This window comes from Zingiber officinale, chromosome 6A, assembly GCF_018446385.1.
Source record: "Zingiber officinale cultivar Zhangliang chromosome 6A, Zo_v1.1, whole genome shotgun sequence".
NCBI lineage: Eukaryota > Viridiplantae > Streptophyta > Magnoliopsida > Zingiberales > Zingiberaceae > Zingiber > Zingiber officinale.
Window position 1 is genome coordinate 26,625,894 of NC_055997.1, and position 72,089 is coordinate 26,697,982.

At 42.4% G+C, this 72,089-nt stretch overlaps 1 protein-coding gene across 1 annotated transcript; it reads right to left on the reverse strand.

The window, feature by feature from the left end:
• Positions 1-19,933: 19,933 nt before the first annotated feature.
• LOC121994696 lies at positions 19,934-40,351 on the reverse strand. Its single transcript, XM_042548646.1, has 6 exons — positions 40,112-40,351; positions 39,749-39,907; positions 22,574-22,678; positions 21,606-22,027; positions 20,536-21,515; positions 19,934-20,448 (listed from the first exon to the last, which is right to left on the reverse strand). Exons 1-6 carry the CDS (start codon positions 40,349-40,351, stop codon positions 19,934-19,936), a joined length of 2,421 nt encoding a protein of 806 aa, XP_042404580.1.
• Positions 40,352-72,089: the final 31,738 nt, after the last annotated feature.

Sequence of the window (72,089 nt, forward strand, 5' to 3'; positions counted from 1 at the left end):
CAAGGATTTTCGTAAGGTATTTTTTCATCATTTTTCCAGTAATCGGCGATATCACAAGACTCCATAGAATCTCTTTTCAATTAAACAGGGGTCGAAGGAATCTATTCAAGTCTATATTAAAAGGTTCAATCAGGTAGTCATCGATGTACCTACGACCACCACTGAGATCTTGGTACGCGCTTTTTCTCAAGGGCTTACTGATAATGATTTCTTCAAGAATTTAATCAGAAACTCTCCGACTAATTTCGATTTATTGATTGAGCGAGCGAGTGAGTTTATTAATGTGGAGGAAGCTCAAGCTTCTCGGAGAAAGGAAGTTGTTACTCCTACTCCCGTTCCAAATATGGATCGTCCCGTGGTACCTGCTCAGTCACCCAGGGGCCTCACGTAGTTCCTCCCCAACGACATCCTGACCTGCGACCTCAAGCTGTGCAACACATGGGGGTTTCTCAAGAGATCCCACGAAGGTGGTGCACATACCATTTAACGAGCACTCACCGTACAGAAAATTGTTATACCCTAAGGAATCAGCAAGCTCGTAATCCTCGGTATCGGCGACATTCTCCATGCAGCCCCAAATCGCCGACAATATCTGAGGCAGGATAGCCTGCTTAAGCTGGAGTATTAGACGACATATCTGCATACAGGAGTTCTGCCACTCTCGGTCGGGCAAACTTAAGCACCTGGTCAACCACAACAAGAAGAAACATCAGTCCGACAAGAAGAAAATCGTAGCAACGCCCCTCGGGGTAATATTAACATGATAGCTGGGTGAATGTATGATTAATAAGATAATGAACGACCAAATAAAAGGTTTTTTGCAGGTGCTCGGTCTGACAAAGCCCGACCGAGCGTAAAGGTATTTGGCCATATAAAAGCTTTTAGTATATTACCGGCCGAGTGAAGGCTAAGCGAGCACCAATATGCTTACACGCGCTCGGTCAAGCGAAGTCAGATCGAGCGTAAAGGTATTTAACCTTATACAGTTTTTAGTATATTACCGGTCGAGTGAAGGCCGAACGAGCACCAATGTGCTTACATGCGCTCAACCTGACAAAGCTCGACTGAGCGTAAAGGTATTTAGCCTTATAGAAGCTTTTAGTATATTACTGGCCGAGTGAAGGCCGAGCGAGCACCAATGTGCGTACACGTGCTCGACTGGACAAAGCCCGGCCGAGCGTATAGGTATTTAGCCTTATAGAAGCTTTTAGTATATTATCGGCCGAGTGAAGGCCGAGCGAGCACCAATGTGCTTACATGCGCTCGGTCTGACAAAGCCCGACCGAGCATAGATGTATTTAGCCTTATAGAAGTTTTAGTATATTACTGACCGAGTGAAGGCCGAGCGAGCACCAATGTGCTTACACACGCTCAACTAGACAAAGCCCGACTGAGCGTAAAGGTATTTAGCCTTATAGAAGCTTTTAGTATATAACCGGCCGAGTGATCGTCGAGTGAGCACCAATGTGCTTACATGCGCTCGGTCTGACAAAGCTCGGCCGAGCGTAAAGGTATATAGCCTTATAGAAGTTTTTAGTATATTATCGGCCGAGTAAAGGCCGAGCGAGCACTAATGTGCTTACACACTCTCGACCGGACGAAGCCCGGTCGAGCGTAAAAGTATATAACCTTATAGAAGCTTTTAGTATATTACCGATCGAGTGAAGACCGAGCGAGCACCAATGTGCTTACACGCACTCGATCAGGCGAAGCCTGACCGAGCGTAAAGGTATTTGGCCTTATACAACTTTTAGTATATTACCGGTCAAATGAAGGCTGAGCGAGCACCAATGTGCTTATACACGCTCGACCGGACAAAGTCCGACCAAACATAAAGATATTTAGCCTTATAGAAGCTTTTAGTATATTACTGGCTGAGTGAAGGCCAAACGAGTACCAATGTGCTTACACGCGCTCGACCGAATAAAGTCCGACCGAGCGTAAAGGTATTTAGCTTTATAAAGCTTATAGTCCATTCCTGGTCGAAATATGTTTAACAGAAGGTATTTTATATGTGTGTGTGTGTGTGTGGCTGACTTGAATGATCGGTCGAGACACGCTTAACAAAAGGTATTCTCAATTTATATACGACCGACTTAAATGATCGGTCAAAGCATGCTTAACAGAAGTACCCAAATATGACAACCTGACGAATTTGGCGGAAAATATCTTCTAGAAGCTTCTTCAATTGTACTAACATGTTCTTATGTATACTTTATCATGAATATGAGTCATAAACGACAAAAAAGGTACATCTGGGGTAAAAAAAGATTTCTTAAAGAATTATTACACGAAGTCTAGAGGATGACTTCATCTTCTAACAAACTCTAACAAACCAGGGACCACCTCATGAATACGGAGGTTATATGAAGTAGTATAAAAAAGGGGATTCTCTCCGTTGGCAAGGTAAGTAAGTTCTAGCATCCAAAACTCTGTTTCCAAGTACTTGAGTTATTGTATTTCTTCTTCTTCCACCTTCAAGAGAGGAACTGACTTGAGCGTCGGAGGGCCTAGCCAAGGATCCCCACCCCGGTCCTAGGTCACTAACACTTTGTTGGCTCGTCTCGCTGTGTGTAGAATCGTTAAGGAGCTCTTCCAGATCTTCAGGAGTTCGTTTTCATCAAAAATCATCGTTCACTGGGGCCAACGCACCATCTTGCAGGTTTCAAACAGAATCAAGGTCGTTGGACTAATGGACCATTAATATATTTTGGTGGTAGGCTGGTCGAATCCCCTTTAATATCTGGTCAACATCATCTCGGATAGGGTTGGGTCGGCTAAGGAATGTTGACCATCTTGCCGGCCGAGTCCCCTCTAACGTCTGGTCGGACTTCATTCTTGGACAAGTTCGGATCACCTAAGGAATGTTGATCATCTTGAGTACTCGATCTCCTTGAGGACTCGACATCCACTCGGACAAGGAGTTTGGTCGAACCATACATCTAGTGTACTCGATTAGACTGAGAGGACTCGATTTTAATTTGAATTGAGATAGCTCGGGATTCCATTGAGCCAGCGGGACTCAGAATTCGAATAGACAAAAGGTTCGATTAGCTGAACTATTCGACCATCCTTTCTTAACTTTGATCACCACCTTAGTTAGCTTTCTGGACTTCGACACCAACTTCAGACATCCTACCTTATTCGCTGTATCAGGCAACACGCCGGGTCAAAACTCAGTGGCAACGGGGGAATAAATCTCCTATCCTTGTATCCCACCCGGTCCGTCCCATGTTAGCTCGGGTGCTGCGATTTATCTCCCTTACAATGACCGTACGTCCGGTCGGTGGGAGCCCGGGGGCGAGGATTTCACTTTTTTGCTGCAATGTATCAGGCAACACGCTGTCCATGACCAAAACAACAATGTCAGCCGACTCTAATTGCCAATACATCCATTGAGCTACGCCATAAATTTCGAGCCGAGTTTTGGAGAACTCGACGACGGTGTCGAGCATTTTAGACATACCTTTACATTGAGGTTCGCCCCGCCAGCGCTGCTAGTTGATTCTTCTTGGTGTGAGCAAAAGTAATTATGTTTATCTCGTCAGTCTCTTGGGATGTAAATTATTGAATTAACTTATAGTTGACTATCAAATTAGTTAGGATTTGAAGGAGATTTATTTTATGAGAACATGCATTCATCAAAAATTAATCTCTTATCCCATTTTAAGAAATCTATTATTCTCTAACCAATTGGACATTCCATAACGACGGGAGGAGTTTCTCAACTTAGGGCAGCGAGGAGCTGAAATAGATAGCAACATACGAGATTCATTTGATGTTTTCTTTTTAGTAGTTGTTTTGTCTATTGATTTTATAAAGACCATCGATAAGAGTGCGATTACTCGATCGATTTTAAGAAAGATAATGAATAATGCAGCTATTTTTTTTCACTATGCGTACGTAATAGGAAATTAAGCTTGTTCGATCGAGCTTCCCGTGGTAATTAATCAACTTGCAAGTTATAAAGACCAAAAGCAAGAATTGTTAATTAGAGGAAAGAAATAGCTGAAAAATACTCGGTAGGAAGATATTCTTGAACAAGATATGGTGATTTATTAAGATATCTCGGGGAAAAAAACTTCAACCAATCCCTAACCATTTGACAATCGACTATACAAGATGTTATTATATATATCTTCAATCTATCTGCTTCATCTCACAATTTATGATCTGCACTACCTTCAGTACTGTGCAAATGCAGTTTTCAAGCAATGGAGATCTTGAACAACATGAATTTGCCATGAACTAATTATGGACTGTGGACACTGATTCACCGTTGTTACCCTCTAATAGCATGAGCAAGACTTTTGTTGGTTTAATTCTAAGTTAACTGATGATGATTTTGAGCCGGGGCATATAGCCCGGATTTAAAATTACATCGGATGGATCACCGACTATAATTGATATAATACATTAATTTTTAAAAATATAAATAAAATAAAAAAGTGTGTGAATATAATTTTTTTTAAAAATATGAAAAAATATATTTAATATTCAATGCATTAAAAGCGCAAAGTACAAATAATATTGAAGTTGTACTTTTAATTTTAAAAAAATTAAACTTATTAATTATTATATTGTTATTAATTTTGTCAATAAATTCTGACCATAAAATCTGTTAAAAATTTTCTTCCATCTACGAAGAATTGTTTTTAATAATTTTCATAAATGAAAATACTTGTTCTGCCATTGGCAAGAAGAATTAACCTGGCAATCGAATAAGTATATTAGATTCAATATTTAAAGTAAACGTTGCAATTATAATGTATAAATTATAATAAATAAATAAAAAAACATCTATTAATCAAATTGTGTAGATTCATGACTTATTTGTTTCCCTTAATCTTCAATATAATTTAGAAATAATTGATAAATTTTGAATTCTTTCGTAACAAGCAATATTAAATTTATAGCGATTCAATTGCATTCTCAAGTGGTGCAAATCACAAATATTGAAATCAAGAGGATAAAATTTCTTAATAAGTCGATAAATATGATCAACATTAAAAAGTTTAAAGTTTTCTTTAAATTCCAAAACACAACTAAGATTAAGAAGTTTGTCTGCCTCATTTTTGAATCTACTATTAAACTTTTTAACTTGGAAATCTATTGGAGTAGTAAATACATCAAATTGATAATAGTGCATGCTCAAGTATGATTGAGTCATTTTGTTTACAAAAACGACCTATAATAGATTTATAACAAGCTTAAATGTAAGATATCTCAATATAGACTTGGCACAAACTTCTTTTAATAACTAAGTAGAAGAACAAATATTTCTTCTCTCAATTATAAAGAAAAGTTTTAGTAGTTGAAACATAGTCTATTGCATTTAAAATATCTGAGATTTCTATTGTAATGCTCGACAAAACAGTCGAGCAAAATAGATTTGTCATCCTCATTATATTTTACATCAAGTATAATATGAATATGAAATCAAAAGATTTTATTGCACTCAACAAACCATTAGCTTCAGTACGGATGAAGTTAGAAGGACTCATCATCCATCATGTTTTATAACACACTAATCACAAAGCTATCAATCATGTTACAAATTGAATCAAAATTAGATATCTAATGAGTCTTTCCAGGCTGTAATAAATTTTCAATTTGATTATATCCTCTACTAGTATTATGTTCACTAGTAGCGATCATATGCGTAACTTCAATTCTTTAAGCAGAATATAACCTAGTATGGCGTTTAGGAGATATGTTAATGAGATTACAAACAAAATTTTAATTTTGAAAAGAATAACTAAATAGATACATCTTGTTTAGCAATTGCAATTAATGTTAGTTGAAGTTGATGAATGAAATAATTTACATAATATCCACATTAACAATCTTTTAAGAAAAGAACATATAATTCATTCCAAGTGCCACGCATATGGTTAGTCATTATCATTGTATCCTTGTCCATGTATGTTGCAGATATGCAAGTCATAACTAAAAAACCACTTTCGTAAAAAACTATCATTATCTCTACAAATCTTAATATAATAATCATATATTCCTTGTTAGATGTATATCTTGCTTCATTAGCTAAAATACAGAATTTTACATCCCCGATTAATCTTGGTTCTCACTTGGTTGGCAAGATATTCAAATCAATCAAACCAATTTAATCTATCACTTAGTTAACTTAGCCAAATCAAATCCAAATCAATTCCGGTTTAGATTAATATATTACTTATCTCCGTGCCCACCCGTTGGTTTTAATTCGAACTCAATCCAATTTAAATTCAATGCCCTTATTTCGTGTTCAACAATTCAATTTGTCTATAATTTATTTTATTTATTTTCGATTAGGAATTTTAATATTTTTTTTCAATATTTAACTGCCTCTCCCGAGAATAGAAGTGGAACTGGTCTTAACAATAGAAGTAGAAAGAAAGAAAGAAAATGAATAGGAAGTGAACGACAGTTGAAAGGAGCTACTCATACTTGAATCTTCTCCCGTAGCAAGAGTCTAACATGGAAAGAGTGAATGCCAAATAGAGACTGACTGAAGCTTATCTTTCCAAATAGAGACTGACCCATTCAATCCATAAACACATATGATCCTGTCCGGAAGCTGAGTCGGATGAAGGCGGTCGCGGTGTCGCCGGTGTTGACGGAAAGTCGTCGGGCCTCCTGGATGACCTGGTAACCCGCCGAAAGACTCCCATGAGCGAATGACGACGGGGGTGACGAAACTGCTGATCCTGCGCACACTCAGACGAGTCCCCCCACGTTAGAGGCCAAAAACCAGGGAAAAAGTCCTCGGGTCAGGCTCTCCGACGCTCAAGTCAGGTACTTTTTCTCCAGAAGAAACAGAGCAAGTCCAAAAGGAAAAAGTAAAAGATTGGTGAGAAAGGACGAGTGAGCGTACCTGCGTAAGAGACAAAGCATCCCTTTTTATACTGCAACGGATGCTTCTGGAATCTGACATGTGTCAGGGAATGTTGGATGTCAGGCTTTGTCTGGCGGTGGATGACATGTGGCTTCCTCCTATAGGTCTAGGAAAGAATTAGAGTGCTGTGAACCCCCGACCATTGACATATTCTCTGATAGGTAGTGATTATTCCTTGACAGGTTGTTACGACTCCTTGACATGCTTGTCGTGTAGCGTCTGACCTCCTTATTCCATTGCTCCTATATTGGCTCTTCATATTTGCTAATCTCGATCTGTATGCATCGGTCTGCTTATGCTGATCTTGAGTCCCGACCTGTATGCTTTGATCCCTGTATCCAATGCCGTAAGGCTATAAGTCCCGACCTGTATCCTTGGTAGGCACACTCCCGACCTATACGCTTGTCCATGTGTCTTGCGTCGCAAGGCTAGAAGTCCCGACCTATATCCTTGGTAGGCACACTCCCGACCTGTACGCTTGATCCATGCACTACGACGTAAGACTATAAGTTCCGATCTGTATCCTTGGCTGGTCTATTTCGACCTGTACGCTTGTCCATGTGTCTTGCGCCGTAAGGCTAGAAGTCCTGACTTGTATCCTTGGTAGGCACACTCCCGACCTATACGCTTGATCCATGCACTGTTACGTAAGACTATAAGTTCCGATCTGTATCCTTGGTTGGTCTATTCCGACCTGTACGCTTTGATCCATTGACTGTGACGTAAGACTATAAGTCCTGACCTGTATCCTTGGTTGGTCTATTCCGACCTGTATGCTTTGATCCATTGACACGTATGTCCAGTCCCGAGCCGTCATTCGAGACGCCCCTCTTGTCTAACCCGACCCATCTTGTAACCGGACCCCTTGCGCTACTCGTACACAGGCTCTTTGACTTCCACGTAGGTCAGACGTTTGACCTCCACACAGGCTTGGCTTCTGACCGCCACGTAATCGCGACTTCTGACCGCCACATAATCGCGACTTCTGACCGCCAAGTAATCACGACTTCTGACCGCCACGTAATCGCGACTTCTGCCCACCTCATCTTATTGACCCCACAATCATGCACCGTATCACAAGCCTCCCCCTCAAGTCTAGTCGAAGGAGGATCTAGTCCGACTGACTAGACCCAAGCCCAGTTATCACCCGCTCTGGATTTCTAGCTCCTGCCCTGCATCAACTTACTGGTAACCTCCTTGATTTTCGATCATGACTCTTTCTGATAAATACCCCATTGTTTCCCAAGCGTTAGTGCATGTCCCGAGGAAATCCCTTCACCTTCTCCTCCTCTTTAAGAAGGGAAGTGTGCCCTTTTACCTCTCAACTGTTTTCTTTCTTCACACCGTTCCCTGGGAACCTATGATGGAATCTGGTGATCCTTCTTTGCCTCAACAGATTGCCCAGCTGACGGACTTGCTGACTCAAAAGGATGAGGCCCTATTGGCGATGACTGAAAGTAGAGATTTTCAAGTTTCCCTTACTCGCGAAATGGAAGGACTCTGGTTGACGGCCAAATCACGAACTCGAGCCGAAGTAGCTCTCAAGCTTAAAGCTCAATCAGACTTCCAAAGCCAGGTTCATTATATTATTTACCTTAAGATGAAACACGAGGACAAGGTGGCCTTCCTGAAGGAGGAGAGCCGGTTAAAGGACCAGACCATTGGCCAACTGCAAAACTCCCTTAAACTTGTTGAGGATGAACTAGCCTAAGCAAGGGCTCATTTAGAAAGCAGGGGTCAGGCTTCTGGATCTGGTAGCAATGTAAAGCCCTAAAAGAATGTTCACCCTTTTAACGAAATAAAACATGTTTCTTGGATTCTGTTCATGGTGTAACCCCATGTCCCCTTGCTCTGGTATCATTGTGTTTCTATAAAACACCTGCGTTCCTCTAACATTTCTAGCAAAAATAATAAGGATAATTTGCTTACCCAGCCTTCTTCTTACCTCTCACCAGAAGATCAAAAGGCTTGAGCAGCTAAGACGCTTGAGAATATGCCTGCTAGTTTTCATATTTAGCAGAAATAATGGAAATATGGCTTACCGGCCGGTTAGGCACGAGACTATGTCTTGTTGTATTTTGTCCAGGCGAATGTAAAGGGTATCGACCGGGAGAGTCATTGTACCGAACTGGATGGTCGTTGGGTGTGAGATCATAGCTCACTTATAACTCGCACTGGGGCGAGAGTTTGGGACAGCCGACCGGGAAGGTCGTTGGGCGTGAGAGCCGTGCTCACTTATAACTCGCGCTGGGGCGAGAGTCTGTGACAGCCGACCGGGAATGTCATTGGGCGTGAGAGCCGTGCTCACTTATAACTCGTGCTGGGGTGAGAGTCTGGGACAATCGACCGACAAGGTCATTGGGCGTGAGAGCCGTGCTCACTTATAACTCGCGCTGGACAAGAGTCTGGGACAGCCGACCGGGAAGGTCGTTGGGCGTGAGAGCCGTGCTCACTTATAACTCGCGCTGGGGCGAGAGTCTGGGATAGCCGACCGGGAAGGTCGTTGGGCGTGAGAGCCGACCGGGAAGGTCGTTGGGCATGAGAGCCGTGCTCACTTATAACTCGCACTGGGGCGAGAGTCTGGGACAGCCGACCGGGAAGGTCGTTGGGCGTGAAAGCCGACCGGGAAGGTCGTTGGACGTGAGAGCCGTGCTCACTTATAACTCACGCTGGGACGAGAGTCCGGGACAGCCAACCGGGAAGGTCGTTGGGTATGAGAGTCGTGCTCACTTATAACTCGCGCTGGGGCGAGAGTCTGGGACAGCCGACCGGAACTTCTTAGGAAAGCCCGCTCGGGGAAAGATGCTGTCGACCTGAGGGTGAGCTCCCGACCAGGGATTGTTGAAGGGAACACTTTGACCCCGTCTGTAGTCAAGAAATATACAGTATCAGACGTAAGTGGAGATAAAAAATATTAAAAGCTTACTCAGCCCTCAGGAAAATGACGCAATGTAGCATTGCAACATTCGAATTTATCTCTCGCCATTTCCTTCGACGCTTCCCGAGAAGATCGCGTGGCAGACGCTTCCGTACGCATGCCCCCTTTCATGATTTCCTTATCACGTCTATCATTAATACGCTTCCTAGGGTGGTGACACATGTCCCACGTCTTTACTGCTTACGCCGTATAACCCCGCCTGCTTAACCCCCTTTTGTACACGACTTCCCATAAGAGCATGTCGTTCTTTGATCGGACGGCGTTTGGGCGCTTTACCTGAAAAGGTACTCGGCCCCTCTTTCGTATTTCCCAGGAAAGCCCGCTTTATAAGCCCTAAAGGCAATCCATCGTTGTCGTCTTAGCGCTTCGACTACCTTCGCCTCCTCGTTGTTCTGCTGTCCCCAGTGCCTTAGTCATTCCTCTTCTCGACCACCAACGCCCGGTGCTCTTCCTCCTTTTGTCTGCTTTCCTACTTCGATCTTCCTCATTTTGATAATGGCGGACGGTAAGACATCCTTCTGGTATTCTTATTACATTTCTGACCTAGACAACTATGACCTGTCCATGATCCAGTCTAACTTGGAACTTAGCAAAGATTATGAACTTCGACTCCCCATGCCCAACGACAATCCTTCATCTCCTCCCGAAGGCTTCATGATTGTTTTCAAGGACCAGCTCCTAGGAGGCCTTCATTTTCCCCTACATTCATTCATCTCTTCACTGAGTCAATACTTTGGTATATGCCCCTCTCAATTCGCTTCCAATTTCTTCAGGGCTATATGTGACACCATCATTTTGTGTCGCGTATACCAAATCTCATTAATTATCCAGCTATTTCATCATTTCTATTCCTTCAAACGATCCGAACTAGGGGTACTCATGGTGCAAGCCAGACCCGGTTATAAATTCTTCTCCGACATACCCTCTTCCAACAAAGGTTGGAAGTCTCGTTTTTTCTTCATTAGATTACCTGAACCCCTGATCGGGCCAACCTAATGGCGCTCTGATCTTCCTACTAATCTTCCTGTGCATCAGCATCAACCCTCCTGTCACGCCGCTTCAGAAAAACTCAATGGCGTGAGCGTCCGATTGTCCATAATACTATTGGAAGGCTTTTTGCACTCTTTTGGGCTCATCCCAGTTTATGCAGAGATAGGGGCTTCGTTAGGTAAGACCCTGCATTCCTTCTTGCTATTCTTCGCTAACTGAGGTATTTCTCTTCCGCTTTGTAGAGGCTGCTATGCTCCAGGCCTACTCTTCAGATATAAATCAACAGTCTCTCGTACTTTTGAAAACCCTGAGTGAGGAGCTTAAACAGGGCTTGGCCGCTTCCTCGCAGACTATCTTTGACCCCCGTGCGCCATCCCGGGTTGAAACCTCCCCTTCAATTCCTCTAGAGGCTGCCTCTCTGGAAGACGTCTCCATACCAGAACAGATTGAGGAAGAACGGGCCGCTTCTCCTCCCCCAACTAAACGACTGTGGCTCCAGTGCAAAAGGAAAATGGTCACTCCCGCGGTCCAGGCATCTCCCATGCCTCCTCCTGCTGACCAGCTTTCATCAGCAGCCTCCCAATCTTCCACGGCTAAGGTTGTCACTCCTGATCGGGAGATTGCTCTTGGAATGGAGGTTCCAACCTTGTCGCCAAGAATATCGGCCCCTACTCCCGTTTGGGCCTTGTCTCCCGGGCAGGCCCCTCCTCCGGGCCTTATCTCCCGGGCAGGCCCCTCTTCCCGCAGTGGACCAACCCGGGAGCTCTGCGACTTTGTCAGCCTCATTTCCTGTGGTCGCTTCAGCCTTTGCCTCTCGAACCAGGGAGAGAATCCCCAAGAAGTATGCCTTCACTACTTCCTGGCGCCTACCCTCCTTCACAGGGCCTGAGGTAGAAGCAGAAGCTGTGGAAGGTACCCCTCCTGTCGTTGGCCTGGTTCAGTTACATGGTGACTTAGCCACGTCTTGGCGGTCAGCTAATCGACGATTTTGGAACAACTTGCCGATGGAGGGACTGGACCAAGCCTCTCGCCAGATAATTTCTGTGAGTTTTCCTTTATCTGGTCTCCTCTTATGATTTTCCTTTATCCGGTCTCCCCTTCTGAAACTATTTGTAATTCTTGCTTTTGTCTTCTGTAGGCCTGCTCCGCAGGTCTGAGTGTGATCCAACATGCCACCAATTTGCAGCGGGAGCACGAAGTGCTGAAGGCTCGCCTTCAAGAATTGGAGCTATCGCTTACACCCCGAGATCCGCTCAACCCGACACCCGGAGACCTGGCTAGATATCTTCGGTCCATCGGGGAGTCTGCTGAGTCTGCCCGAAGCATCGCCCATGCAGCTTTTGACAAAATAAAGACCTTAGAGGCGGCCTTGAAGACTAGCGAGTCTAAGTTGGCCTCTGAGGGGGAGCGTCGTCGTTCGATCGTAGCTGAACTGGATGAGAAAGATGCAAAACTGATCACTCTATCCTCAAGATTGAAGATTTTGCAGGAAACTCAGGAGGCTCTTCAGAAAGACTTAGTGGATGTCCAGACTCAGCTAACTTCCAGCATCGATCGGGAGAAAACTACTCAAAGTCAATGGGAGGCCAGCCAAGCCACGATCAAATCACTACAAACTGATCTTCTAAAGGCACAGGAGAACGCCTCCCAGGGCCAGAAAGATTTGGCTCTGATCCGAGACGATGTTGTGAAGACCAGGGCAGAGCTAGTGGTTTACCAAGCGGGTGAGGATGGTCGCCTTAGAGCGTATAGGGTATCCTATGTTACATCTCCTTTCTTCCTTAGGAAGATTGGAGGTTTGATGAATCTTATGTTATGTTATGGGGCGGTCGGCGGAGCTAGTCAACTGTTTGAGTAGGGTCTGCTCCACTCCACACGCTCAGAAAATTTCCTAGACACTGCTCGCCTGATGCACGAACTTCCAGCAGGATCTTATCCTTCCTTCAAGGATGATGACAACCTCTTTCTCCTCCCAGCACCCCCAACTGATGCTGAACCTTGATGTAAAAATGAAGCTGCAAAACATTTGCCGATATTGTTTGCCTGTAATTTCAAACTTGTTGCTATCTCGGACTACTTAACACTTTAATGGTACGACTGCCTATTTCAGACCTTCCCTCGGCTCGTTAATTTCCTGACAATACCTATGCGTATTTCCAGACCGGTATGAACTATGGCTATATGAATGTATACTTCGACCTTCTAGTTCAGGCTTTAGTTGGTCACGGTCGGGGCTCACTTCCTTACTCTAACTTGGTTTCATTCTCCTTTCCCCGCTTACCGCCCTGGCTTAGCCAGCCACCCTGGTCTGCTTTTTACACCGTCCTTCCTTAATCCGGCATAAGACAAAACCAGAGCGAGAAAGCGAGGGTTAGGAGTTCATAGAACACTTATAACTATCACGCCTTTTCCCGAAGTCTGTCTCCTCATACTTCGCGCTGATGCTTTTCTAGATATATCCTTGGGCTCTATTTTCTAAGTGATCCATCGGCCTTCTTTGCTCCGGCCAATTGTTGTGGGTTGGTGGATGATAACTGACCAAATTGCCCTTACGCCCAGCAGCTATAAATACTTTCCCCTCGCTTCTACCTCCTAACTTTTCCCCACCTTCTTCTTCCTCCAGCCTGAATCCGTTACTACGCTTGAACCTCTATTCTTGCGTCGGTAGCTCCTTGCTTGATTTCTTCCTCGTCAGCCTCATTCAACATGGCATCTTCCTCTTATCTGTCTTCTCTGGCTGCAATGTATTTCCCTGGTTCGTCCACCTTCAACGAATTAGACCCGGATGATCTGCGCTATAACTACGGAATCGCTGCCAACACCCATGTAATCCTCCCAACTGGAGTGCACCAGTTTTCTGCTCCTCCCGCCGGCTACTGCACCTTCTTCAAAGAGCAGTTCACTGCCAGACTTCGTCTCCCTCTTCACCCCTTCTTCTCTGATGTGTGCCGCTACTTTAAAATTCCCATGGGCCAACTAACGCCCAATTCTATAAGGCTCCTCTGCGGATTTGTAGTACTCTGTGAAGTATGCGAGCTATCTTGGTCTGCCCACCTGTTCCACTGTTTCTTCGTCCTTCATCGGCAGGAAGAAGACTCATTCCGCTTCCAGCCACGCATTCGAACTGCTTTTTTCTCGTCCCTTCCACCTTCTGAGGCGAACTGGAAGAGCAAATTCTTCTTCATTCGATTCCCTCATGAGGTGGAATGGCCCCTGCAATGGCAACCGCTGCTTCCCCTGACCCGCAACTAGGAGAGTTCCACCTTGAGACCTCCTATATAGAGGCTTCATCTCGCTTGGCAGGATGACAACTGAACTTAACGCGATTACTATCTGAGGAATTGTTGTCCTATTTTAGACTGAGTCGCCTTACTTCTGAAACACCCTACTCCTTGGGTAAGCTTCTCTTTTGATTCTTCTATGACTTCATGCATTTTGCTTTACCTGCTGTAACGGACACCCATACTATGGCTTATGGAGCTAATACTCTGACCCGTGCCTCAGAGGTCCAACCTCTTCCTTTAAGTGATATGGAGATAATGCAACGAGGTCGAGTTATCCTAGAGAGGAGGTCACTACCCTACTCGACGTCCACCCAGGGCGGGATAACCACCTCTACAACCCCCCGACCCAGTCTTCCTCCGAGGGCCTCGTCTACTTCCCGACCTGCCTCCTCTGTTCATCCCAGGGCCCCGCCTGTTGGTTAGTCCTAGGAAAATCGTACCGGTTTCATTGTACAAAAATTTTGTACAAGTGTCGAACCTTTCCTTAAATAACCTATTGTGTTCTTTAGAAGTTAAATTAGGAATCGCAGATGGAACTTAACATCATTGATTCCAAATTTAACTTATTTGTTCTTAATGGTTTAGATTTGAATCGCAAGCGGAACTTAACACTATTGATTCAAATCCACCTATGTTATTAATTCCATTAAATATTAATTTTCAAAATTATCTTCCAGGACTGCATGGCGAGGCACATGACCTTCTTGGATATGGGAGTAACCACCTCCGCCTAGACAAAGCCTTTGAAGGAAAGCTAATATTTAATTTCCTTAAATAACTCTAGGTTAACCAAAAAGAACAATCGAACCACACATTCGAAAACAAAGAAAACACAAACTCGAAAAACTAATTCGAAATACTAGATCTAATGCCTCTTGTGTTTGAAATTCTTACAAAAAGAAATAATTAGCATGATGCGGAAAACAATTGCTAATTATACCTCCTCTTTATATGCTAATGACCTCAAGATCTTCTGCCGTATTCCTCGGCTCGCCTTGGACGTCGTGTGAGCGACGATCCTCCAAGATGAACACACCCAAAAGCTTTCTTCCCCTTCCTCTAAAATTCGGCCACCACCACCACCAAGGAGAAGAGAGCAAAGGGAAAAGGAGAAGAGAGAGGGCCAACCACACCAAGAGATCCTCCAAGCAAGAGAATAAGAGTTGTGTCTCATGAAGCCTCCTCACCCCTTCTTTTATATTACTTGCCCAAGGCAAATAAGGAAAGAATTTTTACAAAAATTAAAATCTTCCTCTAGTTTTTCCTTTTCCCTTTTATTTTTCCTTTTCTTTCCTCTTGATTGAATCAATCACCAAATCAATGGTTGGATTGATTTAATCTTGGTCGGCCCCTTGCTTAGGCACCAAGCAAAGGTGGCCGACCACTTATAGGAAGAAATAAAAAAACTTTTTATAAAATTTTACAAGAAGAAATCCTCTTATAAAATTTTACAATCTCTCTTTCCTAAAGTGGATGTTAAATAGGAAAGTTTTTAAAAATTAAAACCATGTTTTAAAATTTAAAACTTCTCTTCAAAAGTTTCCTTTTTTAACATGAATAGAAAATTTTAAAATTTTAAAACTTCTCTTCTTTTTTTTTTTAAAACCATGAGGATGGTTAAAAAGGGAAAGTTTTGAAACTTTTAAAACTATCTATTAAACCATGTGGCCTAATTCAAATAAGGGAAATTTTTAAAATTAAAATCTCTCTTTTAAAACTTATAGTTTTCTATAAAGAGAAAATTTTAAAAATTAAAAACAACCCTCCTTGTTTGATTAATGTGGTCGGCCCCTACTTGTTTGGTCTCCAAACAATAGGGTCGGCCCCCATAGAAGAGGATGTGACCGACCCTTGCTTGGTCACCAAGCATTGGACCGACCCCCTTCTTGGACACCAAGATGTGCTTATATTTGAATGGACTTGAGGCTTTAATGAGGCTACGACAGAGACCTAGAGGAGAAATTGGTTTTGGCCTTCCGATGAGCTTGAGTATCCCGTGTTCGCCCCGAACACACAACTCAAGTTCATCGATAATAACTCATTCCACTAGAGAGTTATTATCGCACTACCGCACCAATCCCAAATTACATTATGGGCTCCTTCTTATCATGATTGTATTAGTCTCCCTGCGTTTAAGATAACGAATGCCCACTAACTAATTAAGTTACTGACAACTCACTTAATTAATATCTAGCTCCAAGAGTAGTACCACTCAACTTCATTGTCATGTCGGACTAAGTCCACCTGCAGGGTTTAATATGACAATCCTTATGAGCTCCTCTTGGGGACATTCTCAACCTAGATAACTAGGACACAGATTCCTTCTATAATCAACAACACACACTATAAGTAATATCATTTCCCAACTTATCGGGCATATTGATTTATCGAGCTAAACCTCACCCTTTGATAAGTCAAAGAAATAAATATTAAATATATGTGCTTGTTATTATATTAGGATTAAGAGCACATACTTCCATAATAACTAAGGTCTAGTTCTTTTATTAAGTCAGTACAAAAAGAACTTACCTAAAATGGTCCTACTCAATACACTTAGAGTGTACCAGTGTAATTTATTAGTCAAGATAAACTAATACTTAATTACACTACGACTATTCTAATGGTTTGTTCCTTTTCATCTTAGTCATGAGCAATTGTTTATAATTTATAAAGAACCGACAACATGATCTTCTGAGTGTGACACCACACACCATGTTATCTACTATATAAATTAATTGAACAATTACATTTAACAAATAAATGTAGATATTGACCAATGTGATTCTTTTATTTCAAAAATAAATGCTTACAAAAGCTAGGCTTTTAGTATACACTCTAATCTCGCCTGCATCCCAGCCTGCTACCTCTATTCATTCCCGACCGGCTATTGCTTCCCGATCAACTTCTGGCCTGGGTCGCGGCCATGGTCGAAGATCAACCAATGTAACTTATGCCAGTCCTGCCTTCAGAGAAGCATCTCAGGCGACTCGTCGTGCACGCTCTGTGACTGAACGCTCGAGTCGGGATACACCCTCTTCTTCTCGGCGTCGGGCCCGATCACCCTCTGAAGATTCTGATTCTAACGATCGACCTCTGGCTCACAGATCTCGCCGCAGAACTAGCAATCCTCGCCAAGCTTCGGGTCCTTCCTTTGCCCCTCATCCCTCGCCTTCTGTTGCCTCCCCCACTCCTGTCCCGGGCCCGTTAGATGCTCCTCCTGATCCACCTGACGTTGCTGCCAGGATTTCGCTAGCTCAACCTTCGACCTCTGAACAGCACAGGAGCGCAGAAGCCAACCCCTCACATTGCCTTTCACACACTACCTTACCACCGAATCCTTCCCGTGCGCCCCCTTCAGCTCCTTCTGGTTCAACTGCCGAGCCTTCACAACCACCACCACCTGCTTATCATTATTACCGGACCACCGCCCCCTCCGAGGTTGGGTTAAGATCAAGGCAGGATGTTCCCACCAGTACCTTGACAATGAAAGGTCACTTGGCTACTTTATGGGTAGAAAGTATGAGTCAGATGGAACACTTGTTACCGCCCGCCCAAATGGATGGATTTTCAGAGCTGTATACCAAGGTAAGCTTTAATTATTCCAACACTTATTATCTTTCCCGCTCTTATTAAATGTTTCCTTTATGTCCTAGGCTTATGCAGAATCTCTGATAATAAATCAATCATTCCATGCCACTCATCACCAGAATAAGATGTTGTGGGATAAGGTAACAGAATTGGAGCTTCAGTTAAATGACCCCACTAAGGCTAGTTATGCCCTGAGAGCTGAAATAAGGGACCTGACCAGAAGGAACACCCATCTGGAAGTATCCCTGGCGCAGGCCAACCATAAGCTTAAAGGCCTCCAAGAAGAAAAGAGCTAGATTGATATCGTGCACCAACAACACTTAGATCAACAAACTTTGGTGTATCAACAAGACACGAACCAGTTAACACAGAAACTACATTCCGAAGAGATCCTAGCATGAGAGCATAACAAAAGATTAGAGTCCCAGGCGGCGCAACTGGCGTCTCAAGCAGCAGAACTTCTGGCTGTCCTGGCTGAACTATCTCAGGCTCGTGCTACTGCAGAGGGAGTATCCACAGCCTTGACCGTCTACAAGGAAGGGGAGAATGCCCGCTACAAGCAGATCCATAATGGCTCATCTACATTCTTTAACAAGTTAAAGAACTTCTGTGCTTTAGAATTTGGTGGTTGTTCATTACTGATTGTAATCCAATCAAAACTTTGATCCACGCCATCAATCACCATAGTTCTATAACGAGATCCTTCTTCATTATTATGAACTCTTTCACAATCATTAGTTTTCTTTAATGGTTCACCATGTGCATACCATTGCTCGTAGCCACGAGTGAATCCATGTTTGACAAGGTGATAACGCACATCATTTTTATTTAAAAATTTTCTATTACGACACTTGCTGCATGGACATCTTATTTTGTTATCACTAACACATGTCGGATGTTCATAGGCAAACTCCAAGAATTCTTTGACTCCTTCAATAAACTCATGATGAAGATAACCTTTATCATCTTTTTGATACCACATCCAATTACGATTTGTAGACATTTCCTACATTTTTAAAAAATATACAAACATTTTTCAAAAACAAAATAAGCTAGAGCTAATCATTCTCTAAAAGCAGATATTATATTAAGACTAATTGGATAGTAATTAAGCTAAACATGAACATAAAAAATCAAGTTTTGTTACTGCTTCAATTGGATGAAAACTTGTATGCACAGCAAGAAAACAACAATATTAAAGCATTTCTATAATAATATCTTGTTGAAAAAATAATGTTATTAATAAAACAATAAATAAAAAAACATGACCAAGACCACGGCAGGGGAAAGACAGCAGCCAAGACGACTAAGGCAACAGATGTGGTGGTTGCGGTAGTGGCAAGGTAGCAACCAATTAGGTCGTGCAAGCGACTAGCGTCGTGTGCAACAACCACCGCGCGATTAGGTCACACGAATGACCTCGATCGCATGAGTAGGACGCAACTGGTGTTGCACATTCTAGAATAGAGAAGAAGACTGGAAAAGAAGCAAATGAGATACCTGAGCTTAAGCTTATTCGGTGGATCGTGGAAAGAACGTCGGAGACGAAGATCGCGTGCGCCTTAAGCCGGAGGGTTGCGCGCCTTAGAGTCGTGCGTGATTTGGAGCCAGAGAAGAAGATCACATTCCCCTTAAGTCAGAGCGCGTGCAAGGCGGAGGAGAAATCGCGTGCGGTGAAATCGTCTTGTGCGCCGACGAAGAAGAAAACGCACGAGCGAGTTCGGGATTTGGGAGAGAAACACACAAAATAGTGTTTAGGCTTTTTTATTATTTAAAATAAAATAAATTTCTAATTACTTAATAAATTATTTCTCATATTATAAACAGATTTATTTTCTGTTTAAAACAACTTTAAACAAATTTACAAAAAAAAAAAGTTTCGTATCAAATTTTGTTACTAATTTGTATTTAATTTTGTTTATAAAAATTAATTTATAAATTTTGTTTCTAATTTATTTTAAAATCCATTTTAATTTTTTTTCTATATTATTTTTTTTTAAGTTAAATGAAACAATAATTCCGTAGCAAATCCGTTTATAATTTATTAAAATTTAAAACGGATTTTTGTTCCGTTTTAAAATTATGTTTCATCCCCTGGCCTGGCAGATATTCTACAGCCTAGGACATACAATTCCCACTCGGCCAGATCCTCTTACTATGCTGCCTGATCTAGCCAGTGTTCAGCCCCTGGTCTGGCAAACATTCTACAGCCTAACTTCTTCCTCTTTATAAAATACTCTAAACTCGGTAAGGTCGCAGGTAGTTAGCACTCCAAGGCCGGTCTAACTTCCTGCCCTGGTTATCCTGTAAATAGTAAGCCCCGGACGACAATTTCTTGATGACTTTGTAAGGCCCATCCCACTGTGGTGCTATCTTGGCCACGTCTCCCACGGGTTTCACTTGCTTCCAGACCAGGTCTCCTTCCCCGAAGAACCGAGGGATTACTCTTCTGTTATAATTCTGCCTCATTCTTTGTCTGTAGGCCTCCAGTTTGACTGCTGTCCTCTCGCGGATTTCACTAATGAGATCCAGCTCAGCCAGTCGCCGCTCGGCATTTCCTTCATCGTATAGCATCTTCCTAACTGACGACACTCCAATCTCTATAGGTACCACCACTTCGTTGCCATAAACTAGATGGAATGGTGTCAGGCCTGTGCTTTCTCGGGGCATTGTGCGGTAAGGCCATAGAATGCTCGGTGGCTCTTCCACCCAGTTGCCTCCCACATGATCCAGCTTAACCTTCAACCCTCGCACTATTTCTCGATTGACCACCTCGGTCTGACTGTTGCTTTGGGGGTATGCTACTGAAGTGAAGGCTTGTATTATATCGAACCCCTTACACCAGGCCTGGATTTTTTGCCCTTGAAATTGCCTCCCATTATCTGATACCAATTTGTGCGGTATGTCGAACTTGCAAAGAATATTCTTCCACAGAAACTGGATGACCACACCTTCTGTGATCCTGGCCAGGGCCTCTACTTCCACCCACTTGGAGAAATAATCCACCGCTACCAATAAGAAACGCTTCTGGCCTGGAGCCATTGAAAATGGTCCTACAATATCCATGCTCCACTGATCAAAGGGACACGAGACTATAGATGTTTTTAGCAGCGCAGTTGGTTGGTGCGTCAGATTCTGATAGTTTTGGCAGGATAGGCAGGTGTTCACCAACTTTTGAGCATCCCTCTGTAAAGTAGGCCAAAAATATCCGACCAGGAGTACCCTGCGAGATAATGTCTGACCTCCCACATGACTGCCACAGCATCCCAGCTGTATTTCTTGCAAGGCCTGATCTGCCTCCTCCATACCCAGATATTTAAGTAATGGTCTAGAAAAGGACCTCTTGTATAGTTGGTCCCCTATCATGGCATAGGCATGAGCTTGTTTCCTGACCAGCCGTGATTCCTCTGGATCAACCGGTAAGGTACCTTGCAGAAGATAACTGATCAGGGGTGCCCGCCAATCAATGGGTGCTTCCCTATTATTTTGCAAATATATCTGAGCTATAAGAAAGGTTTGCGCTATTGATCTGTCCAACACCCAGGTAGTTAGGGAACTGATCATCTTTGCCAGCTCATCCGCTTTCTCGTTCTCTGCCCTGGGGATCTTAGTCACTGTAATTTCCGTAAATTCTTCCTTCATCTTCTCATATGCTTCTCGATATACTTGTAACTTATCACAATTTACCTCAAAGTTGTCAACCACTTGCTGGGTTACTAACTGAGAATATAAGTAAATGATGACCCGGGCAACCCCTACATGACGAGCTGCCTGCAACCCTGCCAGCAAAGCCTCATACTCTGCCTCGTTGTTAGTGGCCCTGAAATTAAGCCGAATAACCAACTACAATATGTCCCCTTGAGGAGATATCAAGAGAATCCCGACCCCACTTCCTTTGTGAGTTGCTGACCCATCCACGTAGATTTTCCAAGTTTCCTCAGAGTTAATCTGATGAATCTCTGTTAAAAAATCTGCCAAGGTCTGTGCTTTGATGGCTGTGCGTGGCTGGTATTGTATGTCGTATTCTCCTAGCTCAGTTGCCCACTTGATAAGCCGACCCGCTACTTTTACATTAGTCAGAGCTCTTCTCATGGTGCTATTAGTCAGGACTATGATAAGGTGCGCCAGGAAGTATGGTCTTAACCGTTGAGCCATAAGAACCAATCCATAAACCAACTTTTCCAGGGTCGTATATCGAGACTCGACCCCTTTCAATAGATAGCTGAAGAAATGCACTGGCCGTCGTATATTATCCTGTTCTTTAACAAGCACAACCCCCACGACCTCAGGTGTAGCAGACAAGTAAACCCACAGTGGTTCTCCAACGACCGACTTGAATAAGGATGGCAGAGCCTCCAAATACTTCTTCAGTTCCTCAAAAGTTCAGGTACATTCCTCGTCCCACTGAAAATTGGAGGCCTTCCTGAGTACTTTGAAGAAAGGAGCAGCCCGGTCTGCAGATTTGGAAATGAACCTTGATAGGGCTGTTATTCTTCCTACCAACTTCTGTGTTTCCTTTAAATTCTGAGGAACTTGCATATCCCGTAGTGCCCGAACCTTTTCTAGATTAGCTTCTATTCCTCGCTCGGTCACTAGATAACCTAAGAACTTTCCTCCTTTAGCTCCAAACAGGCATTTCAATGGGTTTAACTTCAGTCCGTATTGTCGGAGAGTCCCGCAAGTTTCCTCTACATCCATGATCAGATTCACTGCTAAAGGGGACTTAATGAGTATATCATCCACATAAACCTCCACGTTGCGCCCGATCTGCTCTCAGAAGATCTTATCTATCATCCTTTGATATGTAGCTCCTACGCTTCTGAGACCAAAGGAAATGACAGTATAACAGAAGGTACCATCAGCCGTAATGAAGCTAACCTTTTCTTGGTCCTCCACCGCTAAGGGGATCTGATGATACCCCTGATAAGCATCCAGCATGCAGATCCTCTCACAACTGGCAGTGGAGTATATCATCTGATCAATCTGGGGCAAGGGATAACAGTCCTTGGGACTAGCTAGATTTAGATCTCTAAAGTCTATGCATACCCTCTACTTATTGTTGGGCTTCTTTACTAAGACCACATTGGAGAGCTAGGATGGGAACTGTGTTGGTTGCTACTCGGAAAACCTAGAGGTTCCACTGTATAAAAATTTTGTACAAAGATCTGAACCTTTTCCTAGCTACCATGTGTTCTTTTAAATTAAATTTTGGATCACCTGCGGAACTTAACACGTTTGATCCAAAACTTAATTTATTTGTTCTTTTAGGTTTTGACTTGGATCTCCTGCGAAACTTAACACGTTTGATCCAAATCACCTAAGTTATTAATTCCATTAAATATTAATTTCTAAAATTGGTTCCCAGTACTGACATGGCGAGGCACATGGCCTTCTTGGATATGGGAGCAACCACCACCGACTAGACAAAACCTTTTAAGGAAAGCTAATATTTAATTTCCTAAAATAACTTTAGGTCAACCGAAAAGAACAATCAAATCACAAGGAAAAGAAAAACAAAAGAACACTATATCGAAAACAAATTTGAAAATACTTGAATCGTAAGCCTCTTGTATTTGGTATTATTTTCATAAATAACTAGTATGATGCGGAAAGAAAAAATTACTAGTTATACCTTCTAGAAAGACCTCTTGATCTTCTACCGTATTCCTCTTCTAACCTCGGACGTTGTGTGGGCAACGATCTTCCGAGATGAGAAAACACCAACCACCTTCTTCTCCTCCTAGCTAGGTTCGGCCACAATAAGGAAGCTTTACCAAGGATGAAGAACAAAACATCAACCAAGCTCCAAGAGATGCAAGCTTTCTCTCCTTCTTCTTCTTCTTCTCCAAGTAGTATCCGGCCACCACAAGAGCTCCAAGGGAGATGAAGGATTCGACCACCACAAGAGGAAGAGAGGGGGAGGATGATGGCCGGCCACAACACCAAGGAAAAGAGGGAGAGAAATAATAGAGGTTGTATCTCTTGAAGACACCCCCACCCCTTCTTTTATATTCCTTAGCCTTGGTAAATTAGGAAATTTAATTATAATAAAATTTCCTTAATTTCCTTGACATGATTTAATTGAGAAAAATAAAATAAAATTTCCCAATTAAACTATAATGGCTGGCCACATCATGGAGGAATAAATTAGACAAGTTTTAATCAACAAATTAAAATTTCCTAATTTGTTTCCGGAAATTTTAAAAATAAAATTTCTCTTCAAAAATCTCTTCATGGTTGATAAAAAGAAATTTCTATAATTTTAATTTTTCAACATGTGAATAATTTTTAAAGAGAAAATAAAATATCTCACCAATCTACAAATAAGGAAAGAGATTTAATCTCTTTCTTTAATCTTTTGTAGATCCTTTACAAGAGAGATATTTTAATTTTAATTCTCTTTAATAAATTACATCTTCCACATAATAAAAATTAAAATTAAAATTCTTTTAAATTTAATATGGCCGGCCCCCTCTAGCTTGGGTTCAAGCTAGGGCCAGCCACCTTAAACCATGCTTAGGCCGATCCTAGCTTGATTCCAAGCTAGCTTGGCCGGCCCCCTTTAGGTGGGTATAGAAGGTGGGTATAGTACTCTATAAATAAGAGGCTACGATAGGGACCGAGTGGAGGAATTGGTTTTGGTCTCCCGATAAAATTAAGCATCCCGTGTTCGCCCCGAACACACAACTTAATTTTATCAATAATAATTCATTCCACTAGAGAACTATTATTGAACTACCGCACCAATCCCAAATTACATTTTTGGGCTCCTTATTATGAGTGTGTTAGTCTCCCTGTATTTAAGATGTCGAATGTCCACTAATTAAGTGAGTTACTGACAACTCATTTAATTAATATCTTAATCCAAGAATAATACCACTCAACCTTATCGTCATGTCGGACTAAGTCCACCTGCAGGGTTTAACATGACAATCTTTATGAGCTCATCTTGGGGACATTATCAACCTAGATTACTAGGACACAGTTTCCTTCTATAATCAACAACACACACTATAAGTGATATCATTTCCCAACTTATCGGGCTTATTGATTTATCGAACTAAATCTCACCCATTGATAAATTAAAGAAATAAAATATATGTGCTTGTTGTTATATTAGGATTAAGAGCACACACTTCTATAATAACTGAGGTCTTTGTTGTTAGGATCCTTCGTACGGCTAGAGAGGGGGGTGTGAATAGCCGACCCCAATCTTTCGCGTTTCTTCCTATGATTAGGTTAGTGCAGCGGAAATACAACGTAGAAAGAAAACAGGAGAAGAAAGACAAACCATATAATGAGGTTCGGAGATGAACTCCTACTCCTCGGCGTGTCCGTAAGGTGGACGAAGTCTACCAATCCGTCGGTGGATGAGTCCCCGGAAACCCGGCTAATAGATACTCCTTGTGGGTGGAGAAACCTCACTACAATCTTTGCAACAGCAATAGAAGTACAAATAGGAACAAGAAAACAAGAACAGAAATGTAAACAACACTTGCTTGCCTTCTTGAAGTCAGCAGGAACCCTGGTGAAGCAGCAGCTTCTCGGATCCAAGCCTAGCTAGAAAACCAGCAACAGGAAGAAGCTCACGCGAAGCTTTAGCACCCAACGAGCTCAACAAAGCTCAGCAGGAAGAAGAAGCAGAAGCTTCAGGCAGGAGAGAACTTCCAGAAGGAAGAAGAAGTAGCTTTAGAAGCGCTTTCACCGAAGTCCTGTAGCCCTCTTTTATACCTGCGAAGAAGAAGAGCAGAGAACTAGCCGTTGCGTCGCAAGATCAGACTGGTCCTGATCGGTCCAGGGAACCTCCGATCGGTCCACGGACCGAGTCCCTCGTCTGATCGGCGTCTCCTGATCGGTCTTGTGGACCGATCAGAACACCTGATCGGTCCATGACCGATCGAGCCTTCTTCGCCATCGATCTATGCCCGATCGGTGCCGGGACCGATCAAAGAGCCGTGGATCGGTCGGCGACCGATCCACGCCTTTCTTCTCGCGAGGTTGCGTTGCCTCTGATCGGTCTCGCACCGATCAGATTACGATGAGCCATCGATTACGATCGGTCACCGCCGATCAGTGCAAACGCAGTATCACTGGATCGGTCACCAGACCGATCCAAACTTCTCAGCCCTAAACCTAAGGCTTCCACACCAACATCCGGTCAACCTTGACCTGTTGGTACATCATCCCTAGCATCTGGTCACTCCCTTGACCTGCTAGCACTCCCCGCTAAGTGTCCGGTCAATCCCTTTGACCCACTTAGACTTTTCCACACCAAATGTCCGATCATCCTGATCCATCTGGATTTTCCTCTTCGTGCCAAGTATCCGATCACTCCCTTGACCTACTTGGACTTTCCAACACCAGAAGTTCGATCATCCCTGATCCATCTGGATTTTCCCTTGCCTGGTTTCACTCACCAGGACTCTCCAACTGCCTAACATCCCAGTTAGGACTTTCCCACTGCCTGGCTTCCCTTACCAGGACTTTCCAACGTGCCAAGCTCCCTGTTTGGACTTCTCCGTGCCAAGTCTCCATACTTGGACTTTTCCAGTGCCAAGTCTCCATACTTGGACTTTTCGCGTGCCAAGCTCCCTGCTTGGACTTTTCCAGTGCCAAGTCTCCATACTTGGACTTTTCCAGTGCCAAGCTCCCTGCTTGGACTTTTCCAGTGCCAAGCTCCCTGCTTGGACTTTTCCGTTGCCAAGTCTCCATACTTGGACTTTTTCCCGAATCAGGTCAACCAGGTCAACCTTGACCTACGGTTGCACCAATAATCTCCCAAACATCTATTCTTGTCCCATATCAAGAATACAACTCTTCCACGAGTGTCAAACATCAAAATACAACTCAACTAGGTCAACCTTAACCTAAGGTTGTACCAACAATCTTCCTAAGTCAAACATCAAAATACAACTCGAGTCAGGTCAACTCGAGTCAGGTCAACCAGGTCAACCTTGACCTAAGGTTGCACCAACAATCTCCCCCTTTTTGATGTTTGATAAAACCCATAATCAAGTTAGGTTAACCCGATAACCTAACTTAGGTTTTCCAACCATCTTCCAATGTCCAATGTTCTTTCCTTGAACATTCTCTGAACATTCTCCCCTTAGGTTAACCCGATAACCTAACTTGGGTTCTCCAATAATTCTCCCCCTTTTGACACACATCAAAAAGAATTTCAATGTTCTTTTCTTGAACATTCCTTGACATTCTTTCCCTAGCTTAGGTTAACTCGATAACCTAACTTGGGTTCTCCAATAATTCTCCAATGAACACTCTCCCCTTTTTGACACACATCAAAAAGGAAAAAAAAAGGGTATCAAGGTCAAGAGTTTCTTCCTAATGAAAGTCCCATACATTTCATTGAAACTCTTAATTTCCCCCTTGATACTAAACTCAACAATCAGCTTAGTGATAATCCCATATCACTAATCCTCAAAAGTCTTAAGGAGTAAAAACTCCCCCTAACAGTCAACTCCCCCTTGACAATTAGGTAAAACTCCCCCTAAAGGTTAACTTCCCCTTGACCATTGCACCAACAATGTCTTTGTGAGTTCCAAACCTTTAGAAATCTACAAAACCCAACTTCCAGCTGAAATTTCAGACCAACAGCTGAAAATCAGAAACTGGCACGCTCTGATCGGTCCCCAGACCGATCAGAAACCCCATGGATCGGTCCCCAGACCGATCAGGCCTTCACCAGATCGCGTTCTTACTGGATCGGTCTGCAGACCGATCCATGCTTCACTGGATCGGTCCACAGACCGATCAGGACTTACCTGGATCGGTCCCCAGACCGATCCAGACTCTGATAGGCAGATTTCTGAAATTTCCTTCCCGAAATTCAGAAACTCCTAGAAAATTCCAGAAAATTCGAAAAAAATGTGAAATTTTGAGGATACATTTCTCATAACATATACTATCATGGAAAAATAGTTTTCTATGAAAATAACTTCCATTTTCAAATCTTGATACAAAATTCAAAAACCTTGAAATAGTTCAAGTTTAACTCAACTTTGTATCACAATGTTCAATGATGAATGCTATCACTAGGAAAGCTTCATCAAAGTTTTTCAAATCAATTTTAAAATGCTTTTAAAACCATTTGAATTTAGGACCATAATCTTAGGGCTAGATGTACATGACTTGTACACAAGCTTTCCCTATGATCCTTAATTTCTTGAATTAGGGTCATCTAGGTACAAGGACAATGCACCTTGATCCTAACTCATGATCCTAATATCTCACACACATCTAGGGTGTATCAAACCACATTCAAGTCAATTTGATGTGAGATATGGGTTAAGGTCAACTTAGGCTAAGTTCTCATGCATTTTCTAAACACCAATTTGATCTCAATATCAAATTATATGTTTGTCCTCAAATCAATTTCATTGATTATAATGCAAGAGATGATGACATGGCATATAATGATATCATAAGTAAAAACATGTGCCAATGTCATGATGTCATGGCATAAAGTTTGAAAACTTAACTAAAGCATGACATATAAACTAGCCTAAGCATTATCATGACATTTCAAATGATAATAAGATAAATATGATGTCATGGCATGGCATATGGCAACCAATCATGGCAAGTTAGCACAAATAAAATACCTAAATTCCCTATCTAAGTATCCTTAGCCTTAGCTAACTTAAAATCTAACCCTAGATTGCCCATATATCCCTAAGAGAAAACCAAAATCCCAATTATGGTATTTCTCTAGGTTTTCTTAAATTGTGCCAAATAAGATTAAAATCGATATTTTTTAAATATGACACAATTTACTCTTCAAGGAGTAAATAATAATTCTTTTTCATTTTCAAAGGTTATCAAAACCTCGAAAATGCTCCTTGAGTGTCAATTTCCTCAAAGTTGGGTTAACTACCCTTCTAATTGGAGTTGACACTCTCTAACCCATCTATGGGGTAGAGAAGATGCTCCTAGGAACCCAATATCTATGTGAGCTCATTGGGTTCACTAAATATTCACTAGGGATGACTTCCCTAGCAACCCTCCTAATGACCCTCCTAGGCTTTGAAGCCTTGGTCATTTGGGACTCATCAAGATCAACTCTAGGGGTGACTCCCCTTGTGACCTTGGTGGTCTTCCTAGCCCTAGGTTTTGTTCCATAATCAAATGGAACATCATGATAGGTGGGCTTGACCACTTGGGACTTAGGTTTGTGACCCATACCTTTCTTGTCCTTGGACATTGGTTTTTGACCCTTAAACCCTAGGGATGACTTCTCCATGTTCTTAAGAGTCTTTTCCAAAGTATCAAGTCTTGACTTCAAGACTTGATTCTCCTTCTCTAATACCTCAATTTTTGATTTATCACTCTTCCTTGAGGTATTCTTAGGCATATGTCTAGTTGATTTAGGATTCCTACCTAGGTTATCCTTAGCCTTAGATGGGTTGATCCTAGGGTTAGCCTTTCTAGAATTATCCTTATCTAGACTCACATGTTTAGCTCCTAAGCACATGTATTGATTCCTAAGGTTATCATGCTTGTTATTATCGACAAGTGCAATAAAATTCCTAGCATGCATTTTATTAGAATTGCAAAAATGAACCTTAGAGGTTACCTTAGGGTTTGCCTTAGCTCCCCCTATCGATGTGCCCGGTCTCTTGCCCTTGTGAGGTTGCCTCCCCCTCGGACAATGGCTCCTATAGTGTCCCCTTTGCTTGCATTGGAAGCACACGATGTGCTCCTTGCCCTTGCGTTTCGGGACTCCGGCTTCCTTGACCTTTGGCGCCGGTGGAGTCTTTCTTACCCTCTTTGGACACTTACTCTTGTAATGTCCATGTTCCCTACACTCAAAGCACATAATGTGTAATTTAATTGAACTTAAATTGCTTGAGTTACCTAGGGTTGAGGGTGGATGCGAGCTCTCTTCTTCATCCCTTTCGGAGGTAGAAGCTTCTTCTTCTTGCTCCGAACTTGAAGAAGAACTCTCCTCCTCTTCGTCCTTAGATGTTGAGTAACCCTCAACTTCTAATTCCTCTCCTCCATGATGTGAGCTACTTGATGACTCACTTGTCTCCTCTTCATGATTTGAAGTGGAGCTCTCCTCATGGTACTTGGCCAAGTTATCCCATAATTCCTTGGCATTGTTGTAACCTATCTTACACAAGATGTTAGTAGGCAATGAAAATTCAATTATTCTCGTTACCTCTTCGTTGATTTCGGATTTGTGAATTTGTTCTCTGGTCCACTCCTTCTTCTCAAGAGGTTTTCCTTCCTTATCCACCGGAGGAGAAAAACCTTCTTGTACACAAAACCAATTCATTATGTTAGTCATAAGAAAGTACTTCATCCTTACCTTCCAATACGCGAAGTCACCGCATTCGTAGAAGGGTGGAATGGTGACATCTTCTCCGAGTAGATCCATCCTCTAGCTCGTGCTCCCCGGGTGTTAATCCGATGAAGAGCAAACCTTTGCTCTGATACCACTTGTTAGGATCCTTCGTACGGCTAGAGAGGGGGGTGTGAATAGCCGACCCCAATCTTTCGCGTTTCTTCCTACGATTAGGTTAGTGCAGCGGAAATACAACATAGAAAGAAAACAGGAGAAGAAAGCCAAACCATATAACGAGGTTTGGAGATGAACTCCTACTCCTCGGCGTGTCCGTAAGGTGGACGAAGCCTACCAATCCGTCGGTGGATGAGTCCCCGGAAACCCGGCTAATAGATACTCCTTGTGGGTGGAGAAACCTCACCACAATCTTTGCAACAGCAATAGGAGTACAAATAGGAACAAGAAAACAAGAACAGAAATGTAAACAACACTTGCTTGCCTTCTTGAAGTCAGCAGGAACCCTGGTGAAGCAGCAGCTTCTCGGATCCAAGCCTAGCTAGAAAACCAGCAACAGGAAGAAGCTCACGCGAAGCTTTAGCACCCAACGAGCTCAACAAAGCTCAGCAGGAAGAAGAAGCAGAAGCTTCAGGCAGGAGAGAACTTCCAGAAGGAAGAAGAAGTAGCTGCAGAAGCGCTTTCACCGAAGTCCTGTAGCCCTCTTTTATACCTGCGAAGAAGAAGAGCAGAGAACTAGCCGTTGCGTCGCAACGGCTAGATTCCTGATCGGTCCATGGACCGATCAGGGAACCTCCTGATCGGTCCACAGACCGATCAGGCTTCGGTCCCTCGTCTGATCGGCGTCTCCTGATCGGTCTTGTGGACCGATCAGGGAACATCCTGATCGGTCCATAGACCGATCAGGCTTCGGTTCTTCCGCCACTGATCTATGCCTGATCGGTCTGCCGGACCGATCAGGCCATGGGTGGATCGGTCAGCAGACCGATCCACGTCTTTCTTCTCGCGAGGTTGCGTTGCCTCCTGATCGGTCTCCAGACCGATCAGATTACAATCAGTGAGCCACTGATCTGATTCTGATCGGTCACCAGACCGATCAGGGCAAACGCAGTATCACTGGATCGGTCACCAGACCGATCCAAACTTCTCAGCCCTAAACCTAAGGCTTCCACACCAACATCCGGTCAACCTTGACCTGTTGGTACATCATCCCTAGCATCTGGTCACTCCCTTGACCTGCTAGCACTCCCCGCTAAGTGTCCGGTCAATCCCTTTGACCCACTTAGACTTTTCCACACCAGATGTCCGATCATCCTGATCCATCTGGATTTTCCTCTTCGTGCCAAGTATCCGATCACTCCCTTGACCTACTTGGACTTTCCAACACCAGAAGTCCGATCATCCCTGATCCATCTGGATTTTCCCTTGCCTGGTTTCACTCACCAGGACTCTCCAACTGCCTAACATCCCAGTTAGGACTTTCCCACTGCCTGGCTTCACTTACCAGGACTTTCCAACGTGCCAAGCTCCCTGTTTGGACTTCTCCGTGCCAAGTCTCCATACTTGGACTTTTCCAGTGCCAAGTCTCCATACTTGGACTTTTCCAGTGCCAAGTCTCCATACTTGGACTTTTCCCGTGCCAAGTCTCCATACTTGGACTTTTCGCGTGCCAAGCTCACTGCTTGGACTTTTCCAGTGCCAAGTCTCCATACTTGGACTTTTCCAGTGCCAAGCTTCCTGCTTGGACTTTTCCAGTGCCAAGCTCCCTGCTTGGACTTTTCCGTTGCCAAGTCTCCATACTTGGACTTTTTCCCGAATCAGGTCAACCAGGTCAACCTTGACCTACGGTTGCACCAATAATCTCCCAAACATCTATTCTTGTCCCATATCAAGAATACAACTCTTCCACGAGTGTCAAACATCAAAATACAACTCAACTAGGTCAACCTTAACCTAAGGTTGTACCAACAATCTTCCTAAGTCAAACATCAAAATACAACTCGAGTCAGGTCAACCAGGTCAACCTTGACCTAAGGTTGCACCAACATTTGTTCCTTCATAAAGTCAGTATAAAAGGAACGACCTCAAATGGTCCTACTCAATACACTCTAAGTGTACTAGTGTAATTATATAGTTAAGATAAACTAATACCTAATTACACTACGACCTTCCAATGGTTTGTTCCTTTCCATCTTGGTCGTGAGCTACTGTTTATAATTTATAAGGAACCGATAACATGATCTTCTGTGTGTGTCACCACATACCATGTTATCTACAATATAAATTAATTGAGCAACTACATTTATCTTAAATGTAGACATTTGACCAATGTGATTCTTATTTCTAGATAAATGTTTATACCAAAAGTTAGGCTTTTAGTATATATCCTAACAAATTCCCACTTATACTAAAATACTAAGCTGCTGTATCTGCTGCCATACATCTGATTTCCAAGCCTTTCAAAAAGCTCTTGCCTTAAGGACCTTAGGTTATCATCTGATGCAATCTAGGCGGCAACAACTTCTCCTCGTTATACAATTTCTCATATTGGGTAGTACTTGCGCTCTATTGTGTTTACTTGCCTTATAGACTCATGGTTTCTTCGAGTTTGCTACTGTACCATTATTATTACAATAAATTGTAATAATCTTTGGACAAACTAGAAATCATATCTAAGTCTATCTTGAGGTTATTAAGTCATTCATCTTTTATGGCTACCTCAGAGGCTTGCCATATACTCAGCTTCTATGGTGGAGTCCAGAAAAACACCTATGCTTATCACTCTTCCATAGTTATGACTTTTCCTCCTAAAGTAAACACAAAACCCCGAGGTCAACTTATTATTGTCCCTATCTGATTGGAAGTCAAAATCTGTGCAACCTACAGGAACCAAATTAACTACCTTGTAAGCTAGCATATAATCTCTAGTGCCTCTAAGGTACTTTTAATATATGCTTTACTGCAGTCCAATGTCCTTGTCTAGGGTTACTTTGATATCTGCTAACTATGCCCTTGGCAAAACAGATTTCTGATCTCGTGCATAGCATCCATTAGGTTGTCTAACTGCCGAAGCATAAAGAACTGCCTACATGTCCTCAATCTCCTTTGATGTCATCGAAGACATCTTTTTAGATAAAGACACTCCATGCTTAAAAGGTAAGAAACCTTTCTAGGAGTTTTGCATGCTAAAAACGAGAAAGGATTTTTCCGATGTATTAAGCTTGGGATAAGTAATATATATTTTTTTCTTGCGATCCCTTATTACTTTGATCTCAAAAATATATACATTCTCCCAAGTCCTTTATATCGAATTATTTGGACAACCATACCCTTACTTCTGACAACATTTTGATATTGTTTCTAACTACCAAAAATGTTATCTACGTATAGTACAAGAAACACCACCACGTTTCCATCACACCTTTTGTATACACAAGACTTATCCGTTTACTCAATAAATCCATAGGTCTGGATTACTTTGATAAACTGGATGTTCCAAGACCTTGAAGCTTTGCCTCAGTCCATAGACTGATTGCGCTTGCACACAAGATGCTCTTAGCCCTTTACAATGAACCCTTCTGGTTGCTTTATATGGATGATTTCTTCAAGACTTCCATTAAGGAATGCTGTCTTGACATCCACTTGACAAATAGATAAAAGAATCCGAATAGACTTAAGCATGGCTACCAGTGAAAAAGTTTCCTTTTTCATCTAGCATTGATTTTGAAAGTTTCTACCTTCCTGTCTATCCCTCTTTTCCTATTATTGACCTTTTTACACCCAAAGACTTTTACACCATTTGGTGTTTCTACAAGCTTCCAGATTTTATTAGAATATATATATTCTAATTCTATTATTCATTACTCTTTGCCAAGATGTTGCATCTTTATCTTGGAGTGCTTCGTCATATGTCCGGAGATCAGGTTCATGTCCTCCAGGGATCGAGTCCAAAAAACTCTCCCAAAACATGAATCCTTTTAGGTTGCCTAACAACCCTCCCACTACGACAAGACACTTTCTGTATCATTTGTGATACATGTTGCAGTTTCCTTGTGGTATCTCATCTTGTACAGTTGGTACTAGATTAGACATGTCTTTTATTATTTCCTTAAGAACAAATTTTCTTATGGGCACATGGTTTATTACATAGTTCTTTTCTAAAAATCGGTCATTGATGCTAACAATGACCTTCTAATTTTTAAGACTATAAACCTACTTTCATTTCTCTAGGATAACCCACAAACAAGTGAATTCCTGTCCAACTTATCATTGTCTCTCTTCTGCATATGTGCTGGACTACCCGAATCCGAATATGCTTTGAAATAGGCTTATGCCTATTCAGCAATTCTATATGAGTAGAGAGTTCTGTCTTTAGAAGGTACTATATTCACTTCCGTTTCCAGAGTATATCCTTAAAATGATTTTGGTAATATTCTAAATAACTCATCAATCTACTTATTTCCATAAGAGTCATATACCTTCCTTTATCTACACCATTCTGTTGGGGTGTACCAGGTGCAGTTAGTTGGGATTGAATCCCTACTTCTGATAAGTGGCTCCTAAATTCTCCCAAGAGGTACTTGCCACTACGATCTTACCATAGTGACTTTTACTTTAACATTTCTCCGCATCAGCCTTGTACTCTTTGAACTAATCAAAGTACTTAGTCTTGCGATACATTAAGTAAATTTATTTGTATCTTGAATAGTTGTCTATAAAATAGACGAAATATTCAATACTACCTCTTGTCTGGATAGTCATAGGATCACACAAATCAGAATGAACCAATTTCAACATATCTTTGACAACATACCCCTTACACTTAAAAGCTTCTTGGTTATTTTTCCTTCCAAGTAAGACTCGTAGGTTGGAAAGATTTCCACTACTAATGAACCCAAAAGTTCATCAGCTACCAATGAATACTACTCAAGTTAATATGACCTAGCCTTAGATGCCAAAGATATAATTGGTTCATTTCTGAAGGTTACTTTCTCTTAAAGTTAGAAGATGTGTTACTAATTTCCATTTGTTGCATCATGAGAGTTATTGGATTTATAAATTGCCAACCAACGTACCAGAACAGATAACTTCCCTCTTTTTCTTAATAACAACTTTGTTATTAAAAGAGATAGAATATCAAGTTCTTTGAATAGTTTAGAAACTGAAAATTAGTTCTTTCTAAACTTGGTGCATAAAGATAATTACTCAAAAATCCATGTTTTATTCTTATCAAAAGATAGACATCTCCCACTGCAACAGCTACCATTTTTACAGTAGTGCCCATGTGGACGGTGTTTTAATTTTCATTTAGTTGCCGGGTTTCCTGGAACCCTGCAATGAATTGCGGATATGATTAATGACATCTGTATCTACACTCCAGCTTCTGGTAGATAAGACGACTAAACATGTTTCAACTAATGAATTAAATACACCTATATTGTTCTTAATTCTAAGAAGACAGTCTACCTTAATGTCCAAGTCCTATTTCCAATCATTACAATTGAGACTACTAAGTCTTTTCTATAGTATGACTACTAGGGGATTGACAAACATTTTAAATCCTAAGAATCATAAAAATATTTGATCAAGATCAACTCCTTAAAATCCCCATGAATTTTGTATGCCACGATAGTGTGAACGTATACAAAATCGAAGAGGAGATTTTATTCATTAATTTTATTATCTCGTCAACTTTACTTTATGACGAATAAAATTAATAGTTGATCTGTCTTTGATCAAATATTTGGTCAAAACTTTTTGAATTTAAAATAACATTGATTACTCAAACAATATTATTTAAATTCACCAACACCTCAAACACCGTGAATTTTTACATGCCACGATAGTGTGGACATATACAAAATTAAACATTTGTAAGAGGAGGGGTTTACCCATTAATTACCTTGTCAATAAATCTTTATGACAAATAAAATTATCTCAAACACCGTGAATTTTGTATGCCACGATAGTGTGGACGTATACAAAATCAAACATTCGTAAGAGGGGTTTTTAATTTTATTATCTTGTCAACCTATTTATTTGACAAATTAATAGTTGGTTTTCTTCGGTCACACAAATAATAGCAGTGACTCCGATGGGGAGGATACTATTAGACGTGCCTAAGTGTATACCATTACTTGACACTAAGTCCATTAATAAGATTATGCCCCTTCCGATGGGGATGATCACACGCTCTTAATTAACTTCCTATAGTCATCCAAAATAGAAGTTTAATCTAGTGATCTGCAAACAAGCTCATCCGATATGGAGGAAGGCACTCAGAGCCAACGCGCAAGCTTGTTGCATCACTTATAAACCAGTAATGGAGACCGTGGAATTTATTTAAAAAATAAATCCCTCTCCCACTTAGTTATTTAAAGTGAGGAATTTTGCCTATGCTAGTCTACCTAACATGCATACTAACAAGCATACACAACACAGCATAAAAAGCAATAAATAGAAAAACTAATTTTCAACTATTATGGCTTTTATCTATTGCTGTCCTCCGTGTGTCGCCAACCCTAGCTGCTGCCATCTTTGGCCACCGCCACTGGGTCTAGTTGTCGCATCCATCTTGCTCCTTGTTCCGCTGCGCCTCTGGTCCTCAAAAGGTTCCACGCCTTGCAAGATTCGATCCGCGACATAAATAGAATTTTACATTTTTCGATTCTATATTCCTCGAAGGAATGTACATGTAAACTAGATCGAATATAAAATAAAATTTACATCCATCGATCCTATATTCCATAAAAGGAATGTACATGTAGCTAGATCAAAAAATAAAATCCTAATAAAACTAAATATAGCTCCTGCTGTATTTTATAATACAATCATGCACACACAATAAAATGCCCTCGACATGTCCAAGGGTCCAATCACACACATAATAACTATAAGCCATAATAGTTGGATCCTGCATCCACAAAATTAGCACATCCTACTATTATCCTGCCTAAATTATGTATGACATGTGCATAATTAAACTAATACCAAATACACAGAGGCAAAACCCTAGCTCTGATACCAATTGTTGGTTGCTACTCGGAAAACCTAGAGGTTCCACTGTATAAAATTTTTGTACAAAGATCTGAACCTTTTCCTAGCTATCATGTGTTCTTTTAAATTAAATTTTGGATCGCCTACGGAACTTAACACGTTTGATCCAAAACTTAATCTATTTGTTCTTTTAGGTTTTGACTTGGATCTCCTGCGGAACTTAACACATTTGATCCAAATCACCTAAGTTATTAATTCCATTAAATATTAATTTCCAAAATTGGTTCCCAGTACTGACATGGCGAGGCACATGGCCTTCTTGGATATGGGAGCAACCACCACCGACTAGACAAAACCTTTTAAGGAAAGCTAATATTTAATTTCCTAAAATAACTTTAGGTCAACCGAAAAGAACAATCAAATCACAAGGAAAAGAAAAACAAAAGAACACTATATCGAAAACAAATTCGAAATACTAGAATTGTAAGCCTCTTGTATTTGGTATTATTTCCATAAATAACTAGTATGATGCGGAAAGAAAAAAATTACTAGTTATACCTTCTAGAAAGACCTCTTGATCTTCTACCGTATTCCTCTTCTAACCTCGGACGTTGTGTGGGCAACGATCTTCCGAGATGAGAAAACACCAACCACCTTCTTCTCCTCCTAGCTAGGTTCGGCCACAATAAGGAAACTTTACCAAGGATGAAGAACAAAACATCAACCAAGCTCCAAGAGATGCAAGCTTTCTCTCCTTCTTCTTCTTATTCTCCAAGTAGTATCCGGCCACCACAAGAGCTCCAAGGGAGATGAAGGATTCGGCCACCACAAGTGGAAGAGAGGGGGAGGATGATGGCCGGCCACAACACCAAGGAAAAGAGGGAGAGAAATAATAGAGGTTGTATCTCTTGAAGGCACCCCACCCCTTCTTTTATATTCCTTAGCCTTGGTAAATTAGGAAATTTAATTACAATAAAATTTCCTTAATTTCCTTGACATGATTTAATTGAGAAAAATAAAATAAAATTTTCCAATTAAACTATAATGACCGGCCACATCATGGAGGAATAAATTAGACAAGTTTTAATCAGCAAATTAAAACTTCCTAATTTGTTTCCGGAAATTTTAAAAATAAAATTTCTCTTCAAAAATCTCTTCATGGTTGATAAAAAGAAATTTCTATAATTTTAATTTTTCAACATGTGAATAATTTTTAAAGAGAAAATAAAATATCTCACCAATCTACAAATAAGGAAAGAGATTTAATCTCTTTCTTTAATCTTTTGTAGATCCTTTACAAGAGAGATATTTTAATTTTAATTCTCTTTAATAAATTATATCTTCCACATAATAAAAATTAAAATTAAAATTCTTTTAAATTTAATATGGCCGGCCCCCTCTAGCTTGGGTTCAAGCTAGGGCCGGCCACCTTAAACCATGCTTAGGCCGACCCTAGCTTGATTCCAAGCTAGCTTGGCCGGCCCCCTTTAGGTGGGTATAGAAGATGGGTATAGGTGGGTATAGTACTCTATAAATAAGAGGCTACGATAGGGACCGAGAGGAGGAATTGGTTTTGGTCTCCCGATAAAATTAAGCATCCCGTGTTCGCCCCGAACACACAACTTAATTTTATCAATAATAATTCATTCCACTAGAGAACTATTATTGAACTACCGCACCAATCCCAAATTACATTTTTGGGCTCCTTCTTATTATGAGTGTGTTAGTCTCCCTGTGTTTAAGATGTCGAATGTCCACTAATTAAGTGAGTTACTGACAACTCATTTAATTAATATCTTAATCCAAGAATAGTACCACTCAACCTTATCGTCATGTCGAACTAAGTCCACCTGCAGGGTTTAACATGACAATCTTTATGAGCTCATCTTGGGGACATTATCAACCTAGATTACTAGGACACAGTTTCCTTCTATAATCAACAACACACACTATAAGTGATATCATTTCCCAACTTATCGGGCTTATTGATTTATCGAACTAAATCTCACCCATTGATAAATTAAAGAAATAAATATCAAATATATGTGCTTGTTATTATATTAGGATTAAGAGCACACACTTCCATAATAACTGAGGTCTTTGTTCCTTCATAAAGTCAGTATAAAAGGAACGACCTCAAATGGTCCTACTCAATACACTCTAAGTGTACTAGTGTAATTATATAGTTAAGATAAACTAATACCTAATTACACTACGACCTTCCAATGGTTTGTTCCTTTCCATCTTGGTCGTGAGCTACTGTTTATAATTTATAAGGAACCGATAACATGATCTTCTGTGTGTGTCACCACACACCATGTTATCTACAATATAAATTAATTGAGCAACTACATTTATCGTAAATGTAGACATTTGACCAATGTGATTCTTATTTCTAGATAAATGTTTATACCAAAAGTTAGGCTTTTAGTATACATCCTAACAAACTGCACCTCTCGGACATGGCCTGCTTTCCTGAGTTGGTCCACCTCAGCTCTGATTATTTTATTCTGGTCGACTGAGAAGTTCCTTTTCTTCTGTTTGACTGGCCGGGAGTCCGGTAGTAGATGTAACTTATGCTCTGCTACTTCGGGTTTAACTCTAGGTAACTCCTCTATAGACCAGGCGAAGACATCCCGATTGCGGATCAGGCATTGGATTAATTCTTTCTTGAGAGGAGGAGGTAGGTTGCTTGCTATTCGAGTAAGACTTTCGGGGCATTCAGCATATAGTTGTACCTCCTCCCAGGGGATGAGTTCTTCAGCCATGGGCAGAGGTTCTTCTTGGATGACATAAACTCCCCCGTCTTGCATCTTTTGATTTTTCCGAGCTTCTACCTGGACCATATCAATGTAGCATCTCCGGGAGACCTTCTGTTCTCCCTTAACTTCCCCGACCTGCTCGCCAATAGGGAATTTGATCTTTTGATGGAAAGTAGAGACCACAACCCTAAACTCATGGAAGGATGGCCTTCCCAGGATGACATTATAAGAGGAGGGGGGAATCCACCACTATAAAAGTGCTCCTCCTAGTGTGCATCAATGGCTCGGTGCCCAGATATTTGGCCAGCTTGATCTGACCCATTGGCTTTACTTCGTTGCCTGTAAAGCCGTATAGAGAGGTGGCCACGGGCTGGATTCAGTGGCATCGATCTGCATCTCCTCGAATGCAGTTCTGAACAAAATATTGACTGAGCTTCCGGTGTCAACGAAAATCCGGGCCACTCGGCTGTTGGCAATAATGGCCTTGATGATAAGAGTGTCGTCGTGAGGCAGCTCCAGACCTTCCAGGTCTGACGGCCCAAAGCTGATGACGGGGCCGAAGCCTGCTCCTGGCTGCATCCGACGGTGTGGACCTCCAAGCGACACACATGGGACTTGCGCACTCTCCCTGAATCTCCGTCAGTTGGGCCTCCGGAGATCATGCCTATCTCTTGAACGACCGCATTGCTGCGATTTTTGGCTTCCTGAGCTTCTCTTGGTTCCCCAACCCGACCGGGCTGCTGAGCATTGGATCCCGCTGGGTCAGGGTGGGGTCGGCCTCCTGACCCGGTTGTGGCGCGCTGCTCCTCCATCATTTTGAGTACTTAAGGAGCTAACTCAGGAGGCGGTAACCCTAGCTCAGCAGCTCGCCTAGAATCCCGAGCGAACTGAAAGCTGTTAGAGTATATACTGAAAGCCTAAGCTTTTGTAAACATTTATTTTGAATAAAGAATCACATTTGATCAAATTATCTACATTTATTTGTAGTTGTTCAATTAATTTATATTGTAGATAACATAGTATGTGGTGTCACATACAGAAGATGATGTTATCAGTACCTTATAAATTATAAACAGCAGCTCACGACCAAAATGGAAAGGAACAAACCATTGGAAGGTCGTAGTGTAATTAGGAATTAGTTTATCTTAACTATATAATTACACTAGTACACTTAGAGTGTATTGAGTAGGACCATTAGAGGTCGTTTCTTTTATATTGACTTTATAAAGGAACAAAGACCTCAGTTATTATGAAAGTGTGTGCTCTTAATCCTAATATAATAACAAGCACATATATTTGATATTTATTTCTTTAATTTATCAATGGGTGAGATTTAGTTCGATAAATCAATAAGCCCGATAAGTTGGGAAATGATATCACTTATAGTGTGTGTTGTTGATTATAAAAGGAAACTGTGTCCTAGCGATCTAGGTTGATAATGTCCCCAAGATGAGCTCATAAGGATTGTCATGTTAAACCCTGTAGGTGGACTTAGTCCGACATGACGATAAGGTTGAGTGGTACTATTCTTGGACTAAGATACTAATTAAATGAGTTGTCAGTAACTCACTTAATTAGTGGACATTTGACATCTTAAACACAGGGAGACTAACACACTCATAATAAAAAGGAGCCCAAAAATGTAATTTGGGATTGGTACGGTAGTTCAATAATAGTTCTCTAGTGGAATGAATTATTATTGATAAAATTAAGTTGTGTGTTCGGGGCGAACACGGGATGCTTAATTTTATCGGGAGACCAAAACCAATTCCTCCTCTCGGTCCTTATCGTAGCCTCTTATTTATAGAGTACTATATCCACCTATACCCACCTTCATACCCATGATGTAGGGGTCGGCCAAGCTAGCTTGTGGATCAAGCTAGGGCCGGCCAAGCCTTGGTTCATGGGTGGCCGGCCCTAGCTTGATCCCAAGCTTAGGTGGCCGACCCCCATTAAATTTAAAAGAATTTTAATTTTAAAATTTTCTTATGTGAAAGATATAATTTATTTGAGAGATTAAAAAATTAAAATATCTCTTTTAAAAGGATCTACAAAAGATTAAAGAAAGAGATTAGATCTCTTTCCTTATTTGTAGATTGGAAAGATATTTTATTTTTCTTCTTTGTAAATTATTCACATGTTAAAAAATTAAAATTATAGAAATTTTTTTTTATCAACCATGAAGGGATTTTAAAGGGAAATTTTATTTTTTAAAATTTCCAAAGACAAATAAGGAATTTTAATTGTTGATTGAAATAGCCTTGTTTGCTCTTAATGATGTGGCCGGTCATGACATGAAGAAATAGGAAATTTTGTTTAATTTTTATTAATTAATTCATGTCAAGGAAAATTAAGGAAATTTTATTGTAATTAAATTTCCTTATTTACCAAAGCTAAGGAATATAAAAGAGGAGGTTGGGGTGCCTTCATGACACACAACTTTATTATTCTTCTCCCTCTTTTCTTCCTTGGTGTGGCCGGCCCCTTCAAGATCTCTCTTTTCCTTGTTGTGGCCGAACCTCTTCTTCCTCTTGGAGATCAAGTGGTGGCTGGTTTTCTAGCTTGGAGAAGAAGGAGAGAAAGCTTTCATCCCTTGGAGCATTGGTGGTGGTTTCTCTTCTTCCTTGGAGGTGCACTTGTTTTGGCCGAACCTTGCAAGGAGGAGAAGAAGGTGCTTTGGTGGTTTCTCATATCGGAAGATCGTTGCCCACACAACGTCCGAGGTTAGAAGAGGAATACGGTAGAAGACTTAGAGGTTTTTGCTTGCAAAAGAAAAGGTATACTAGTATTTTATTTCCGCATCATACTGGTTTCATCTTCATGTAAAAAAATACCAAATACAAGAGGCATGCGATTCTAGTATTTCAAATTTATTTTCGATGTTGTGTTCTTTGTTTTTCTTTTCCTTGTGATTTGATTGTTCTTTTCGGTTGACCTAAAGTTATTTAAGGAAATTAAATATTAGCTTTCCTTAAAAGACTTTGTCTAGGCGGTGGTGGTTGTTCCCATATCAAAAAGGCCATGTACCTCGCCATGCAGTCCTGGAAGCCAATTTTGGAAATTAATATTTAATGGAATTAATAACCTAGGTGATTTGGATCGAACGTGTTAAGTTTCGCAGGAGATCCAAGTCTAAACCTAAAAGAACAAATAGATTAAACTTTGGATCAAACGTGTTAAGTTCCGCAGGCGATCCAAGTTTAATTTAAAAGAACATATGGTAGCTAGGAAAAGGTTCAGACTTTTGTACAAAATTTTTGTATAGTGGAACCATTAGGTTTTCCGAGTAGCAACCAACAAAAGCAATGGTTAGTATCGTGAGTACGGGAACGATGATAGGTACAGTACCGGGAGTTCCATGGTCCCGGTCTGGGGGAATGAACTGCCACAACTCGTGGTGCCGGTCTAACTTCATGACCGGGCTGAAAGAGAGGCTTGATTTCTCGAGCCCGAGGAAGGGGTTGGGCTGGCTGTTGAGGTGTTCGCCTCTCCGGTTTGTTAATAGTGGCAGGGGTCCGGTCTGACTTCCTTCGAGCAGCTTGAGCCTCCTCCACGTTAATATAACTGGCCGCTCTTTCCAGCATGCTATCAAAATTCTTAACTGGATCTCGAATAAGATCCCGGAAGAACTCCCCCTCTGCCAGTCCATGAGAGAAGGCGCTCATCAGTATCTCAGAAGTGGCTGATGGAACATCCTGAGCCACTTGATTAAATCGCTTGATATAGCTCTGTAGGGGTTCGGCTGACCCCTGCTTGAGGGCGAAGAGGCAATGATCTGTTTTCTGGTACTTCCTGCTACTAGCGAAGTGACACAAGAAGACGGTCTTAAAATCCTAAAAGCAGGTGATGGATCCATGTGACAATCCATCAAACCACTTTTGTGCCGAGCCAGAGAGAGTGTTCAGAAACACTCGGTACTTAACAAAGTCACTATATTGATATAGCAGGGCAGCATTCCTAAATTTGCGAAGATAATCCTCGGGGTCCTTGCTGCCGTCATATTCTCCAATGGTTGGGGGTCGATACCACCTTGGCTGATAGTACCCCAGGTCAGGTTCACGATAAAGAGCTTAGGGGAATTCTTCAGGCTGCTTCCTCTTAGAGCCCCGATCTGATACGGGAATGGGCTCCTTAGAAACCTGGAGTGCTCGGCGTGGTCGTGAGACAGTTGCTTGTTTTTCAGAGGTTGCTCGCCTCTTGGCTTCTTTGAAGAGTTCATACTCTCCCGCGGCCATGGTGACATTGATTCGACCCGACTCCTCCATCTTCTCGTTCCGGAACAGGTAGTTGTGTTCCCACAGACGACGCCAAATTGATCCCGTCCGGAAGCTGAGTCGGATGAAGGCGGTCGCGGTGTAGCCAGTGTTGACTGAAAGTCGTTGAGCCTCCTGGATGACCTGGCAACCCGCCGAAAGACTCCCACGAGCGGATGACGACGGGGGTGACGAAACTGCTGATCCTGCGCACACTCAGACGAGTCCCCCCATGTTAGAGGACAAAAACTAAGGGAAAAGTCCCCGGGTCAGGCCCTCCGATGCTCAAGTCAGGTACTTTTTCCCCAGAAGAAACAGAGAAAGTCCAAAAGGAAAAAGTAAAAGACTGGTGAGAAAGGACGAGTGAGCATACCTGCGTAAGGGACAAAGCATCCCTTTTTATACTGCAACGGATGCTTTTGGAATCTGACAGGTGTCAGAGAATGTTGGATGTTAGGCTTTGTCTGGCGATGGATGACATGTGACTTCCTTCTATAGGTCTAGGAAAGAATCAGAGTGTTGTGAACCTCCGACCATTGGCATATTCTCTGACAGGCAGTGATTATTCCTTGACACGTGGTTACGACTCCTTGACATGCTTGTCGTGTAGCGCCTGACCTCCTTATTCCATTGCTCCTGTATTGGCTCTTCATATTTGCTGATTCCCGATCTGTATGCATCGGTCTGCTTATGCTGATCTTGAGTCCCGACCTGTACGCTTTGATCTCTGTATCCAATGTTGTAAGGCTATAAGTCCCGACCTATATCCTTGGTAGACACACTCCCGACCTATCGCTTGTCCATGTGTCTTGCGCCGCAAGGCTAGAAGTCCCGACCTGTTTCCTTGGTAGGCACACTCCCGACCTGTACGCTTGATCCATGCACTGTGACGTAAGACTATAAGTTCTGATCTGTATCCTTGGCTAATCTATTCCGACCTGTACGCTTGTCCATGTGTCTTGCGCCGTAAGGCTAGAAGTCCTGACCTGTATCCTTGGTAGGCACACTCCCGACCTATACGCTTGATCCATGCACTGTGACATAAGACTATAAGTTCCGATCTGTATCCTTGGCTGGTCTATTCCGACCTGTACGCTTTGATCCATTGACTGTGACGTAAGACTATAAGTCCCGACCTGTATCCTTGGTTGGTCTATTCCGACATGTACGCTTTGATCCATTGACACGTATGTCCAGTCCCGAGCCGTTATTCGAGACACCCCTCTTGTCTAACCCGACCCATCTTGTAACCGGGCCCCTTGCGCTACCCGTACACAGGCTCTTCGACTTCCACGTAGGTCAGACGTTTGACCTCCCACATAGGCTTGACTTCTGACCGTCACGTAATCGCGAGCTTATGACCGTCACATAATCGTGACTTCTGACCGCCACGTAATCGCGACTTATGACCGCCACGTAATCGCGACTTCTGACCGCCATGTAATCGCGACTTTCACCAATCTTATCTTACTGACTCCACAATCATGTATCGTATCAACACCCATTCAATTCATTAACACACCAATTCAATACCGATCGATCCTCGTCGATAGATTTAAAAAGAAAACAAAATGATCATCGGAACAACCTGCGTCCTTCGATTGATGCTTCTATCTGTTTGGTGTGCAGCTCCTTCCTGGGTTCGCTAACGAAACTCAACCATGCCCTCTGTTCGCGCGAGAATAGCATAGTTCTGAACGACACATTGGCTAGGTCAGAGCGCAAGGAAGTGATCGACACTCGCTAGGTGTGTTCGTTCGCCTCTTCTTGCCCGATTAATATAATTTTGAATCTTTAGAAAATGAGTTAACACGTCTACCCGATAAAATTTCTCTAAACTACCAAAATATTTAAAAAAAAAAAAAACAAAAATCAGTTTTGAACTAGTGGAATTTGATTTTTTTTTTTCATAAAGAAAATCTTAAAATTTGAATTTTCTAAAATAATGGGATTCCCATATATGGAATTTGAACCTATTCACCTTTATATTTAAAAAATCCAGATACATCTTTTTAAAAGTAACAAATCGGTTAATGCTGATTTCACCATTGTTTTTTTCAGTTACAAGTCCATAGTTTTAGCAAATATTATAACTATCTTATTTTCTTTTCTTATTCGAGTGTTAGATATATCATACTTCAATCTCTCTTCATAGACACTGTCATACACACTGAGATATAAATTCATTTAGTATTCATTTTTCTTTAGGAATGGTATAATTATTTTTTGAAAGAAATGAACTGTACAAACAGAGAGAATAGAATGATTCACAAGCACTCTTTCGGATATTTCCAACTTTAGTGTCTCGAGTTTTATAACTAAATTTGACAACTAAAATTCTCATCTCAATGAAGAAGAAGATTAGTTAACAATCTCATAGCATGCCCAAATGAATTTTGACCTATTCTTTGATACTCTGCTCATCATGCATGAACCATCTACTATAAAGCTTGTAACTAGTTAATAAATCGAGTTATTAGATCTATCCATACAATCCACATCCAATAACTTAAACTTCTTTATGTGGCAAAAAATAACTTGCTCACCCTATCCGTCCCTCACATTCAGCCCCACAACGAGATGAAAGGAGTAAATCATGGTAATCGAACAACATCTTTAGGTAAGAGGGATTTTATTCCCCGAATGATTGTTCCTCTGGGATTCGACCCTTATTCTTATGTGACAATCTACCATCCAAATACCAACTTGGCTATACCCATAAGACAACTTAAACTCTTTTATGTTGAACAGGTAACACCAAACCTAAAACGACCGGTCCGATTCCACGAAAATTTTCCACCAGTCGTTAGGGTAAATCAGGAAGTGCTTGTGATGGCGACCCAGAAGCTCAACATCTCATTGTTGCGCGTCCTATTTGGAGGAAAAATCTTTGTAAATATGTCGTAATTAAAAATCGAACCACATGTGCCTTAGTGACTATTTTACACCCTTCCATTGTACCATGAGATTAGATCCTTTGGTCCAGAATTTTCTGGACCAGAAGAGGCTCTGTTCATTTATTAGTTGAATGGACTGAACCCCATCTATTTAACAGGCGGGATCTTGTCTATCCAATCAATGAATAAGGAAAGGACCATGATTGATCCAGAAATCCTAGACCAAAGGATTCCTGCCCTTGTACCATTGTCTCGAGACAACTTAAGCTCCTTTATATTTAATTGGGATTTAATCTTAATCACAATTATTATGTATTATTAGTTTGTGTATTAGTCCATCGAATAGAAACTTAATTCTTGGGTGGATTTTTATCTTGTGAATTAGCATATCTCTAAAGTATCTTTTTATTTCTTTGCTGTCCCATTTCCCTACCATTTAAGACCCCAAATCCACCAATCATGCAGAAGCAACCATCTGTTCTTTCAGCAATATGCTTTTGATGCAGGTGAAGCTCGATATTGTGACAATGTTGAATTTGGCTTCTGCATCTGCTCAGATAGGATCTCTTGATGTTGCACAATGTGTGACTAGTATAGCCATTCGCATGGGTCTTGACAGCCACACCACCAACATGTTTGCGAGGTGTGGAAGCATAATGACTGCGAGTGAGAGAGCTCTTTGATGGGTTGAAGGAAAAGGACTCGATCACTTGGAGTGTGATGATAAATGCCTATGGGATACATGGTGATCATACCAAAGCTGCCTTAGGTCTGTTCTCAGAGATGAAAGAAGCTGGTTGGGAACCAAATATGACATTACTTTCATGAGTCTTTGGGAGATGAAGCCAATTGATGTTGTAAAGAAGCTGCCAATATTTGAGCCTTCTGCAAGCTTGCTGGAGTCGCTGCTTGGAGCTTGTCAAATCCATAGCAATGCTGAAATTGGAGAAGCCATTGGCAAGTTACTGATTGATGTCATTCATTATGAACCAAGTGTAGGATTAATTCCATATGGATGGACTAAATCCAATTGAGTCCACATGGATGAACTCAATCTACATAAGATGGGCTTACACTTGATTGACACATACCTAATTGTCATTAAAGTAACTAAACGTAATTAAGTAATCTAATGCTTCAATGAATTTAAAGAGTATTTGGATTAATGGAGGTGGGTTTAATGTGTAGATCCAATAACCTGATTCTTTAACATTGATGGGCTGTTAATGAGGGATGAACTTTTATGGTGGATAGTCCTCATAAGTTGGACCAAGTATATAGAGGAAGAAATTGGTTCAATTAGGACATGTTGAGCCTAGCTCTCTTCCTCATGCTTCCTCTCCCCCATTGAGAAGGAACATGGTGTTCGCCGGCTCAATCCTATAGAAGACGTCCGCTGCATTCGCGGGATATCCGGTGACAAGTAAGAAGCAATAGCTTTGCAATGGATTCAGGTAAGCTTGTGCTAGCTATTGTTTCGATTTTCTATTGTGCTTTAGATTGATAATAGATAGATCTTGTTATAGATACATTCTTTAGTTCATTCATGATGTATTGCAACTCTAACAATTGGTATCAGAGTTTAGGATTCGCTTATTACCAGTTTTTAAGCCATAAAGATTATTTTTCAATGTTTTAGCACATATACATCAATTTTTGCATTTGATTTCATATGGATGAGCGAAATTGATGTGTATTCATTGAATATAACATGAATATATTATGATTTAACCTATGAATCGAGTTTTTCACATTATCCGCGAAGAATGAGATTGGCGGCACGATTTTAGGGCTAAAAATCACATTTAGAAATCAGATTCTTCTGATATCAATCGATTGGGAGGTTCCCAATCGATTGAAAGTTATGAATTCACAAACAGAGGCTTCCCGAATCGATTAGTCAATCGAGTGGTGTTTATCAATCGATTGACATACGGCTCAATCGATTGGGATGCTCAAGTTCACAAATAGAGGGGTCCGGAATTGATCAGCTGATTGATTAGTGTTTACCAATCGATCAACATGAGTCAATCGACTGGGATTGTCCGATTGCGACGAAGGTCCCAAATTGATTAGGTGATCAATTTAAGTTCCTCAATCGATCACCATGAATAGTTAATCAATTTTGGAATTGTTGGAAATCCATAGAAGACTTCTGAATCGATCGACTGATTGATTGATGTTTATCAATCAATCAGTCAATCGATTGAAGTTTGTAAGGAAGTTAATAGAGCTTCTAAATCGATTAGTTGATCGATCGAGATTCACCAATCAATTGGTTAATTGATTGACATTCGTAAGGAAGTCCATAGAGAGTTTTTGAATCAATTAACATTAGTCAATCGATCAACTAATCGATTGGGGTGGATGAATGAGCAAACATAAACCTTCTGGATCGATCAGTGGGTTGATTCATGTGTGTTCAATCAATTGGCACGCGTGTGAATTGATTCACATTCATTCTTGATCAATTAATAAGGGTGTTAATCGATTGATATTTAATATCAATTGATTAATAATTGAATTTAACCCAATTTTTTGCAATTTCTTCCTAGATTCTTCTTCGCTCTTGTTATTTAGTCAAACCTATACTATTCCCAAAGTGAGAACTATTGGGAGGCTAGGAGTATTAGTGTAGAGGGATGTATGCCCATGCTAAGGGTGTTTGGCCCAAAGGAAAATCATTCTTATGTCAGATTTATGTTTAAGGAAACCCACAAATTAAGTTAAACTTCCTGATCATGCACATGGTGTGTCGGCCCAAAGGAAAGGAAAATATATGACCGATTAGAAGTATTGTGAGTGATGCTACAAAACATAAGCTAACTAAGGAAGCTCATGAATAAAGTATCATGCATATAATGTGTCGGTTGTTAGTTTTTTGGGATGTCCTAAGGCAATCATCTTATAGTTTTACTATTTATTTGATAAATATATATTCACTATTTGGATGCACATTCTCTATGTATATGATTGGATCTTAAACTCATGTACTGAATGCCCACGATACGATTCATAGTATGAGAGAACTTGTGATTGGATCACAACTTGTAAGTATCTCTACATGTATAATTATGAATGTATTGGAATATTTCCTAATCGATGAATTGATGAGTTCAGACATCATCCATTCTAATAGACTAGCACGGATTATACTCCTTGATTTAACTAAACAGTTGTTTCTCAATAGATGGAGACATTGGAATGTCGAGAGTTAAATGTGGATGCTAGTTATGGTAACTAGTTCATTGGGGTGACCTGCTGTAAGACTTCATATGATTCTCTACATATATAGATATGTCAATGAGGCTCTTACTGCAGCTCGAGTGCAAGTTTCCTTCAACTTAAGGTGTACAAGTCACCTTGGTCATGAGGCTTATACTTTGACATCTTAAGCAAACATCTTCTTGGAGATGTGTGTTGGATCGTAGACGTTTGATAGAGGGGGGGGGGGGGGGAATATCGAATAAAATTTGTTCGAGTATAAACGCAGCGGAAATAGAGAAACAATGCTAACACAAACCAATTTTACTTGGTTCGGAGCTTGTGTCGACTCCTACTCCAAGGCCTGCGGTCGTTGACCGCTTTCGGTGGGCAATCACTAGCAATTCGAAATTTATTACAAACTAAGTACAGAAAAATCTAATGAAAATAACAGCAATACCAACAAAGGAATGAATCGAAAAGAAAACGTGTGTTGTCGGAGCTTCGTTAGCGTCGCAGGAGCGCAAAGCAGCAGAGCAAGCAGTAGAAGATCTCTTTTTTCAGTTGTTGTTTTGAGCTCCACCCCTGACCCTCCTTTTATATGAGGCTCGGGGCGCCCCGGATCCCTTCCGAGCGCCCTGGTGAGACGTGGCAGGTCCAACCAGCGAGCTCCACGTGGCGACGACGCGATAGGATGAGAATTGCCTCCTGGGCACCCGGACCACCTTTCTCCAGAAAACTTCTTCTCTTGCAAGACAAGGTTAGTCCGAGGCAAATATATAATTTATAACCTGCAAAACAGAGTGTTAGTTCAATTTATAGTTTAACAAAAAGAGTATGACTTAGATTCCGTCTTTCCGAGACCGGAATCTAGTCACGATCTCGACTTAGATATCTGAAATGGATCTAAGCCGGATCGACGCCTAATGTTCCCTTCCCGAGAACGCGTCCTCACAGTCACTCCCTTCCAGTGACTTACCTTTACTCACCTGCCAGACGTCCGGTCAGCCCTTCGACCCGTCTGGACTTCTCGCCAGTTATCTGGTCAGCCCGTTGACCTATAGCTGGACTTCTCGCCAAGCGTCCGGTCAGCCCGTTAACCCGCTTGGACTTCTCGCCAGCTATCCGGTCAGCCCGTCGACCTAGCTGGACTTCTCGCCAAGCGTCCGGTCAACCCGTCGACCCGCTTGGACTTCGTGCCAGACATCCGGTCAGCCTGTCGACCTGTCTGGACTTAGCCTGCACACTCGATCAGAGTGTTAGATCACGACAAACCTAACTTAACCTGATTTGTCATTCATCAAAACCTGAGTTAGACTGTTAGTGCTAACTGCACTAACAATGTGGACCCAGGATGATTAGGTATAAGTCGAAGTGTCCGAAGGTGATTGGATAGCCCATAGAGGATTCTGTTAGAGTGTATACTAAAAGTCTAGCTTTTGTATAAATATTTTTTTTATAAATAAAAAATCACATTGGTCAAATGTCAACATGCTAAGTGTAGTTGTTCAATTAATTTATATTGTAGATAATATGGTGTGTGGTGTCATTGTAACGTCCGAAAAATTCTCAAATCAATTTTAGAAATATTCTATGATTTTTCTGGAATTTTAGAATATTTTTACGGAATTTTTGGAGTAGCAGAAGTAGTAAAAATAAATAAAAACGTAAAACAGCTTAAGCGGGAATCGAACCCGAGACCTAGCAAACCCTACGACTTATAGAGAGTTTAAGTAACCAGATGGCCCCAGCATGGGTGTGCTGAAAGAAGAGAGGAACAATAATATTTATGATTGAGTTGGGGTGAAATTTAATCACTTAATATAAATAGGAGATTTAAGTGGGGATTGATTATTTTGATCGATAATTTTCTCTCCCTCAAACCCTCACCCGCCGACCCCTCTTCTTTCCTCACCTCTCGGCACCCAAGTCCAAGGAAGAACCTAGGGTTCCATCCCTAGGGCCATAGGAGTATCTTCCGGTAACATCAAAGGTACGAGGATGCTCCTCTCCGCGAGAAGAACGCATAGACGCGAGAAGATCGTCGAAGAGATCCCTTCTCCGGAAAACTTAGCGATTGGATTGTAAGAAAAACTAGCGCAGGAGGTAAGAAATCCATCACCTGCAGAATAAGTAGCTTTTTTCTCGATTTTATGCTTTAGTCTAGTTGTATATAGATTTCCAGCACCTAGGGTGTGAATTAGTGCACACCAAATGTTTGATAAAATATTTAGCTCAGTTAAATGCAACATAGGCATTTTTAATAGCTTAGATAAATGCAATAGGAGCATTTTATAGCATACTCAACCTTGCTTCAGCTTATATGGGACTATGGTCCAATGGGTGGGCTCCCACAGTCGCCTCTAGGTTCAGATAACCTAGTTCTAGGTTCAGATAACCTAGTAAGAGCAAGATAAGGTATATTAGCTACAAATCAATATTTTACTTTTCAGTGGCACTGTACTGGACTTCAGTTGTCCTTGGGTTGAGCTCCCACAGTCGTCCCTAGGTTTAGATAACCTAGTAAACCCTACTAGAATCGGGATTTGCAACCCCGAGTTTAGTTAGGGATGCGTGTATAGCAAGTACAGTTGTCGGACCCAACAGCAACATGAATAGTATTTCCATCTATTTATGATAAATAGTTTTTCAAAGCTTCACAAGTTAGTTATGTGATTACAGTCCAGAATTTGTATCAGCTTAGCATTAGTTTAGTTAGCTATTGTATCAGTTTAGTTCTATCTTGTTGATACTAGAAGATATTGCCATGATCAGCTTCTGATTTCTAAGTTTTGTATGATAGTATGCCATGCCATGTCTAACATGTTCAGTATATATTTCAAATAGCATGTTTTAAAAGCATAAATTTCATCGTATGCATGTTTTGTGAGGTAGATGGTTTCTTACTAAGCTCCCAAGCTTACAGATACTTCTTTTCCTTATACTGCAGATAAAGGTAAAGGAAAGATGGATTAACGGAGGCTGGAGGACAATGCAATGAAGATGTGTGTGGATAGGAACTTGGAATAAAGATCTTTGGAGAAACTAGCAACTTAAGAACTTAGCATTTCCTTTATGTTATTCTTTTCTGCACTTTAGTTAATTAAGTGTCTTGGATTATGAAAGTTATGTATAGATTGTTAGTTGTCATGATATTAGATAGCTAATCATGAGTAATGATAGGTCTAGTAGCTTTGTTTTTGCTTATAGAGTTGATATATGTGATTTGAGCACGAAACAGTGCTGAAATCAGACTTCTGATATGAAATCAGAAACCCCAATCGATCAGCCGATCGATTGGAGGGCCCTCAATCGATCAGCTGATCGATTGGGCAGCTTGTTCCGCGAACAGTAAGCTCCTGGATCGATCGACCGATCGATCGAGGGGGAACTATCCGCGTACAGAAAGCTGATGAATCGATCAGCTGATCGATCGACCAAGGATCGATCAGCCGATCGATCAGGGAATTTGCTCCCGCGAACAGAGAGCTTCCGAATCGATCATTGGATCGATTGGTCAACCTGGATCGATCAGCCGATCGATCCAGAAATTCTTCCGTGCACAGTAGCACACTGAATCGATCACTGGATCGATTAGTCAAGCTGGATCGATCAGCCGATCGATCCAGAAATTCAACCGTGCACAGTAGCACGCTGAATCGATCAGTGGATCGATCCAATAGCTTCAATCGATCAACCAATCGATTGGGATGCCTGATTTTAGCTAGAAGTGTTTAATTGCAGTTTCTAATTGAGTAGGGAGTCTAGGTCTCCTTCCCTAGCTCATGTACGACAATGAAATGGTCTTGAAACTAAGTTATAGACTGTAATAGTCATTAGCAGAAAATTTTAATTAATACAGTTTTCAGCACCTTATAGTTTAGCACAACATAATGTGGCGGTCCGACCTCGCAGCCTAATATCAGTAGGAGGCGGGTCGTTACAGTCACACACAGAAGATCATGTTATCAATTCCTTATAAATTATAAACAGTAACTCACGACTAAGATGGAAATGAACAAACCATTGGAATAGTCGTAGTGTAATTTGGTATTAGTTTATCTTAACTATAAAATTACACTAGTACACTCTGAGTGTATTGAGCAAGACCATTTAAGGTAAGTTCTTTTTATACTGACTGAATAAAAAAACAAGACCTTTATTATTGTGGAAGTGTGTGCTCTTAATCCTAATATAATAACAAGCACATATATCTAATATTTATTTCTTTAACTTATCAATGGGTGAGATTTAGTTCGGTAAATTAAGAGGCCCGATAAGTTGGGAAATGATATTATTTATAGTGTGTATTGTTGATTATAGAAAGAAACTGTGTCTTAGTAATCTAGGTTAATAATGTCCCCAAGAGGAGCTCATAAAGATTGTCATGTAAACCCTGTAGGTGGACTTAGTCCGACATGACGATAAGGTTGAGTGGTACTAATTTTGGACTAGATATTAATTAAGTGAGTTGTCAGTAACTCATTTAATTAGTGGGCATTCTATATCTTAAACACAGGGATACTAACACACTCATGATAAGAAGGAGCCCAAAATATAATTTGGGATTGGTGCGGTAGTTTAATAATAATTCTTTAGTGGTATGAATTATTATTGATGAAATTAAGTTGGGTGTTCGGGGCGAACACAGGAAGCTTAATTTCATCGGGAGACCAAAACCAATTCCTTCTCTCGGTCCCTATCATAGCCTCTTATTTATAAAGTATTATACCCACCCATACCCACCTTCTTACTCACCTTAAGGTGGTCGGCCAAGCCTAGTTTAGAGCCCAAGCTAGGGCTGACCAAACCAAGGTGAGTTGGTTTCATTAGGTGGTCGGCCCTAGCTTGAACTCAAGCTTGGTGTGGCCGACCACATTAAAATAAAAGGATTTTATTTTTTTTTTAAAAAAACTTTTCTTATGTGGAAGTCATGGTTTTAAAAGAGAGTTTAAAATTTAAATATTTCTTTTTATAATTTTCTATAAAAGATTAAGAGAAAGATTTAATATCTTTCCTTATTTGTAGTTAAAAGGAAGATTTTAATTTTTGATAAAACTTTCCTTTTTTGTAACCATCCTCATGATTTTAAAAGAGAGTTTTAAAATTAAGTCTTTCCTATTATAGTTTCTGATCCTGCCCAAGTGATGAGTCGATGGACGCTGGGGACGTGGTGCTCTCCGCTGTCTTCGACTGGTGATGTGGATTTCCGGCAGTCTTGCAAAGAAGCTGAGACGGGAGGGGTTTCCCGGCGATGACCCTCCGATGCTCAAGTCAGGTAGCGAAGAAGAAGAGGAGCAGAGTAATGCTACTGTGGCTACAGTGATGAGAATTGCCTCTCTCCTTTGAAGTCTGGGGGTCCTTATATAGGACCCCGGGGAGGCGTGGGCATGCTTCTCGATGCGTGCACGCTTCCCCAAACATACCTCAGTAGGTCGTGTCAGAAAATCATGTCTGACGTCATTCCGTAATCGTCCGAGCATATCCCGGATGTAACGGTGGAAGCTTCCACCGTACGATACTCTATTCGCTCCGGCCGCCGACCATGCTGTTTGTCGGCGGCAAGTGTCTCGAGGACGAAGTTACCAGTTGTCCTTTTTGTCTCCTAGCGCTCTTTCCTGCTCCCGGGCCGAGCGGACCAGCCGCTCGGCGCTCATGGCCTCCGGGAAGCCCTGCTCATGTGCTCGGATGGAATTGCGCCTTATTGTCCTGCGGCTCGACCGAGCGGCCTATCCACCCGGCTTATAGACCCTTTTACCTTGAGCATCGGAAACCCGACCCCTGGTCGAGATGACTTTCGTCCGGTCCGGGAGACCCTTGGCCAGATGTCCGGTCGGCCGGATGCTCGGTCGGCCCGCCACTCCGCTAGGCACGACCTCTGGCCGCTCGACACGACCTTGGGATTGACCCTCTTGACCATTGACCTCCACGTGTCGTTGACCTCCCGCCAACGAGTGATCCCCCGTCCTTACCACCGAATCACATGCCTCTCCCTCAAGTCTAGTCGAAGGAGGCACTAAGTCCGACTGACTGGACTATGAGTCTGGCCAAGCGATAGCCGATCCGCCACCCCCGAAAGTATACCTCCGCTCGACCCCTATGGGGTCGAATAGAGCCGGTCGGCTAATTTCCGAGGGCTGCCCCATTGGCCTGTGATGATGTCCCTGGGATCTTCTCGGAATGTGTGCAAATCTCCGCCATTATGGTTGAGCATGCGGGTTCTGCCTCGTGATGGGGCTCATTAAATGCCTTCCTCTGACCGAGTGTCATGTGGCACTGTTGACGTCATCGTATGACCGCCACCTTACGCCTGATGCGATGTTCGTCGGTTTGAAATGGACGGCGCGATGTGGGCCTAGGTCCTTGTGACCTGAATCCGACGGCTTAGGACGATCGGGCATAACCCTATAAAGCCCTCGCCCTTCTCCTTCGCCGCACCTTCGCTTTCTTGTTCGCAAAGCTCTCGCTGCGCTCCTCTCTCCGGTGACCTCGTCCATCGGCCCTCCGGCGAACCCTCGTCTTCTTCCTTCGAACTTCTTGTCTGTAAGGTTCTTCTGCATTTCTCTCTTCGATTCCTATGTTTTCTTTGCGCTCTTGGCCGTGTTTCGTCTTCTGGTTATTGCTTTGCTCATCTTCTCGCTCGCACCTTTGCTTTCCCTTTCGACTTCTACCTCCTCTGTTGTTCCAGCGATGGCAAGTTCTTCTAAGCCCGCAGACCTCGCTCTCGGCCCATGGTATACCACCATGGAGGCGCGTTTCGATCGGCGTGATGCCGAGAGCCTAATAAACGCTTTTGATATCCCTTCAGATTTCGAACTGATTTTACCTTCACCTTCCACTCGGCCTCACAAACCTCCGAGCGGCGCCTTTTGTCTTTTCTGCGACCAATTCATAGTCGGTCTACGGTTTCCCCTCCATCCCTTTATCGTTGAAGTTTGCAACTTCTTTGGCATTCCGCTCGCCCAATTGGTTCCCAACACTTTTCGCCTTCTGTGCGGAGTTGTCGTCTTATTTAAGATACACAACATTCCCTTCTGCCCGGAAGTCTTCTATTATTTTTATTATCCCAAGCAGTCTGAGCCGGGCACTTATCTGTTTCAGGCTCGGCCCGGCTTAGTCTTTTTTAATAAACTACCCTCTTCCAACAAACATTGGAAAGAGAACTTCTTCTTTCTTCGTATTCCTGGGCGGCTCCCTTTCCGTACTAAATGGCAGGTCGGACCGCCCACCTCCCCCGAGCTGAAGAAATATAAGACCCGACCGGACTATCTTCAAGCAGCGAATCTGCTAGCCGGTCTGAAGCTCAACATCAACAAGCTCCTACCTGAAGGAGTGCTGTATATATTCGGTTTGAGTCCGAGTCGGACCCCGCTCCCGAGCAGCTTTGGTAAGAACTTCACTTGTACATTTGCCTTGAGTTCTAACTGATTTCCTTCTCCTTTCCTTGTAGCGAACATCGTAATGGAGTCTGTGCTGTTTGGGATTTTGAAGAAGAAAGCGGTCGCGCTCGAGGCGGCAGCGACCAAGGAAATGGAGCAGTTGGGCATTGCTCTGGTCGACTCTCACGAGGATGAGAGCGAAGTGAATGTAGGGGAGTCGGCCGCTCAGGCTTCACCTGTGGATGCGGCTGGCGGTACAACTCCTAGCAAGGAAACGACCGTTCGGGAGGAAGACTCCGAACAGGAGGATGAGCTCCCGCTCGACAGGAAAAGACGGCGTGTGGAGAAGCCTTTCCGTTAGGCAACTTCCGCAGTGCAAGCGTCCGAGCGGACGGGCACCGCATCTCAACGTGGCAAAGCGCCATCAATCGAGGCGCTCTCCTCCGACCGGACCCCCTCTCAATTGGATGCCCCGCGACCCCCATCGAAGAGGTGCCGGTCAGCTCTCTTCCTCCTGTACCCCGCCGAGTTCGCCGCTCGGGCATTCTGTCCACAATGTCCAGCCCGACCTCCGATCCCTCTGCGTCCGCTCATACGACTCCGAGCCGGCGCCGCACTATTAGAGCCACCCTGCACCTCCCTACTGAGGCATTTATGGTCGAGTCTGATCAGCCGACGACTCCTGAATATATGATCACTATGAAGGGGCCCCTTGCTGAGATGTGGGCGGATACCCGGGCCCGTGTGGCCATGATACCGCTCGACAAGCTGGCTGACAGTCACATGCAGCAGTCCACAGGGGTAAGCTTTATTTCTGCTCTTTTATGCAGCCTTCCCGGTCGGCCTTTTAACATTTCTGTGTATATCAGAGATGGGTGGAAAACATTGTTGTCTCCAACCGCTTGGCAATGGTGGAGGAGGAGCTGAAAAGGCTGAAGAGTTCGGGCGGCCCGTCTTCTTCTCGAGGCCCTTCATATGCTGAGCTGCAGAAGGAGCTCGCAAAAACCAAGGACCTGTTAGAGGCCGAGAGGAAGAAGACGACCGACCAAGCATACATGCTGGACCAGCTTGACAAGCAGGTCAAAACTTATGACCGCAAGATTGAACTCGCCACTACTCGGAAGAACACCGCCATCGTGGATCTGGATAAAAAGAATGCAGAAGCCCGAGCTCTGGAGCAGTGTGTGAAAGAGCTGGCCAAACTGCTAGAAGGAGAGCGGAAAGGCCGCTCGGAGGAAGTGACTAAACTCAAGAACGATTTGAAGGCCTTGAAGGAGGCTCTTGATGCTTCCCATGCCGCCTTCAAGGAGTACCAAGAGGCGGAGGCGGGCCGCGTCGCCACCTTGAGGCAAAACTACATCCGCTCGACAGAATTTGTGGAGAAGGTGTGCGACCGGATGGTCATGGCCTTTGAGTTGGCCATCACCGCCACGACGGACTATCTGAAGTCCAAGGGTCAGCTTCCCGAATCCGTGGTCATCCCTGCTACGGAGCATGTGACACTTCTCACCACCATTCCGAAGCATGTTTTTGACTACCTTGGATGAAGTATTTTCTGTAATTCTTCCAATCGGCTAAACCTTAATTCTAATGAATTGTATTTGTGACTTTGCCCCCGGTCGACAAACTTTTAAATGTAACTTTGGAATGCCAACTTTTGCTCTGTTAGCCTTTCATTTGAGTGCTCCTTGTAACCGTGCCGACCGGTCGCTCGACCTTTTTTCCGCTTGTAATTTCTTAACTTCCTCGCTCGGTCAAATGACCTTCATTCCATATGGAAGTTCCGATAGTTTTTTTGAGTGTCTTTCTTGACTGCGCCGCTCGGTCTAACAATCTACATTCCACATGGAACTTCCGTTAGTTTTTTTTAGTGTCTTTCTTGACTGCGCCGCTTGGTCTAACAATCTACATTCCACATGGAACTTCCGTTAATTTTTTGTTGATCGGCACTGGTAAGCGCGTGCCATTGTTTTCTCCCTGTCCTTAGGATCAAGGCTTGCTGATCATCGGCCCTAGATGTTGGGCCTCAGTTTGTCTGCGCGACGCTGTCCCATTCGGGGGGTTTATAGTTGCCGGTCTGACACTAGAATTTAACGTCACCGCTCGACGGTCTTCCGGTCGGGGGGTTTATAGTCGCCGGTTCGACTCTAGAGTTTAACATCGCCGCTCGACGGTCTTCCGGCCGGGGGGTTTATAGTCGCCGGTTCGACTCTAGAGTTTAACGTAGCCGCTCGACGGTCTTTCGGCCGGGGGGTTTATAGTCGCCGATTCGACTCTAGAGTTTAACGTCGCCGATCGACGGTCTTCAAGCCGGGGGTTTATAGTCGCCGGTTCGACTCTAGAATTTAACGTCGCCGCTCGACGGTCTTCCGGCTGGGGGGTTTATAGTCGTCGGTTCGACTCTAGAGTTTAACGTCGTCGCTCGACGGTCTTCCAGTCGGGGGGTTTATAGTCACCGGTTTGACTCTAGAGTTTAACGTCGCCGCTCGACGGTCTTCCGGCCGGGGGGTTTATAGTCGCCGGTTCGACTCTAGAGTTTAACGTCGCCGCTCGACGGTCTTCCGGCCGGGGGGTTTATAGTTGCCGGTTCGACTCTAGAGTTTAACATCGCCGCTCGACGGTCTTCAAGCCGGGGGGGTTTATAGTCGCCGGTTCGACTCTAGAATTTAACGTCGCCGCTCGACGGTCTTTCGGCCGGGGGGTTTATAGTCGCCGGTTCAACTCTAGAGTTAAACGTCGCCGCTCGACGGTCTTCAAGCCAGGGAGTTTATAGTCGCCAATCCGACTCTAGAGTTTAACGTCGCCGCTCGAGGGATCTCCTTTCTGCACGCCGACCAGGACTTTGGTGTTGACGTCGTCGACTTGGCGAAGGCGATCATCGACGATAGCTCCTTGGCGTAGGATGAGCGATTAGGGGGAGGCTCCGACAGTTGCGGGTGTTGTGAGTTGCCGACTGATGGAGCGAACAAAACATGGGAGTCCATACCTTCCCTTTCGGTTTAGGCCAATCAGCCGCTACTTGTTGGACGGCGTGCGACCTTGCTTGCTGATGAGGCCGGGCGACTTCTGCGCGGGGTCCTCTCGGTGGTTGATAGTTGGAAGGCGGCTTCCATTCGGCTTGAGCTGGTGGCTCGGCTGGTGCTTCCTTTTTTCTCGCCATCTGCGCTTCCTCCACGTTGATGTATTCATTGGCCTTGTTCAACATGTGGTCGTAGCTGCGAGGTGGTTTTCTGATGAGCGAACGGAAGAACTCACCATCCACGAGTCCCTGTGTGAACACGTTCATCATGGTTTCCGAGGTGACCATCGGGATATCCATGGCCACCTGGTTGAAGCGTTGGATGTAAGCTCGGAGCGACTCCCTCGACCCTTGCTTGATGGCGAATAGACTGACGTTGGTTTTCTGATAGCTTCTGCTGCTCACGAAGTAGTGGAGAAAGGCCGTGCGGAACTCTTTGAAGCTCGTTATCGATCCGTCCGGCAGCCTCTGGAACCACCGTAGCGCCGACCCAAAAAGGGTGGTGAGGAACACTCGGCACTTCACCCCATCTGTATATTGATGTAAAGTGACGGTGTTGTCGAACTTACCCAGATGGTCGTCCGGGTCAGTGGTCCCGTTGTATTCCCCGATCGCCGGGGGCGCGTAATGCCTTGGTAGTGGGTCGCGCAGGATGGCCTCGGAGAACTGTCTATTGATCCACTCGGGAGACGAGTCTGTCTGTGGCGCCTTGCCTTTTCTATTGTCCCGCGCGAGGGCTTCGTCTGACGAAGATCCTCGATCGAGGTTGGCCTGAGCGACTTCTGACGATGTTTGGAATAAAGCCCGATGGAACGGTATCGGGGCGGGCGGAGCTTCCACCTGAGTGTCGGTCGGACCTTTGTTCTGGCCCCATATTGAGAGCTGCTCCGGCCGGTCGTCTAGTGCCGCCCGACCGCCTGATGCCGATGTTGCCTGCTGCGCTATCCGATCGGCTTGAGCCTTTTGCTGTTGCTCAACTATCTTGGCTGCCCGCGCTTGGATGAGCGCGTCTAGTTCTTCAGGAGAGAGTGTCACTGTGAGTTGGCATCCAACTTCTTCCATCATCTTTGCTCGGATTCAGGTGCGTTCCCACAGACGACGCCAATTTGATCCTGCCAGAGCGATTAGTCGATGGACGCTGGGGACGTGGTGCTCTCCGCTGTCTTCGACTGGTGATGTGGATCTCCGGCGGTCCTGCAAAGAAGCCGAGCCAGGAGGGGTTTCCCGGCGACGGCCCTCCGACACTCAAGTCAGGTAGCGAAGAAGAAGAAGAGAAGAGTAATGCTACTATGGCTACAATGATGAGAATCACCTCTCTCCTTCGAAGTCTGGGGGTCCTTATATAGGACCCCGGGGAGGCGCGAGCACGCTTCTCGATGCGTGCACGCTTCCCCAAACATACCTCAGTAGGTCGTGTCAGAAAAGCATGCCTGACATTATTCCACAATCGTCCGAGCATATCCCGGATGTGACGGTGGAAGCTTCCATCATACGATACTCTGTCCGCTCCGGCCGCCGACCATGCTGTTTATTGGCGGCAGGTGTCTCAAGGACGAAGTTACCAGTTGTCCTTTTTCTCTCCTAGCGCTCTTTCCTACTCCCGGGCCGAGCGGACCAGCCGCTCGGTGCTCATGGCCTCCGGGAAGCCCTGCTCATGTGCTCGGATGGAATTGCGCCTTATTGTCTTGCGGCTTGGTCGAGCGGCCTGTCCGCCCGGCCCATAGACCCTTTTACCTTGAGCATCGGAAACCCAAACCCGGGTCGGGCTGTCTTTCGTCCGGTCCGGGAGACCCTTGGCCAGATGTCCGGTCGGCCGGATGCTCGGTCGACCCACCACTCCGCTAGGCACGACCTCTGGCCGCTCGGCACGACCTTGGGATTGACCCTCTTGACCATTGACCTCCACGTGTCGTTGACCTCCCGACAACTGTTGGAACCCCAAGGTTGTTTTGGTGTGATCAACAAGTTAAGTTAGGTTCTGCATTGTTTCTAACCTTGTGTCTAAGTGTGCAGGAGCTTAGGAGCACAGGTACTCTAGCGGAAGACGCAGCTAGCGAGAAGGACGGCACGCTGTGTGTCCGAGGGACGAGGCGCTGCGGAAGAGTACATCGGCGGACGAGAAGGAAGCGTGCGGTGGTTCCGAGGGACGAAAGCCAGAGCGGAAGATTGCTCAGGGAGCAAGAGACGCAGCTAGCAAGAAGGTCGACGACCAAGGGATGAAGACTGCGGATGAGTACGCTGGCGGACGAGAAGGAAACACGCGGCAATTCTGAGGGTCGAGAAGCCAGAAGGAAGCACGCTCGAGAAGATCGGAAGTTGGGTTTGGGTGAGCCATATTCCGGATGGCAGAGATCACCCAAGCGAGCGGATCCGGAGGAGAAGAATCGGACCGAGGCGGGACTGAACCAGAGAAGAAGTCCCGGATGAAAAAGTCAACAACTGTTGACTTTGGGCTCCGGGGCGCCTTGAGCAGTAAAATTGACCAGATCAAGTTTTGACTCGATCTGAACGTTGGGGGATAAGTTTTATCCCCCCTAGGGTGCCCGGAACCCTTCCAGGCGCCCCCGACCAAGGCTATAAATATAGCCTTGGTCCAGAAGCTTTTCAATGAACTCTGAATTGTAATTTCAAACACTTGTGCGCTTCTGTTCTAGTTTAGCTTCTGTTTTCTGCGCTACATTGCTGTACGAGGCTTCTCCGCCTGAAGGAGATTGATAGTGGACTTTATCTTCCTTGGATTAACAACCACATCGGTTGTAACCAAGTAAACCTTTTGTGCCTCACTTTTTCTTTATGCTTTTAATTTATTAGCTTACTTTATTATTTATGCAAGTGTTAGCTTAAAGAGTTCGAGGAAGGGTTTGTCTTTGTGTTTGCAGGATATCCAACCAACCCCCCTCCTAGCCGGCCGCAACGGTCCTACAAGTGGTATCAGAGCCGAGTACACCTCAGAAGGACTAATTGCCGTCTGAAGCACCAAAACGATGGCCGGAGCTAGCGACTACCCACCAGCATTCAAGGGGGAGCTTGCTTCTTGGAAGCAACAAATGAAGGTATTTCTTAACTCTGATATTGGTATTTCTTTAATAATGAAATCTAGTTATGAAGCACCAAAGAAAGCAAATGGAGAAAAGATCGACATACGCCTCTGGAACGAGAAGCAACGCGACTAGTTTATGGCAAACGGTCGGGCAACATTTCACATTCTAAGCGCAATACCAACTGAAGATCTCAAAAGAATCGGCGAATACAACAGCTCAAAAGAACTTTGGGAAAAGTTCTTAAAACTCTATGAAGAACCGATTGAAGCCGTCCTCTCAATAGACATCGAGCCATCATCAGAATCCGAGATGGAAGAAATTATCGAGACAACCCCAACAGCCGAAATACATCTCGAGATCAATGAAGGGGGAGAATCTTCGGAAGAAAGTAATTCAACAGGGGGAGAACCAACGACCGACGAGGTAAGTAAGGTATGGACTCGAACCTTTGAACAACTGGTTCAATTAATCAAATTACCTGAAGATTTTTGCGAATCAAAAATTGAATCATCGAAAGAATTTTTCAAATTACAAAATGTTTTGATGAAAGATTCTTGCGAATCACAAAGTAATTTTTCGAAAACTTTTTCCGGATCTAAAAATTTTTCCGAAGTACAAATTATCTCGTTAAAAGAGTTTTTCGAATCGCAAAATGATTTGACAAAAGAATCTTGCAAATTACGAAATATTTTTTCGAACAAAGTTTGCAAATTAGAGATATTATCGAAAGAGTTTTTCGGAGTAGTAAATCTATTATCCACAGATTGTTACAAATTTATTTTGTCAAAATACTTTTGCAAATCACAAAAAAAATTTTCAAACGAAGTTTGCAAATCAGAAGTATTGTCGAAAAACTTTATCAAGTTTATATTATCGAAATATCTTTGCAAATTAGAAATTCAAAATACAATAGAAAATGACATGTTACAATTTGCACAAATTTCTACATGCTCAAAATTTCTTGCTTCAAAGTTAAGAAATTATGATAAATTAAAATGAAAATTTAAAATTTTCTGATAAAAGCATTAGAATATATAAATAAATAAATGCATAGAAAATTTCTTTTAATGTTATCAATTCTCTTAAATTTTCTTGCATAAATTTTTTTGGCTTAGAAAGTTTTTAATTATTGATGACGAATACTTAGAAGTTTTTTTCAAAAATTATTTCTTGACTTAGAAATTTTCCTTGACTTGGAAATATTTTCCTTGAAAATCATTGAGATATATTTTCATTATATTAACCTTTAGATCTTGCTTTGAACCCCATTTTTTTGTGATCAAAGGGGGAGAAGGAAAGTATAAGTCTAGGGGGAGGTACAAATTGAAAATTTAAAATTTTTGAAAATTAGTTTTTTCTATCTTGTTGCACATTATTGCAATAACTTGTTTTAATTTTAGGTCTAGTTTTGACCCTAGCTTAACTTGGGTTAATCACACCAAAAAGGGGGAGATTGTTGGAACCCCAAGGTTGTTTTGGTGTGATCAACAAGTTAAGTTAGGTCCTGCGTTGTTTCTAACTTTGTGTCTAAGTGTGCAGGAGCTTAGGAGCACAGGTACTCGAGCGGAAGACGCAGCTAGCGAGAAGGACGGCACGCTGTGCATCCAAGGGACGAGGCGCTGCGGAAGAGTACACCGGCGGACAAGAAGGAAGCGCGCGGTGGTTCCGAGGGACGAAAGCCGGAGCGAAAGATTGCTCGGGGAGCAAGAGACGCAGCTAGCGAGAAGGTCGACGACCGAGGGATGAAGACTGAGGATGAGTACGCTGGCGGACGAGAAGGAAACACGCGGCAATTCCGAGGGACGAGAAGCCGGAAGGAAGCACGCTCGAGAAGACCGGAAGTTGGGTTCGGGTGAGCCCTATTCCAGATGGCAGAGATCACCCAAGCGAGCGGATCCGGAGGAGAAGAACCAGACCGAGGCGGGACTGAACTAGAGAAGAAGTCCCGGACGAAAAAGTCAACAACTATTGACTTTGGACTCCGGGGCGCCCGGAGCAGTCCGGGGCGCCCGGAGCCCTCCGGGGCACCCTGAGCAGTAAAATTGACCAGATCGAGTTTTGACTCGATCTGAACGTTGGGGGATAAGTTTTATCCCCCCAGGGCACCCGGAACCCTTCCAGGCGCCCCGACCAAGGCTATAAATATAGTCTTCGTCCAGAAGCTTTTCAATGAACTCTGAATTGTAATTTCAAACACTTGTGCGCTTCTGTTCTAGTTTAGTTTTTGTTTTCTGCGCTACATTATTGTACGAGGCTTCTCCGCCTGAAGGAGATTGATAGTGGACTTTATCTTCCTTGGATTAACAACCACATCGGTTGTAACCAAGTAAACCTTTTGTGTCTTGCTTTTTCTTTATGCTTTTAATTTATCAGCTTACTTTATTATTTATGCAAGTGTTAGCTTAAAGAGTTCGAGGAAGGGTTTGTCTTTGTGTTTGTAGGATATCCAACCAACCCCCCTCCTAGCCGGCCGCAACGGTCCTACAACAACGAGTGATCCCCCGTCCTTACCACCGGATTAGTTTCTATAAAAGATTAAGAAAAAATTTGATATCTTTCCTTGCTTGTAGATTGAAAGGAAGATTTTAATTTTAGAGAAAACTTTCCTTTTTGTAAATCATCCATATGTTTTAATAGAGAGATTTTAATTTATAAAAGTTTCCTTTTATGACCAACCATGAAGGAAATTTTCAAAAGAGAAATTTTAATTTAAAAATTTCCGGAAACAAATTAGGAAGTTTTAATTTTGTGTTTAAAACTTTCCTTGTTTGGATGGATTAAGGTGGCCGACCATATATAGTTTGAAAGGGAAATTTTATTAAACTTTCCTTTAATTGGCAAAGAGAATAAGGAAGTTTTAATAAAACTTTCCTTATTTGCCAAGACCAAGGAATATAAAAAAGAGGGTAGAGGTGTCTCACCTCAGAACAATATCTCTTCTATTAATCCTCTCTTCCTTGGTTGGTGGTCGGCCCCTCTCCTCCTCTCCCTCTCCTATTCTTTTTCCTTGGCCGACAACATCTTCATCTCATGGAGCTTGGTTGGTGGCCGGATCTTGCTAAAGGAAGAAGGAGAGATAGGAGGTCTTGTTTCTTAGCATCCCTTAGAGCTTGGTGGTGGTCGAACCTCATCTTCTCTTGGAGTTCTTGTGACGGCCGAAACTTGCTTGGAGAAGAAGGAAGCTTGAGTGGTTCTCATCTCGGTAGATCAACACCCACATGACATCCGAGATAACAAGAGGAATACGATAGAAGATCAAGAAGTTGTTGTTTACAAAGAAAGGTATAACTAGTAATTCTATTCCGCATCATACTAGTTTCCTTTGTATAGATTTTGAAATATCAAACACAAGAGGCATATGATTTTAGATTTCGAATATGTGATTCGAGTTTGTGTTCTTTTGTTTTTTTCGATCTTGTGATTCAATTGTTCCTTTTGGTTAAACCTAGGGTTACTATAAGGAAATTAAATATTAAATTTCGTTGAAAGGCTTTGTCTAGGAAGTAGTAGATGCTCCCATACCCAAGAGGCCTAGTGCCTCGCCATGTTTAATCTGGAAGCCAATCTATGAAATTAATATTTAATTAAATTTGTAACATGGGTGGATTTGGATCAATAATGTTAAGCATCGTTTGCGATCCAAGTCTAAACCTCTAAGAACAGATAAGTCAAATTTGGAATCAATAATGTTAAGTTCCATTTGTGATTCCTAATTTAATTTCTAAATAACACAATAGGTTGTTAGGAATGGTTCAGGACTTGTACAAAATTTTTGTATAGGGGAACCGGTACGATATTCCGAGTATCAACCAACAGATTCATCGCTCCTTGAGAGAAGACGTATATCCTATGACCACTCGTTAAGATTATTACTCAAATTCTTTGGCCAAGCATCACATGTTAAAAGTACGAGACTCTTAGACACATGTCAGAGTAATTTGAATTCATAGAACAAGGAAGTATTACTTGGACTAGGTGTGATATAGTCAGCCTAGTGGGGACTGACACATAGATCATGTCCTGAACCAAGTGAGTATAAGATGAGTGAAAGGAACATGACACAGTTTACTGTAGCTATTGAAAGGTTTAGAAGTGGTTCTGAGATCAACCTATGATTTTTCAGTTAATTGGGGATCATGATGTACTATTAGATGTCACTCATGATCGTTCCATAATTAATGGTTAATTATGGACGACCAATATAAACCGGGAACCTATAAGGTCACACGTACTATGAGGTTATCTAAGAGACATAAAATAAGTTTGAGAATTGGATTCTCAAATCGAGAGGGTTTAAGTCTAGTTGGATCAGATGAAGGGCAAATATGGTATCAGAATGGTGCAACGGAAGCGTGGATGAGTCACATCTTTTAAAGATGAGTTGGACTCTCTTTGATTTAATTATAAACCAAATTTGTTTGGTTTAATTAAAAGGTGCTCTTGCTTTTGAATCAAGATGGTTTGGTTTTGAACTAAACTTAAAACTATTAGTTTGGATTGCAGATTAAAGGATAAAGATTGGATTTGATCCAAACCCAATAAGAAGTAAAAAACGGAGATGTCTCTCTCTCGTTTGTTTTGTCGCCGTTGAACAAAAAACCAAAAGAGCTTCACCCCTTTTGGTGTGTCGCCATCCACGAAGAGGAGGCCAACCCCGCCGACAAGTATCCGATGCCAGCTGAAGTCACAGTCGCCGCCCAAACAGTAAGAGGCGTTGCTTCGCCGTTGTCTGCCATCGCACAGCAGTATTAGCTGCTACTGTTCTGGTGATTTTTCGTCGCCATCTATGTGTTGGTTAGTCCTAGAAAACGTACTGGTTCCACTGTACAAAAATTTTTTGTACAAGTGTCGAACCTTTTCTTAAATAACCTATTGTGTTCTTTAAAAGTTAAATTAGAAATCGCAGACGGAACTTAACATCATTGATTCCAAATTTAACTTATCTGTTCTTAATGGTTTAGATTTGAATCGCAAGCGGAACTTAACACTATTGATTCAAATCTACCTAAGTTGTTAATTCCATAAATATTAATTTCCAAAATTGGCTTCCAGGACTGCATGGTGAGGCACATGGCCTTCTTGGATATGGGAGCAACCACCACCGCCTAGGCAAAGCCTTTTAAGGAAAGCTAATATTTATTTCCTTAAATAACTCTAGGTTAACCAAAAAGAACAATCGAATCACAAATTCGAAAAAGAAGAAAAACACAAACTCGAAAAGAAAACTATTTCGAAAACTCTAGAATCATATGCCTCTTGTGTTTGGTATTTCCATAAATAACTATACAAAGAAAAACTAGTATGATGAGGAAAACAATTACTAGTTATACCTTTCTTTGTAAGCAAAAATAACTTCTTGATCTTCTACCGTATTCCTCTTCTAACCTCGGACGTTGTATGGGCAACGATCTTCCGAGATGAGAACCACCAAGCACCTTCTTCTTCCTTGCAAGTTTCGGCCACCACAATTCTCCAAGTGAAGTAAAGGTCCGACCACCACCACCAAGCTCCAAGGGATGCAAGAAACAAAACCACCTTTCTCTCCTTCTTCTCCTAGCTAGAACCGGCCACCATCAAGAGCTCCAATAGAGGTTGCCGCCGGCCATAAGAAGAAGAGAAGAGGAAAAAACTAGGGCCGACCACCAAGGAGGAAAAGAGAGGAGAAGACTAATAGAGTTGATCACCCGTGAAGGCACCTCTACCCCCTCTTTTATAATCCTTGGTCTTGGCAAATAAGGAAATTTTAATAAAAATTCCTTAATTCTTTTGTCATAAAAAAGAAAAATTATTTTAATTAAAAAACAATTTTCTTCTTTTAATAATAATGGCCGGTCACTTCTAATTCCCCAAAACAAGGAAAATTTAATTCACACAAGAATTAAAACTTCCTAATTTGTTTCTAGAAATTTATAAAAATTTCTCCAATAATTTTTATCCCTTCATGATTGGTTAATAAAAAGGAAATTAAAATTCTTCTTTTAAACATGTGGATAATTTCCAAAAGGAAAGTTATCTCTAAAAATTAAAATCTCTTTTCAATCTACAAATAAGGAAAGATATCAAATCTTTTCTTAATCTTTTGTAGAAGCTAATAAAAGAGAATATTTAATTTTTAAACTTCTCTTTTAAATTATTATCATGGTTAAAAAGGAAAGTTTTTCTTAAAAATAAAATCTCCTTTCAATCTACAAATAAGGAAAGATTTCAAATCTTTTCTTAATCTTTTGTAGAAAGCCTTAAAAGGAAAGATTTAATTTTTAAACTCTCTTTTAAAACTATGATATCCACATAAGAAATAATTTTAATAAAAACATCCTTTTTAATATGATGTGGCCGGCCACCTAAGCTTGGGCTCCAAGCTATTGCCGGCCACCTTAAGGCCAACCTTTAGGCTTGGCCGGCCCTAAGCTTGAGCTTCAAGCTTAGCTTGGCCGACCCCTATTGGTTGGGTAAGAAGGTGGGTATGTGGTGGGTCTAAATCTCTATATACAAGAGGCTACGATAGGGACCGAGAGGAGGAATTGGTTTTGGTCTCCCGATGAAATTAAGCATCCCGTGTTCGCCCCGAACACACAACTTAATTTCATCAATAATAATTCATTCCACTAAAGAACTATTATTGAACTACCGCACCAATCCCAAATTACATTTTGGGCTCCTTCTTATTATGAGTGTGTTAGTCTCCCTGTGTTTAAGATGTCAAATGTCCACTAATTAAGTGAGTTACTGACAACTCATTTAATTAATATCTTAGTCCAAGAGTAGTACCACTCAACCTTATCGTCATGTCGGACTAAGTCCACCTGCAGGGTTTAACATGACAATCTTTATGAGCTCCTCTTGGGAACATTATCAACCTAGATCACTAGGACACAGTTCCTTCTATAATCAACAACACACACTATAAGTGATATCATTTCCCAACTTATCGGGCTTATTGATTTATCGAACTAAATCTCACCCATTGATAAATTAAAGAAATAAATATCAAATATATGTGTTTGTTATTATATTAGGATTAAGAGCACACACTTCCATAATAACTGAGGTCTTTGTTTCTTTATAAAGTCAGTATAAAAGAAACGACCTCAAATGGTCATACTCAATACACTCTAAGTGTACTAGTGTAATTATATAGTTAAGATAAACTAATATCTAATTACACTACGACCTTCCAATGGTTTGTTCCTTTCCATCTTGGTCGTGAGCTACTGTTTATAATTTATAAGGCACTGATAACATGATCCTCTGTGTGTGACACCACACACCATGTTATCTACAATATAAATTAATTGAACATCTATATTTGGTATATACAAATGTAGACACTTGACCAATGTGATTCTTATAAATGTATATACAAAAGCTAGGCTTTTAGTATACACTCCAACACTATGAGCAGATTTTATAGGCAGATGTTCAACGCCCACCAGTCAGCCACCGTCCAGTACGAACAGTAGCAAACTGTTGCTGTGCGCGTGCGTCACCACCGCTATGTCGCCGACCAGCATCGACGTCGGCCATCTGCTTCCTCCCGGTGGTCACCTATTGACCCCGAACACTTTTGTCGCTAGATACACTGCCGGCAGTAGCAAGATTCACCAACAAACAACAATATAAGCTGTTGTCCATGCTGCCTGCCGGACAACCCTTGATCCGCCACCGGAAGCACTGGCGCTAGAGCTGTTATCCCTTGAGGGCAGCTAGGTTTCGACTTCCGAACAACGGCTACAAAGGTTGTAGTTGCCGGTTGATTTGTATCGCTCAATTCCAAGTGTTGCCACGTACAAATCAGACCGTGATCCTTCTCTCAGATCGAACCGTCTCCCACCTTCATCTAGTACTGAAGCGGATACATGACTTGGACTTCTTGAAGTTGTCTCGAAGATAGCTCGGTGTAGATACAAGTAGAGGTGAGACTTTAGAGCGTCGCTTGGTCGATCTCCTTCCCACTCCAGATCATCCAATGAAATCTTCTACATATCATCTATTAGGTATACCTAGCGTAAATTTACTTTTCATAAAATTTTAATTTTGCAATCATGTCTGACATGTTTTATCCTTGCATATGCGTGTGGTGTGTGTGATGTAATAATTAGGAAGTATTATCATTTTTATTTTTTGCTGTGCATGTTTACGAAACGTGTTCTAGTACGCACCCATGTCGGGTTACCCAACAATGGTATCAGAGCTTGATCGTGCTTCAACATGATCATAAAATTATTTTACAGTTAGTATTATAATTAATTTTAGAATTTTTCTGGAATTATTAGAAGGAAGTTCACAAATTAAGTTAAACTTCCTGATTATGCGCATGGTGTGTCGGCCCAAAGGAAGGGGAACTATGTGGTCGGTTAAAAGTATTGTGAGTTATGCTACAAAACATAAGCTAACTAAGGAAGCTCATGAATAAAGTATCATGCGCATAATATGTCGGCCCAAAAGAAGACGAGTTATGTCGGTAATCATAAGTTATTTAGAGAGCACCGATAGCAAGTTACAATTTAGTCTAAAGACTTAATAT

Bases quoted from the DNA above. Each gene is read 5' to 3' on its own strand.
- LOC121994696 (XM_042548646.1), bottom strand. From the start codon at position 40,351: ATGCAGCCAGGAGCAGGCTTCGGCCCCGTCATCAGCTTTGGGCCGTCA. The intron at 22,679-39,748 runs GTACAACTATAT...CCCTTGCCCCAG, and splicing joins AACTCATCCCCTGGGAGGAG to ATTGATCAGATGATATACTC. The intron at 22,028-22,573 runs GTTAGCTTCATT...TCCTTATTCAAG, and splicing joins CGGTGGAGGACCAAGAAAAG to TCGGTCGTTGGAGAACCACT.